The sequence below is a fragment of the Scyliorhinus torazame genome, chromosome 4 (assembly GCF_047496885.1).
Source record: "Scyliorhinus torazame isolate Kashiwa2021f chromosome 4, sScyTor2.1, whole genome shotgun sequence".
NCBI classification, from domain to species: Eukaryota; Metazoa; Chordata; class Chondrichthyes; order Carcharhiniformes; family Scyliorhinidae; genus Scyliorhinus; species Scyliorhinus torazame.
This window is the reverse complement of record NC_092710.1, coordinates 176,842,161-176,914,249: the sequence shown is the minus strand read 5'-3', so window position 1 is coordinate 176,914,249 and position 72,089 is coordinate 176,842,161. Positions and strand designations below refer to the sequence as shown.

Here is a 72,089-nt window from a genome sequence, read left to right as displayed (position 1 = left end):
TCTCCCATAATAACTACCCTGTTACTTTCGCTCTTATCCAGGATCATCCTCGCCATCCTTTCCTCTACATCCCTAGAACTATTTGGAGGCCTATAGAAAACTCCCAACAGGGTGACCTCTCCTTTCCTGTTTCTAACCTCAGCCCATACTACCTCGGAAGATGAGTCCCCATCTAGCATCCTCTCCGCCACCGTAATACTGCTCTTGACTAGCAGCGCCACACCTCCCCCTCTTTTGCCTCCTTCTCTGAGCTTACTAAAACACCTAAACCCCGGAACCTGCAAAATCCATTCCTGTCCCTGCTCTATCCATGTCTCCGAAATGGCCACAACATCGAAGTCCCAGGTACCAACCCATGCTGCCAGTTCCCCTACCTTATTTCGTATACTCCTGGCATTGAAGTAGACACACTTCAAACCACCTACCTGAACACTGGCCCCCTCCCGCGACGTCAAATCTGTGCTCCTGACCTTTATACTCTCATTCTCCCGTACCCTAAAACTACAATCCAGGCTCCCATGCCCCTGCTTCATTAGTTTAAACCCCCCCAAAGAGCACTAACAAATCTCCCCCCCCAGGATATTTGTGCCCCTCAGGTTCAGATGTAGACCATCCTGTCGGTAGAGGTCCCACCTTCCCCAGAAAGAGCCCCAGTTATCCAGAAATCTGAATCCCTCCCGCCTGCACCATCCCTGTACTTCTCCAACTAACAGGCCTATACTTAACTTCGGACTGGCCCACCAGGTCAGGGGAACAAATGGCCTTTTGTTCGGGTTCTGAGTCTGCGGGATTCGAAGTTGGTACGGACTGGTAGCTCGGAGTGCCTATCTCATAGCGAGCGTTGAATTAAGACTTACGTCAGTCGATGATCACTGCACCGGTCACGGTCAATGTTGGTTCGTGTTGCTGGGTGACCCGGGCAGGAAGAAGAGGTGAAGAGAGCGATTTGAACTTGGGGCTCAACTCTTATAGTCCCCAGGGGCTTCCCACCTTTCGTGGCGGACCCTGTACCTTATCCCAAGTGATTGGACTTTGCCCCAATCGCTCGGTTCGATTTCTCCAATACTGGAGCGGTTCCCTGATCGATGGGCGGTCTTGAGGTGCTCGTTCACCTCCTTTGTGTTGGCTCCTGCTGGCGCCGAGGAGTCTGGCTTTGCTTTGTGTGTCCAAAATGTTACTTATTGTTCCCAGGGATTGCTCATCAGTATGCAGATGGCTGCTACTTTGTTATGCTGACGGCCGCTGGTATCGATGTTGTCTGGCTTTCGCAGAGGTAAATACACAGCAAACCTGCAGCTACTGGTTTCTGTCTATGTTGGCTGACTTTCCCATCAGCCTTTGCCGTTCGCCATTTTAAATCGGGAGTTGGCCAATTTAGGTGGCTACATACCCTCCTTGTGATCCTAACGCGAAGCGTGAAGGATCACATAACTATGTTGCTTTCCATTCCCTGACCTGGGGGGGGCACTTCTTTCATGGCCTCTACACTGACCATAACTATGCAAAAAACATTTTAACTGACAATTCTAAGGGACGCTATGTCAAACAGGGACATGCATTACAAAACAATAAAAATGGGAACCTCTAACTATTCTTAATACACTACACTCACTTAAACATTTCATTATTCTACCTTCCTCAACAATGCAAACAAAATCAGAGCAGTTTATACACAGTTTTCCTGGCTTGGCAGTCAAGCTCAGGATCGTACAATTTGCTCATGAACATCTTGTTACATTTCTTTATTTACAATAAAACCGCAAATGAATGCTCTTTATTATAGATCGCGGGGGTCAGGGGTCTGGTCGTATCTGAAAATAGGGGATCTGATCCTATATACCGGGGTTCGAGTGCGGTAGGCTCTCCTTCTCCATTTTCTTAGACGCATAGTCTGCACGATGCAGCAAAGTATCGCCAATACTAGTAAGGTTTCTATTTCCCGTACCAGCCTCCCCGAACACGCGCTGGAATGTGGTGACTAGGGGCTTTTCACAGTAACTTCATTGATGCCTGCTTGTGACAATAAGCGATTTTCATTCATTTCATATGACAGAGAGTACCAGGTTATAAACCTGGCACACCAAGATGGTGTGGTGTCGCTGGTGACTGGGCTCTGGGTACTCTGGGGAAGTGAAACATTAACGGCTGGGGGGCTTGAGGTCATGGGGTTCGTGTTCACTCGCAACCAAATGTCCATTATCATGAAGGTGACCCATGTGAAGGAAGTCCTCATGGCTCTTCTCTTTTCTTTTCTTCTCTTCTCCGGTCCTGGAGCTTCTGGAGTTCTGTGGAAACAAGCATAGTGTCTGTAACTATCTTGGTTTAACATCTCGTACGATAGTCTGTCTGTCCTTTAGTGCCAATTACTCCCTTTATAATTGGTCACTATGTGTGACTCCCTCATTTTTTTTTTCAAAACCGAATTTTAGGATAAGACACACTTCCAAATAATGAACCAGTGCGAGCCGTCTCGCAGCCTGTGCAATTTACCATCCACATGTTTCAGGATGTAAATAGCAGACGGTCGGCAACCTAAGGGTTACCTGAAACAAACCAAAACTTTTTGAACTAAAATTTCCAAAATGAGGTGCGATGGGTCACAACGGGTAAGAGTTGGATGGAGTCCCCGGGTAGGACGGCGACCAATGCCGTGTCTCTCCTACCCGAGCGTAGTTGACCAGAGGGGGGGTTCTCAGGCAGGGCGGGTCCCAAGCCGTTTCTCCACTGCCTGAGCAACCGACAAGAACGGGCAAGAAATGTAATCATCGTGGTGGGGCTGCCGGCGTGGTTCTTTCCCTCGAACCAGAAGGGCAGTTACGAATGGGCGTGTGGCATCTGTCGACAGACGAGTTGCTCTGAACTGGCGCCTGGGGTGGCCAATAGCAAGTCTCTGTGGGCAAGTCCTCAGAGGTTTCAGCCGAAAGGGCGTGGGGCAGAGGACATTTTTTTTTCGGTCTGTCAAACAACATTTAACAAACTTACAAACAACGTAAAACATGCTGTAGGTTCCATCAGAAAGGACACCGTTTCTCCCAAGCGGTTCCTTTTAAAACATCATCTGGACACCTCCGTTATCGGTTGCGAACAGGGTCGCAAAGGGGTTCTCGGTTTGGGAGTCAGACCCAAAGTCGTCATCTTCTCCCGGTGCCAAACTCTTGAGTGTATCAGGACTGAAAGGGCTGCATGGTGTGAGGTGGGGTCGCTCTCGTCATTGCGGACGAGTCGGAATGAGTTATCTTGGTGCCAAGAGTTGGTGTCTCGTTGTGTGGGGACAGAATCGGGGTCGTCATGGTAGTTCAGTGCTCGGTGGTGGGGTTTGTTTAGGAAAGTGATCAGGAAGGGATCACTTGGATCATAGTCGGAATCGCTGGGTGTGGGTCCTGTTGCATGGGGATAGTAGGGAGGCGTGCTGTGGCTATCGTCCGAGTCACAGTCGCTGTCTCTGCTGTTGCAGTCTGTGGGCGTTCCGGGGCGGAGTGTATATTTCGGGGGTGGAGTCGAGGTCGAGTCCGTGGCTGGGCTGGACGTGTTGGGGGATGGTAGGGTTACGTTGGCTGTGGGCGGGGTGTGGTCTGCTGCGTCGAGCATGACGTGGTGTGAGTGGTTAGACTGTGATCCATATGCCTTCAGCTGGTTGATATGGAACCACGCAGTCTTACCGTTGGGATACTTTATTTTATATATGGAAGGGCTTACTTTGTCCGCAATGGAGTACGGACCCGAGTATTTTGGTGACAGGAATGTGCTGGGGTTATATACGGAGAGCATGACTTGCTGTCCTAAACTGTACTCAGTCGCATGCACTGTCTTGTCGAAACAAGCCTTGCTCTGTTTCTTCCGTGTGCCCAATTTTACTGCGGCTGCTCGCTGAGCCGTTTTAACATTTTCCACTAATTGCTCCACTGCTTTCTCGTGTGTGAGGGCCGTCACTTCGGGGCTGGTCAAGTCTAAAAAACAAAAATTCTGTGCCTTTCATGGGGCGTCCGGTCATGAGGGTGTGTGGGGTGTAACCTGTATAAGTTGAAATTGTATTATGCAAAAACATCAGCGCGAAAGGGAGGACTGAGTCCCAAGTGGTGTTGTTCTGCTGGACCATTTTTCTGAGGGTGGTTTTTAGGGTCCGATTCATGCGCTCCACAATACCACTCGACTGTGGGTGGTATGCTATGTGGAATTTTTGGGTGATGCCAAATATCGTGAGGACATTCTGCATGACACGTCCCGTGAAATGGGAACCTTGGTCTGATTCAATGCTGCGGGGGAGTCCCCATCTTGTAAAGATGTTGTGGGTCAAAATCTTGGCTGTGGTTTTTGCAGTGTTTGTGCGGGCTGGGAATGCTTCCACGCGTTTTGTAAATGTGTCAATCACCACGAGTACATATTTATAGCCATTCCTGCAAGGGGGCAACGGTCCTATAAAATCGATCTGGAGGTTAGTCCAGGGACCATTAACGGGTCGGGTGTGGCTGAGTTGAGCCTTTTTGGCATATCTGTCCGGATTATTCTGGGCACAGATAAGACAATTCTCAATGTAGTGATTTACATCATCCTTTAAATTCGGCCACCAACAAAGCTGCTTGAGATGGGCTGTAGTGGGATTGATTCCCTGATGTCCATGACCATCATGGAACAAGCAAATCAGTTGATTCCTGTCCTGTTCAGGAACCACAAAAAGGGTGTCTTTCAACACCACACCGTCATGTGTGGTCAGTGCATTTTTGAACCTCTCATAGGGTGCTGGATATTTTCGTTTTCTAATCTCCCTGAGATTGCTGTCCTGCTTCTGGGCCTCCACTAGATCCTTGATCTTTGTCTGTGAGACCTGAACTGCACTCACTGGTGCGCTTTCGGGGGGGTGTCCAAAAATATCCATGCCTGGAACCTGCCTTAGCCAGTGCGTCAGCTTTCACATTTCCAGGGGGGGAGGAACGATGGTGACTACGAACCTTGACTATCCCAAAAGTCCTGTTCTGTGCTCTCTCTAAAATGTGACGGAGCAATGGGGCTGAGGGGAGGGATCTTCCGTCTGCGGAAACAAATCCTCATGCTTTCCACAGGGGCAGGAATTCCATCAGGCTGTTGCAGACATAGAGGCTGTCCGAGTATATGTCTGCTGGGCTGGGGAAGGAACCTGGGTGTTCCACTATATATGCGATGGCCGCGAGCTCTGCTGCCTGCGCGCCTAAGTGGCCTGGACGTTTTAACGATATTTCCTCAAGGGCGCGTCCCTGAGCGTCCTCAACATATATACCGCAGCCTGTTATGCGCTTCCCATCCAAGACTGTGGAAGATCCATCCACATAGATCATTATGGGCTCACACGTGTCTGTGTGCTGGGGGCTCTGGGTTGAACTACCTATCTTACTGGGGGGTGTTTTAGCGATAAAGGGGCCTGTGTTGTGGTGTGGAGAGATAATTTCACATTCATGGGGGGTTCCGGGGTACTGTACGTTGTCGGCTAAAAAGGTGTGAGTCTTTGTCCGTTTAACAGTGATGTCCCATCCCTGCAAGAGAAGGGTCCATCTAGTTGCTCTAATCTCGCTTACTGTACCCTCCTTGAGTCGTCCGTCCAGTGAAAGTTGGGTGGGGGGGGGTGTTCGGTGAGAATTGTGATGGCGTTCAGTCCAGTAATATATGAAAAATACTGCACTGCCCAAAATACTGCGAGCAGGTGCCTCTCACAGGCTGAAAATCCCTGCTCCACAGCATCTAAAATTCTGGAGGCGTAAGCTACGGGCCTTAACTGGTCGTGCCGTTCCTCGAGGAGCACGGCCGAAAGGGTGCGGTCTGTGGTCGCTACCTCTATGGCATAAGGGAAAGTGGGTCTGGAACTTGTAGTGCGGGGGCTGCTATGAGTGCCTGTTTTAAAGAGTCCATAGCATCCGTATGCTGCGGAAGCCATTCCCAGGGGGCTCCTTTCTTTAGGAGGTCTGAGAGGGTTGCTGCCTTGCTGGCGAAACCGTCAATGTGGTTTCGGCAGTAGCCAACCAGTCCTAAAAACGACCGGAGGGCTGAAACATTCTGGGGAAGGGGCAATTTAGCAATCGAGTTAATCCTTTTATGCTCAATCTCACGTTTACCATGTGTGATAATTGTTCCCAAATGTATCACCTTATCTTCCAAAATCTGGGCCTTTTTGGGGTTGACTTTACAACCAATTGAGTGTAAGAGTTCCAGGAGTTCGGACATAAGCTCAATGTGCTCTTCCTTGGTGTCTGTCTGCAGTAGTAGGTCGTCTACACACTGAACCAGACATTCAGGGTGAGAGAATTCTGCTAAACCAGCTGTCGGTGGAAAATGGAGGGGGAGTTGTGGAAGCCTTGTGGCAGGCATGTCCACGTGTACTGCTGTGCTTTAAAGGTGAAGGCAAATTTGTACTGGCACGCCTCTGCCAATGGAATGGACCAGAATCCATTCCTGACATCCAAAACCGTAAAGAATCGGGAATTGAGTCCCTGCTTGAGCATGGTCTCGGGACTTGTTGCTACTGTGGGGGCTGCTGCGGGGGTGATTTTGTTGAGTTCCCGGTAATCGATGGTCAGTCGCCATGATCCATCGGGCTTTCTCACTGGCCAAATCGGGACATTATTAGTGGAGGCTACTGATCTAAGTAGGCCCTGCTCTAATAAGCTTTCTATTACCTTTGAGATTTCTCCCTCTGCCTCTTGGGGAAATCCATACTGTTTTTGGGGTCGAGGGTCAGGTCCTTTTATTTGCACGGAGCCAGTCATCCGTCCACAGTCGTGCTTGTGGGTCGCGAATGCTGCCCTGTTCTTTTGCAGAACTGCCTGAACCTGCTTGTCCGTACTAAGCGTGGTCGGGTTGAACCAAAATTCGCCTACTGCGCTAAGTTTGTTCGCGTACTCGCCTATGTTGAGCGTTGCGGGGGCTCTTGCAGATTTTGCCATCTTCCAGACACACTGGTTGACTGGATCAAATGAAAGATTGTGGGAATTCATGAAATCGATTCCCAGACTGTGTTCTGCTGTGTGGGGCAGGTCAACTAAAACCACGGGGTGCGTGGTGGTGATGGTGCCGATTTGAATTGGTACAGGGGCTGTGATGTGTCCCTGCTGTGAGTGGCCTGTAAAGCCGCTGAGGGTGATAGTGGCTGTAGTGGGCCACGTGTCTTTTTGGAACATGGTGGAGAAATTTATTGTGGTGCGGGACCCTCCTGTGTCCCAGAGAAATTCGATGGGCTGTCCCCGAATTTTCGCTGCAACTACCGGTCGTCCGGACCTATCCCAAAGGGTGTCGCAGACCCAACTGGGGGAGCCCGTACACCGTCAGTCTGTTCCGGTCAGGTCCGTCTGATCTGAACGGGCGCGAACACTATGAATGGGCTCTGTCGTCTTCTTCTTACTCAGAGTGCCCGTCTGCTGGGCTCTCTGTGGCTTTCGAGGGGCATTGCACTCTCTTGCGAAATGTCCCAACTCTCCGCAGTTGTAACACTCCTGTGACTTGGGTGGGGGGCTGTTCTTTCCTTCATTCACCCATGCGGAGCTCTGGTGTGTTTTTACTGCCTGTATGTTTGCGTCGGCCTGCTTTTCCTCGGGATGCTTGACTGCGGGTTTGCTTTGTATAGATTTCTCCCAAGCGCGGGACAATCTTTTCACTAACCACTTCTCATTATGGGCCTCCTCTGAGGGATCATAACTCGCGCAAGCTTTCTGTCCTGTTTCTGTGGCATGGGAGATAAGGGTGCCGGTCCATTTGGCCATGTTGTCTGGGGACAAATGGGCACGGTCTAAATCTCCAAAGGCTGCTGCAAAGTGGATCCACAGGTGTCCAGCAAACGCCGCGGGGTGCTCAGATTTCTTTTGCCTACATTTGTTGAGGCCATCTACGGGGTCACCCGGGTTATACACGATCGCATCCAGGATCGCGGTATGCATTTCTGCAAGGGTGCCTTCTCCTACATTCTGTGGGTCGGGAAGGGCTGCTGCTACTGAAGGGTCTAAACTTAAAACTGTGAGCTTTACATGCTCTCGCTCATCCAGGCCGTACATGGTTGCCTGATGTTTTACTGTGGCAAAGAAATCGCGAGGATCTGAGGTGGGGAGGAACGGTGTGATCTTATCGTACGCGTCCCGTAATTGCCTCACTGTTAGAGGGGTGGAGTATAGAAATTCCGCATCGTCCGATGTGGCTGTGCGGTGTGTGGTGACTTGGTTCATTGGAGCTTGAACTATCTGCTCTGTGGGGGGTTGGGGCACTTTCCTCTTTTGTGGATTTCCCTGCGTACATGTTCCCTGAACATATCTCTCACTGTTTCATTCAATTCTTCCCAATCAGGGCTGTCTTCCTGATCTAATTTCACTCCAAAGGTTTCCTGGAAGCCTTTCTGAACTGAAAGCAGTGATTGCAGCTCTGCAATCTGCTTCCGGCACTTTGCGTGATCTAGCGTGCTTTGTCTTTGTTCTGTGGTGGCAGCATGGAGTGCTCTTAACACTGCCTTTAGGTCACTACACTGTCTCTGTAATGCTTCTACTTGCTTTTCTGTTTCTTCACATACCAGGACTGCCCATTGCGTGTCCTGATAGGCCTTTTCATATTGAGACTGGAAGCTGCTTACGTGCGCCAGACAAGACTGGTGTGCCCTTTTGGCATCCTCCACCTCTCCATCTTTTGCTGCCAACTTCCTTCTCAATTCCAAATTCTCCTTTTCTACCTCGCTTACATCGACCTTACACATTCGATGTATGCCCTCTACTTCTTTCCGGAGCGTCCTAATGACCTCCTCGGTGCCTCGCAATTGCGCCAAGCAGGACACGATTGCCATCGGCTTGATTTTTGTGGATCTCGCTCAGGTTCTCCCACCAGGTATGTCCTATACTCCTGGGACCTGATTCCTCGTTGTCACAGAATTCATTCCAAAGGGGCCACCCTTTCCCTTTAAGATATTTCCTGATCTCTTCCTCCCAAATGGGACATTGTCCCACTCTACTACTGCTGGTCACTGCTACCACAAATTCCTCTGGGTTCATTAGGCGCTGCATTGCCTGCATTGCCATCTTTCCTATCCGAATGCTGCTCTTCAAATTTGGGACAGGGGTATTAAGGCGGTGCTGTAAATACGAGTACGGATTTCGCTACTTTCCGATGTGCAAACTTCCGACAGTTTTGTCGCAACAAAAAATCCATCAGTTTAACCTTATCGCCCTGTTAGTTACACATGCATACACACACTTCCGAATTTATGAGTATTGATCAGAACTGCTTGAACACTTGTGGTTTTCTGTTTCCAATTGGATCTCAAATTCAAATTCTGGGTTCTCCCGGAGTGGTTTTCCACTTCTAGATCGTGTCCCAGCGGAGTCGCCAAATAATGTTGTTGATTTTCTCCTTGGTTCAATTGCTCTGTTTTATTAACTTTGCTCTTGAGTCGCCAGGTATCTTTATGATACCGCCACAAGGTTCAAGTCCGAGTAATGATCAATAACCCAATACACCGATTAGTAAGATTTAAATCAAAGCACATTTATTATACACAGTAATCGCTACTCATGCACGAATTCTACATCTAAGCTACTTCGACAACTAACAGGCCTATACTTAACTTCGGAATGGCCCACCAGGTCAGGGGAACAAATGGCCTTTTGTTCGGATTCTGAGTCTGCGAGATTCGAAGTTGGTACGGATTGGTAGCTAGGAGCGCCTATCTCATAGCGAGCGTTGAATTAAGACTTACGTCAGTCGACGATCACTGCACCGGTCACGGTCAATGTTGTGTTGGTTCGTGTTGCTGGGTGACCTGGGCAGGAAGAAGAGGTGAAGAGAGCGATTCGAACTTGGGGCTCAACTCTTATAGTCCCCAGGGGCTTTCTGCCTTTCAGGGCGGACCCTGTACCTGGTCCCAAGTGATTGGACTTTGTCCCAATCGCTTGGTTCGATTTTCTCCAATACTGGAGCGGTTCCCTGATCGATGGGCGGTCTTGAGGTGCTCGTTCACCTCCTTTGTGTTGGCTCCTGCTGGCGCCGAGGAGTCTGGCTTTGCTTTGTGTGTCCAAAATGTTACTTATTGTTCCAGGGGATTGCTCATTAGTATGCAGATGGCTGCTACTTTGTTATGCTGATGGCCGCTGGTATCGATGTTGTCTGGCTTTTACAGAGGTAAATACACAGCAAACCTGCAGCTACTGGTTTCTGTCTATGTTGGCTGACTTTCCCATCAGCCTTTGCCGTTCGCCATTTTAAATCGGGAGTTGGCCAAATTAGGTGGCTACAATGTGAACATGCTTAAAAGGTACTTTGAAAGGGAAGGAGAGAAAAAGGAGGTTTTAATGATTCTAATGCAAAGTGATGAACCAAATCCAGATGACTGTGAATGTGACATACCTCAAATTAAAGTGGAAAATGAGGATGTTCTTAAAAATTGGGATGAATTATTAAGTTCCCTTCCAGAGGAAAACAAACTGACCTGAAAGAGTTGTTGATATCACATGGGCAAGTTTGTAGAGATAAATTGGGAAGTACTAAAATGGCTATACATGATGTAGATGGGGGAAATGCTGTTCCAATCAAACAACATCCATGTGGACTTAATCCTTTGAAATTGGCACAGGTTAACAGAGAGATTGAGAGTATGCTTAAAAATGGCACAATTGAAGGTTGCAGCCAATGGAGCTCACCCATAGTGATGGTACCTAAACCAGATGGTAGCCAACGGTTGTGTGTGGACTAGAGAAAGGTGAATACAGTTACAAGAACGGACTCTTACCCTATCCCATGTTTGAAGGATTGCATTGAGAAAGTGGGACAATCTGCTTTTATTTCCAATTTCCAGACATGGAAAGAACATTTTAAACATCGTATGGAGTTCTTCGATCGACTTCAGGAGGCGGGTCTGGTAATGAACCTAACCGAAAGTGAATTTGGAGAAGCCCGAATCACAGTCCTTGCGGAGTTTCCGATACCCTCAAGACGAAGGGAAATAATGCAATTTCTTAACATGAGTGAATTTGATCGAACATTTGTGCAAAAGTTTTGTGGTGTGATTACTCCACTGGACTTGCTGAAGAAATGTAAAAATTTTCAATGGACAGCAGACTTTCAACAGGCATTTGACTGCCTGAAAGCTGTGGTAACCAATGTTCCTGTATTGGAGAATTGCAAGGGGCTCTGTGGTCAGATTGAACTAAATTATCTGATTCTGAAGAGAAATGCCGAGGAGTAGAGGAATGGATGGATCGTGCAGAGACTTTGTTCAAAGAGACTGTCAATCGAGAATGATTTCGGTTGGAGGAAGAAGGACAAAGAAAAATGGACTATATTATTATACCTGTTTGCGTGTGTTGTTTTTTTAAAAAACGAAAATGTGTATTTACTGTTTACATTTCTTAGTGGATGGTGCAAAAGTGAAAAATGAAACCATCTTGAAGTTGATGGTTTATTTATTTTTTTCTTGGGGGACGGTGTCATGTGAGAGTACCTTTAAGAACTGGATGTTTAAGCAATGTACCTTTAAGAAAACAGTGATGTCATAGAGTGGGTGGATCTCAGCTCAGTTCAGCCATTTTGAAGTTTCAGTTTCAAAAAGAGCTTGTGTGTGTGTCTGTGTTTGCAGTGAGCTGGATCTGCTGTGATCTCTGCCATGAAAGACTATCTCGAGATCATTTGGATGATTTAAACACATAATAGTAAAGCCTTTAACCTGATGTGTTTCTGCCTAAAGGTGTTAAGTCTCATGGATGTTGAAAGGGAGAACTGAAGGATTATTTAGTGTTTTAATATTTTCGGGGTTATCTTTGAAGTAAGGGGTGTTAAGAGATCCAATGTTTATTTAAGAGGGTAAGTTGAGTTCATGGAATAAACATTATTTTGTGTTTAATAACCAACGTGTCCATAATTGTAATATCACACCTGGAGAACAAGCCGCTTGCTTCAAAAGCAACAATCCATTAAAGGGAGAGGTTGGTTGAACTCCATGATACATTTTGGGGTTCTGAAAATGCCTCGCCTATAACAGGAAGAACAGGCAGACATGCATCCAGTTAGGACGCACCAGAAACCCGCATGGGTAAATGAGGGCAGGAACAGCCCACAACAACCCAAATCCAAGGAGTGTTATAATTGTGGACAATTAACGCACCAATTTGACCCTTCAGGAAACCCAAAGGATCATGGCGACTGACCATTGATTACCGGGAACTGAACAAAGTAACCCCAGTCGCAGCCCCCACCATAGCCACGAGTCCCGAGACCATGCTCAAACAGGGACTACAGTCAAAAGATTTTTCGGTTTTGCCCATTAGCAACGGCTTTTGGTCCATTCCATTGGATAAAGCGTGCCAATATAAATTCGCATTCACATTCACATTCCAGGGACAGCAATATACGTGGTTGTGCCTTCCACAAGGCTTCCACAACTCCCCCTCCATTTTCCACCGACAGCTGGCAAATGGATTAGCAAAATTTTCCCGACCCGATTGTCTGGTCCAGTATGTAGATGATCTGCTACTACAGACAGACACAAAGGGAGAGCACATTTCGCTTCTCACCAAATTATTAGGACTCCTACAACAAATTGGCTGTAAAGTAAACTCCAAGAAGGCCCAGATTTTACAGGAAAAAGTGATTTACTTAGGTACAGTAATCACACATGGCAAACGGGAGATCGAGCAGAAAAGAATCGACTCGATCGTCAAATTACCCCTGCCCCATAATGTCTCAGCCCTCCGGTCATTTCTAGGACTGATTGGCTACTGTAGAAACCATATCGACAGCTTCACCACTAAAGCAGCGCCCCTATCCAAACTTCTCAAGAAACAAACACCTTGGGAATGGCTTCCACAGCACACGGATGCCATGGATGTCTTAAAAAGAGCCCTCAGCACAGCCCCGATATTACAGGTCCCAGATCCACTTTCCCCGTACGCAATTGAGGTTGCAACTACCGACCGAACCCTTTCGGCCGTGCTCCTCCAAGAACGACATGATCGATTAGGCCCTGTGGCATACGCCTCACGCGTGTTAGATCCTGTCGAGCAAGGATTTTCTGCCTGTGAAAGGCACCTGCTCGCAGTTTTTTGGGCAGTATAATACTTCGCCTACATTACAGGACTCAACCCCATCACCATTCTAACTGAACACACCCCAACACAACTCGTACTTGATGGTAGACTTAAGGATGGCACAGTCAGCCAGATCCGCGGAGCCCGTTGGACCCTTCTTTTACAGGGAAAGGACATAACAGTTAAGAGAACCAAGACCCACACTTTCCTAGCTGATAATTTACATTATGCAGGTACTTCACATGTGTGTGAAATCAGCACCACTAAACATAATACAGGACCCTTTATACCTAAGTCAGCCTCCAGGAAAGCAGGTACTACACCCCAGAGACCCCAGCCCACAGACACATGCGCACCCCTTAGAATCTATGTGCATGGCTCCTCCACAGTTTTAAATGGAAAAATAATTACCGGTTGTGGTATTTATGTAGAGGACGCACAGAAAAGATTTCGTTAAAATTGCCAGGACATCTAGGCTCGCAAGCAGCAGAACTGGCAGCCATAGCTTACATTGTAGATCACCCCGACTCGTTTCCGACCCCAGCCGACATATATTCGGACAGTTTATATTTCTGCAACAGTTTAACTGAATTCCTACCCCTGTGGGAAACTAGAGGATTTGTTTTCGCAGACGGAACGCCCCTACCCTCAGCCCCATTATTCCAACACATTCTGAAAATGGCCAAAGATAGGACATATGGAATCATCAAAGTTCAAAGTCATCATCATTCTTCCACCCCTGGTAACATTAAAGCAGATGCTCCAGCAAAGGCAGGTTCCAGACATGGTCACTTTTGGAACCCCCCTGAAAGCGCCTCAGTACATGCGGTTCAGGCCTCTCAGGAGGTGGAGGTTCAAGATTTGGCAAAGGCTCAAAAGAAAGGTGAGAAGCTCAGGGAAGTTTTAAAAGGCAACTTCCCAGCCCCTTATGATAAGTTTAAAAATGCGATAACCACACATGACGGTATGATTCTAAAAGACAACATTTATGTAGTCCCCAGCCAGGATAGGAATCAAATTATTTGTCAGTTCCATGACAATCATGGACACCAGGGCATTGAGCCCACCCTAGCCCACCTCAGACCCCTCTGCTGGTGGCCTGATTTAAAAGCCAATGTTGCACACTACATTGAGAATTGCTTAAACTGTGCCCAGAACAATCCGGACAGATATGCAATAAAAGCTCAGCTTAGTCGCACCCGCCCCGTTAATGGCCCCTGGACGAATTTGCCAATCGACTATATAGGACCCCTACCCCCTGCAGGAATGGTTTCAAGTATGTGTTGGTGGTCATCGACACCTTCACAAAATGGGTGGAAGCTTTTCCATCCAGAACAAACATGGCCAAAACGACAGCTAAAATCCTAAACCAGCACATCTTTACAAGATGGGGCCTCCACGAAGTCCGATCAAGGCTCCCATTTTACAGGACGAGTGATGAAAAACGTCCTCACAATTTTCAGAATAAAGCAAAAGTTTCATATTGCATACCACCCCCAGTCAAGCGGCATTGTAGAGAGGGTGAACAGAACACTAAAAGCCACCCTCAGGAAAATGGTGCAACAGCACAATAGCACCTGGGACACAGTTCTCCCATTTGCATTAATGTTCATTCGAAACACAGTATCCAATTCCACAGGATACACCCCCCACACCCTCATGACGGGACGCCCATGAAAGGAACAGAATATTTATTAGGACTGGATTTGGCCAGCCCACAGTCACCGCCCTCACGCATGAGAAAGCAGTACAACAGGTTATTGAGAATGTGAAGGCCGCCCAGCTTGCAGCAGCCGTCAGGCTTGGAACCCACAAGAAACAAAGCAAAGCCTGCTTTGAAAGAACAGTACACGCCACCGAGTTTCCAGTCGGGCAGCAAGTGATGCTATCCCTATACAACACCAGTTCATTCCTTTCCCCCAAGTTTTCCGGACCCTACTCCATCTCAGATAAAGTCAGCCCCTCTCTGTATAAGATCACCTATCCAAATGGCAAGTCTGCGTGGTTCCACATAAACCAACTTAAGGCTTATGGCTCGCAGAACAACCATGCACACCACATCTCGCTTGCAGCAGTAGATGAGCACGCCCCGCCCACGAACGACATATTCCTACCCTTCCCCAACCTGTCCAGCCCATCCTCAGACACGACTTTGACACCATCCCCAGAGGCACGACTCCGCCTCTCCCTTCCTTCAACCAGCAGTGACAGCGGTAGCGACAGCCCCAGCACACCACGCTACGATTACACCGCTGCACCAGGCCCCACTCCCAGCAATTCCGAACATGATTCCAGCGACTCCTTCGAGATAACGTACATGAAAGCCCCTGACCCAGACCCACTGCCCGACGATTGTGGATTGAACCCTGCAGCTCCAATCTCGACACAAGATTCTGGCACTGAGACAATTCGTTCAGGCTCATCCGGAATGATGAGATGGACCCCAATTCGCCCCAAGCAGCTTTAGCGCACGTACTCCAGTCAAGAGTATGGCAGCCGGGAGAAAGTGATGACATAGAGTCTGACTCCCACCAAACGAATCCCTTTGCGACTCTGTTCGTCATTGAGCAATGAGGTGTCCAGATGATGGTAAAAAGGAACCGATAGAGATTTACGGTGTCCTTTCTGATGGAACCTGCACCATGTTTGTAATGTATGTTTGTTTGTTATTGTGAATGTTAAATGTTGTTGTTAATTTAAAGTTTTCATGGCCCCACGCCCCCACTCTTTTGATGCCCATTGGCAGTTAATGGAACTAGTTTGTCGGCAGACAACCAATCAGAGCTACTCTTCTGATTCAAAGGTAATCATAAGAGGCAGCCCTCACGACGACCACAAATTCTTACCGTTCTTGCCGGTCGCTCAGGCAGTGTAGAAACTGCACTAATCCCCGCCCTGCCTGAGGACCCCCATCTGGTCAGCTACGCTCGGGTAGAGCACATATGACACTGATCACCGTCCTACCCGGGGATTCCACCCATTCTTACCCGCCGCGGCCCATACGCACCCCATTTTGGCTCTTTAAGTTCACAACTCTTTTGTTTCTTTATAGCAACCCTTAGGTTGCTTCCAGATGCTATTTACATCCTCGAACACTGGGATGGTAGATCACACAGGCTGCGAGACGGCTCACACTGTGTCAGTATTTTTCTTGGCTGTCTTGTCCCCAAATATTTGGTTTTTTTAAAAAAGTGAGGGAGTCACAGATGGTGACCAATTATAATGGGTAATTGGCAATAAAAGACAGACAGACACACGAGATCTTAAACAAGATAATAACAGAAATTATGCTTGTGTCCATAGAACTCCAGAACCACAGAAGCCTCAAGAAGAAGAAAAGAAGAAGAACGAAAGAAGGAAAGATGAAGACAACCATCATGCTCTACAGTTGGATCTTAGCGGGATCCCTCCAGTTGCGCGCGGACGCTACCCCCCTGACCCCTACCACACAGGCCGTGAATGTTTCTCACCCCTGCCATACATTAAACCCTGAGATAGTTACCGATACACGACCTGGTGTGACAAGTTCATCACCTGGTAATCCCTGTCCTACGTTGTGGAAGCACTGTTAGTACTGGCGATACTCTGCAGTGTCGTTTAGACCCTTGGACTCAGGAAATGGCAGAGGAAAGCTTCCCGCACCCCGGTATACACCCTCAGGTCCCCTATGTTCGGACTTCAACAAACCCCACAACCCGTTTAAGTGAATTAAAGGACATCCGTTTTTTGTGTGTGTTCGTTTCGTTTTAATAAAGAAATGTAAAACTCTGTGCTTGACTGCCAAGCCAGAGAGACCTGTGTTGCTACTATTGTACAGTTTAAAATGTTGTAGGTTATTTTTGGATTGATTGAGGATAGTTTAGTTAAGGACAGTTAGAGGTTCTAGTTTTTTTATTTTGTAATGCATGCTTGAATGTCATAGTGCCCCGTAGAATTTTATAATGATGTATGTACATAAAATAATTGAGGTAAAAGTTGCAATTCATAGGACAGAGCAGTGTAGAGCCTGTCAGTGCTTATGGGTGCCCGACTCGGGAGGAGAACGAAGACGACGTGGTAATGTGATCCTTCACGCGTTGCGTTGAGGATCACAAGGAGGGTGTGTAGCCATCTGGGATGGCCACTTCCAGAATACAAAATGTACATTTGCAAAGATTGCAGGGAAATATGGACAACGCTAAGAAAGCAGGTAGGCACAGAGCCTGTCTGCATATTGGAGAAACAACTCCCAGACAAGACCAAAACTGTAGGCCCATTAGCATATGGATGGCCCATCTCCGGGAACAAAGGAAGATACTTAAGTAACCGATCTGGCTCCAGACCTCGTGGCGCCAGTTCCCCAAACCGAAAGCGTAAACAAAGCAAGGCCAACGGCCACATAGGACCCACCCAGCCATCAGGGCACCCACCCCTTTATTGGTCAAGATCAATACGAGTGATCAAGGTACAGCCCAATTGATTGGGACCAAGTTCAAGGCCCGCCCAAAAGCGCGCGAAGCCCCCTTCGGGTACAAGAAGAAGGCCCCAAGAGAGAATCGCTCTCTTGGACTTGGCTCTCACAGTGGAGAGACCCTTCCACCAGCTACACCAGAAGCAAGTACGTCCAAGGTCAACGCTCGCTACCAAACGGACGACTTTAGCTGTTCCCCTCTACCACTTCGACCCCAGCAGCCTCAGAACCGAACAACGGCCATTGTTCCTCTGACTGAGTGGGCGCCCGAAGCTAAGTATAGGCTTTAGCAGTAGTGATAGTTTAGTCTGTAGTATTTCGTACATGAGTAGATATTGCTGTGTGTGCAAATAAATAGTATTGACTTTGAACTAACTAACTGGTGTACCGACTCTTTGATCAGTATTCGGGTTTGAACCTTGTGGCGGTATCGAAAGATACCTGGCGACTCTAGAGCAAACATAATTAGAATTAAGGAAGGCGACCTTATTGACCGCCATATATAGAAACAACCAAAGAGAGCAACATGTGCATACCCTGAATGGCAGCAGGTTTATTTGAGCCTACATCAACCATATTTCCGCTGCCAGGCTGTGCCTTCTGATCCAGACAGGAAAGAGAGAGAGAGGCAAAAGTGAACTATTTTGTTCTCTCATCCTCTCTCTGTAAAAAGAGCTGGGTTTTTTGCCTTAAAAATAGGCTGGAGTACTTATTCCAAAATCTCTGGGTGGGTTTCTCCATCCCGCCAGCCCTGTTTTCCACATGGCGCGACCCTGCCGGCAGCGGGATTCTCCGTTCCCACAGCCAGCCAATGTGGTTTCCCATTGTAGCCACTCCACGTCATCGAGAAACCCACGGGCACTGGTGCGCTGCCGGTGAAGCAGAGGCTCCCAACGACGGAGAATCCGCAGTCTTTGTTTGTGTGGTAAATATTTAAGTGAATCTCAGTTAGCTTTCTTAGGATCGAATTGGAAATGTTGTTTATCCACACATTGAAGCTATTAAAATCCCGAGGGGGAGGGGGGGAGTGAATGCAGGCTTGGCTGGTGGGAGGTGAAAATCAGCCCATATTTCCTACCCCTACTGATGATAAATTCTATAGGTATGTCCAAACTGGCCTGCAGGCCCACTTGAGAAAATCCATAATATTGGTTTGGTCATAACCTGCAGCCGCATGGAACGTATGGGACAGGGAAACGATTGTTTCCCCAGAATCCTGTGCAGAGTACAAGCTTCCCAGTCAAAGGGACAGGGGAAGCTTAATTAATATTGTAGATAAAGCCGGCCGAGCGCTCGCCCGGCTGGGTATCACTGTGCTGTGTACTTTGAGCCTTGCAAATAGACCTTAGTATATTTTGTTCAACTCAGTGTGGATTCCCCATGTCTTCATAAAAGGTTCAGTATAATTTCCACAATGATTACACTCACTGCTTAAAGGTTCAGCCGCCTTCACACTGTGACCATAATTTGCCTGGTAAAGAGCATATTCATTTTAAACTGCATTAGCTTTCGGATGTGTTAGAGGAGAGATTCAATTGGACTGGATGGGGCACTTTTTGCTCAGAAATATAGCATTTACAGTGCTTTCATACAATACCCAAAATAGTACGTGATCGGCCTGAAGGTGCTTCATTGTACGAAACCGGTTTGACTGCATTGCTTCAATGTGATGCAGAAATAAATCAGTTGACTTACAAACATTTACAAGCAAGAAATAACCATATCAGCAAGAAAATAGCATGTCAGAATATTGTGTGCATGTTCTGGGTATCCCACTGTAGAAGAGCCACAAACAATTAGGATGATTCATTAGTTCTAGCTATAGGGAGAGATTCAATGTATTGTGACTACTTCTCATGGAATAGAGTAAACTAAAAGGGAATTAAATCGATGTTTTAAACTTATGGCAGATTTTAATAGACTGAATGGAAAAAGGCACCTGGGTGGCAGTTGAGCAGGTAGAGACAAACTACCTGAATCTTGGCAATGAGAGGCTCACGAGATTTTACGTTTTTGGCTATAGAACATAAACAGGCTGATTGCCACACTCTATTCTCACAGACCCGCTGCAAGGCCAATTTAGTTAGTCTCACTAAGGGTGGGACAGTTACCCAGTGCAAGAGAAGACTAAACTTCCCATGTAAATGGAAGATAGACCTTTTTTTGTCCCCTTTTCTGGTTTGGCTCCTCTTCACACTAGGTTGGCTTGGCAGAAAAGCCAAAAAGGCTTCATCTGGCAGGCCCATGATAATGTAATTGGAGACTGATATGTATATTTACAGAAGGATGCAACTATTTCCTGAAGGTAACACTCCCACCTACTTATTTAAACAGATTAAAATCAGAATCCAGGGAATACTCAGCTACTGGTGTAAAACATCAGCAGCTGAGTACCGTGCATGATGCCTGTGACCCAGGGGACAGAATTAAATCTGTTTCTGGCTGGAGAAGTTAGGAGGTTTAAAACTAACACTTTAGTAAAAGTGTAAGACAAATCACCCTCTGACTACAGAGTAAAGGCATGATGATCACAGAGCTCCTGCTCCGAGGATCTGTTGATAGCAGAGCACCACACATGTGTGATGGTTCATGGTGTCCTGTCCCGAGATGTGAAACAACCAGCTGGGGGAATAGTGGAGTCCACTGCCCTGTTGTCACCAACATCCAAGATGGGTCCAACCCACTGCAGGGCAGTCTGGTAAAAGTAGCCACTGCAGAGATTCTGAAAACCTTTCCCCATTACGTGAGAAATTAGCCAACTCAATGTGGAGGCAATGGTATGCCAATGTATCATTTAAATTATATTGCACTAATTGTTTATAATTATGTAACCACACTTCTATTTCTTTCACATTAATTAATCCAAGCTGGCTGTGGTGAAGTGTGTGGGGCGAATTTATCTCATGGTGGTGAGAAGGCAGAGTTATGGAGAAAGATTTTGACCAAATATATCACTGAGGCTCATATTGAGTTTTTAAAAATAAATACCCTTTCAGCGAAACAGACACTCACACCCAGACATGCCCAGACAGGGGGTGGTGACCTTGCTTTATGGGCATCTTGGCGATCGTAGGTAGACACGCCAGGGCAGGTCCCATCGGTAGTGTTTTGCTACAGACACTTTGGGCTGGATTTACCGGCCCTTCCCACATGCGGCATCTTCAGGTCCCACTGCAGGCGACGCCCAGTGAGTTCCCCAGTAGAGTCTCACCAAACCCCTGGGTAGTGTGGAGCAAAGGTGTGACATCCTCTACCTACGATCGCCAAGACGTCCATAAAGCAAGGTCACCACCCCCTGTCTGGGAGGCAGTGGCCCCGATAGTGAATGCCAGCTCGCTCCACAAGAGGACACGGCAACAATGTCGGAATAAGGTGAATGGCTTTCTTCACACAGCCAAGATTAGTCTGCCTCTTCATGTCTCTCGCTGCACACTTCACACACCCATCACTCGCCATGGTGATCTCTCACCCAGCCACCTCACAGGGTCTCAACACTTGTCATGGCACCTTCCCCCACATTCTCCCAACTCCCCAAGGCTCCCCCAGCAGATAATCTACTCCTCATATCCCAGCTCCCACTCACCTCCCACGCATGCCTGACTTCAAAGAACAAAGATAGGTACAGCACAGGAACAGGCCCTTTGGCCCTCCAAGCATGTGACAACCATGCTGCCCGAATTATCTAAAACCTTCTACACCTCTGGGGTCCATATCCCTCTATTCCCATCCTATTCATGTATTTGTCAAGACGCCCCTTAAACACCACCTCCTCCGGCAGCGAGATCCAGGCACTCACTACCCTCGGTGTAAAAAACTTGCCTCGTACATCCCTCTAAACCTTGCCCCTCGCACCTTAAACCTATGTCTACTAGTAATTGACTTTGCCACCCTGGGAAAAAGCTTCTGACTATCCACTCTGTCCATGCCCCTCAGAAATTTATAGACTTTTATCAGGACGTCCTTCAACCGCCGTCGTTCCAGTGAGAACAAACCAAGTTTATCCAACCCCTTATAGCTAACACCCTCCATGCTAGGCAATATCCTGGTAACCTCTTCTACACCCTCTCCAAAGCCTCCACATCCTTCTGGTAGTGTGGCGGCCAGAATTGAACACTATATTCCAAGACCTAACTAAGGTTCTATACAGCATGACATGCCAATTTTTATACTCAATGCCCGGCCATATATATATAATATATAATTACACATATAAGTGAAGTATATTTATACTTCATCACCATCTGACCAGCAGCACTCCCGCCTACACTCTCCCCATCTATCTCATTGCAGGACAAACTTGAGCACAACTGAAGTGAGGAGGTGTAGCCGGCCTGAGCTGAGAACCCTAACTCCCTTTGAGGAGAGAGACCTTGAGCTGGCGAGGAGCAGGATCATGGGCAGGATTCTCCGACCCCCCGCCGGGTCGGAGAATCGCCGGGGGCTGGCGTGAATCCCGCCCCCGCCGGTTGCCGAATTCTCCGGCATCGGATATTCAGCAGGGGTGGGAAACGCGCCGCGCCGGTTGGTGGGTACACCCAGCGATTCTCCGGCCCGCGATGGGCCGATGTCCCGCTGCTAGAATGCCTGTCCCGCCAGCGTGGATTAAACCACCTTTATTATCAGCGGGACAAGGCAGCGGGAGCGGGCTCCAGGATCCTGGGGGGGGCGTGGGGTGATCTGGAGCCGGGGGGTGCCCCCACGGTGGCCTTATCCGCGATCGGGGCCCACCGATTGGCGGGCGGGCCTGTGCCGTGGGGGCACTCTTTTCCCTCCACCTCGGCCACAGTTTTCACCATGGCCGATGCGGAAGGGACCCCCCCCCCACCCCCCACCCCCGCCCTGCGCATGCACGGGGATGACGTCAGAAGCCGCTGACGCTCCCGCGCATGCGTGGACTTCCGCCGGCCGGCGAAGACCTGGCTGGCTTGGCGCCAAAGGTCTTTCCCACCGGCCGGCAGAGCGCCAACCACTCCGGCGTGGGCCTAGCCCCTCAAGGTGAGGGCGTGGCCCATAAAGGTGCTGAGCACCTTTGGGGCGGCCCGACGCCGGAGTGGTTCCCGCCACTCCATCACGCCGGGATCACCTGCCCCGCTGGGTAGGGGAGAATCCCGCCCCTTATCTGTATGGAGGGAGAGGTGGGGGCAGCAGACAAAATGAGAACCGTCAAGACATGCAGCCATGGTGCAAGCCTCGCTTGAGTTAAATTCGTCCTATTGTTCATCCCCTGTGATGCACTAATGCCTTCTCACTTTCATTGTAGGTCAATCAGTCGACCAGCCTGAACCATCCCCGTGCCTGGATAATCCCAATGCCCGGACCATGTCCGTGCCCTCGGGAGACCACAAACCCAAGCAGTCCTGAGGGAGCTATCTCAGAGACAAGCATCAAGAGGCGTCACATCTGTCACCCGCAGCCTCCAGCAGGAGATACTCTCACCACGGTGGGATTAACTGGTATGCAGGCTTTTGGATCACTCACTGTGGGCATCTGGATCCACAGCTGGAGGACAAAGGTACGTTCCAGGGATCCGGCATTCAGTGGAATTAGGAGCCCAGAACTTTGCTGAGCTCTTGGCTGATGGTGTGCCCTTGGGTTTGGTTATCCTAGAGCTGCTGGAGCTACAAAGGCAAAGTCCGGACTGCAAGGCCGATTGGAGGAGACCCAGCGCCTTCTGTCCAAGGACATGTTGCCATCACTCCAATGTAATGAGGCCAACATTTCAAGGATGGCACCCACAGCACATGGCATACACTTCTTGGCAAGGAATGTGCACTCCATGATTCAGCTCATTACCTCTATAACGGAGGGCATGGGTTCCATGCTGTAGGATGTTAACTGCATGTTGAGGCACTGGTGGGAATCTATGGAGTGTCAGCACCAGAGGACAGCGGGGCTTCTGGGTCTCACTCCAGCTGCCCCTCTCTCCCATGGAGGAGCTCAGGTACCCTGGGCACCCAAAGGGAAGATGATAAGCAGAAGCGAAGCCAGGGCCTTCCACCCAGGGGACCCTGGGGGTGTAACCTGATATCCCCCTCCATGTGAGCGACACACCTCCAGCCCCCCAAAACAGGGAAGGCAGCACTACAACACCCGTGCAGCCCAAAGTAGGCCCAGGCCCTCAAGATCCAGGCTCTCCCACGGGATGCTCGCCAAGGTCATCACAGGCAATAGGACATGGAAATCAGCAGGGCGCCTCAAACTTAGGTACGGATCCTGGCGGAAAACCTTGACGTTGTGGGAGGGTGAGGAAGAGTCAGAAACTATAGGCATCCAGTGGGCACTGGTGAACCTCGGCACTAGTAGAGATAAGTCGCCATTGTAATACTGCACTCGTATTAAAAATCACTTTGTTCACCCGTACAAATCCTCCGCAATGTCATGTCGGCACTTCATCCCTGTGGAGTGAGAGTTCTGTCTCTCCCAATTCCCACGTTGACAATGCAGTAAAGACACTGCACTGCTGGCACAAGCCCCCAGCCCCACACCCCAACCCCCCACCCCCATCTATGCAACATTAAATCACACCCACAACATCTTTCATGTCAGACAGTATTCTCTACTGATGAGGATGCCAAAGGGCTGAAAATGTGTTGGGAGTCTGTCTACCTCGTACATGGTTGGAGAAGAACACCAGGACCCCTAACCTCAGAGGACGCAGCAGCAGCTAACATTCGTCATCCAACATCCCTGTGCCCCAGATCACCCCATTCATTGGCAGGTCTCGTTCAGCTCTCTGCCAGGAAGGAGTCAGACATATCACTGAGGATGAAAGGAACATCGCTCTTTCCTCACTGCCAGTCATCATCATTCTCCTGCAGTGTCCAGTCAATCATTTTATCACCCTGCCCATAATGTAGCCGCCATCACAATGACCACTGCAGGCACCACAGTCGTGAATGGATGTCAGACTCCATGGTTGGAGAGGTCTTCACAACCTAGTCTTGGATGTCACCAAATCGAGAATCAATGAGGAGGGTCCCTAGCCCGAAATCCCATGTGGACCCTAGCCATCGCCCTAAGTCCTTCCTTTTCCTCCTCGTCTCAGGTTACCCCTCATCGCGTTCCTCAACACCTTCATCATCTGAGGCTCTTCCATCTCCTTCTGGTCCAGTTGTTCTCCCTGCTGAAGGGGCTCTGATATAGGACACCCTCTGGGGTTTGTATTGAAGACCTCCCCTGACCGGCACAGACACTGGAGCTGCATATTGAGCAGTCAAATCGCCTGCTTGACCAGTTTGACACATGACCCTCATTATTGCGAGCCTCAGTGGGTGTTTGTGGAATCCGAACTGGCGTCATCAACCATCTCCTGAGTGGATACCCTTTGCCCCCGAGAAGCCACGTCTCTCCCTCAGAAACAGCTGGGATTTGCTTATTAGAACATAGAACATAGAACATTACAGCGCAGTACAGGCACTTCGGCACCGACCTGTGAAACCACTCTAAAGCCCATCTACACTATTCCCTTATCGTCCATATGCCTATCCAATGACAATTTGAATGCCTTTAGTGTTGGCGAGTCCACTACTATTGCAGGCAGGGCATTCCACGCCCTTTACTTCTCTCTGAGAACCTACCTCTGACATCTGTCCTATATCTATCTCCCCTCAATTTAAAGCTATGTCCCCTCGTGCTAGTCATCACCATCCGAGGAAAAAGGCTCTCACTGTCCACACTATCCAATCCTCTGATCATCTTGTATGCCTCAATTAAGTCACCTCTTAACCTTCTTCTCTCTAACGAAAACAGCCTCAAGTCCCTCAGCCTTTCCTCATAAGATCTTCCCTCCATACCAGGCAGCATTCTGGTAAATCTCCTCTGCACCCTTTCCAATGCTTCCACATCCTCCCTATAATGCGGCGACCAGAATTGCACGCAATACTCTAAATGCGGCCGCACCAGAGTTTTGTACAGCTGCAACATGACCTCATGGCTCCGAAACTCAATCCCTCTACCAATAAAAGCTAACACACCGTACACCTTCTTAACAACCCTCTCAACCTGGTTGGCAACTTTCAGGGATCTATGTACATGGACACCGCGATCTCTCTGCTCATCCACACTGCCAAGAATCTTACCATTAGCCCAGTACTTTGTCTTCCTGTTATTCCTTCCAAAATGAATCATCTCACACTTTTCTGCATTAAACTCCATTTGCCACCTCTCAGCCCAGCACTGCAGCTTATCTATGTCCCTCTGCAACTTGTAACATCCTTCCGCACTGTCCAGAACTCCACCAATTATTTTCCCAGTTCACTTTATTAACTCTGCCCTCATATATCTGTAGTTGCTAATATTTAAGTTTACAACTCTAATATTACAACCACACTTCTCACCCTCAAACTAAATATGAAATTCTATCTTGTCATGATTCCTGTTGTCTGGAGGTTCCTATTATCTCAGAGGACAGGAAGGAAAATATATACCTATGCCAAACTTTCTGCAGTATAAAATTATTATGTTTTTTTTCAATGGACAAAGCCTTGGACTAGGCATGACTCATCCTAAAACATTTCTAACCTTCAGAAAAACACCAGGCATTTGTTATCTCAACACACTAATGCCCCTACTGTACAAAGCCCCTTTACATTTGTCCAAAAAAGTGGCCACCAGACACATTCATGAAGATTCTACATTTCAGAAACTAAGGCTGGTATTCTCCTCTGCGCCGAAATCGCGCTTGGCGCGGGGGCGGAGAATGGGGCGTCAGCCACCGGGACATGAACCTCCGGCAACTGGCGAGTTGGCGGCAGTTGCTCACGCGCGGACGACGCGGCACCGGTCGGGGGCCATTGAAAGAGGCCCCTGCGGCGATTCTCCGCAGTCGACTGGCCGAGTTCCCGCCGGCGTCGTTCACGTATGGTTCCACCCGGCGGGAGCTCGGCGTCACGGCTGCGGTGGCCGCCCTGGTGGGGGGCGGGGGGATCAATCTCCGGGGGTGCCTCCTCGACGGCCAGGCCCACGATCGGGGGCCACCGATCGGTGGGCCCGCGCGATCTGGGGGGGCCTACCTTCTTCCGCGCCGGCCCGCTGTCTGGGTTCACCATGTCGCGCGGGGCCGGAGGGGAAGCGATCTCCACGCGCCTGCGCAGACCCGCGGCCGGAAGTGCAGGGCCGCATATCGGCAGCCAGAGCTGCATGGAGCACTCTGGCGTCATGTTGGCCCCCTGTGGGCCACGGAATCGCTGGGCCAAGAGGCCCGTTGACGCCGTCATGAAACACTTTGGTGTTTATGCCGGCCTCAACACTTACCCGCCGTTTTGAAGAATCCCGGTCTAAGTGTTGATGCCGGGACTGAATCGGTGGTGTTCTGTGACAGGAAAATTGGCGCCGTTCCCAGAGCAATGGGTTAGCACCGGTGCCATGTAGAACACAACGGATTACAATGAAAAATGGTGTTTGATTCGCCGGAGTCGGGATTGACACTCGAGAGGCTGACAAGCTGTAGCTGCATATAAGCACTCCACTCGCCACACACACTCAACCCAGCCAACGAGATAGCAGCACGGAGAACAGCACTCCGTTTCACCGACATGGAACTGGAGACACTGGATGCCGTGGAGGAGAGGCAGGTTACTCTGTACCCCGGGGTGGGGAAGGGGCTTCCACTCGCCACCATGCACTGGGCATGGTGCAGGAGGGAGATGGGCAACACTGCCAGGACTGGCCAGCAGTGCCGTAAGAAACTTCACAACCTCCTTTGGGTGAGTGGCCGGACTGTGTCCCTGGCACCATCACCGCCCCACACACTTGAAAACTCACCCCTCCATCCCACCACCCGGAGGGCTACTAACCCTCAACCCTGCACCACCTGCCAGCACCCATACCAGCTACCCACCCCATGTGCAGCACGCAGCCGACTGTCTAACACAGCGATTTCAGTCACCCGACCCAGGAGAAGTCGACCCACAACAGCCGGGAGAGGGAAAAGATTGGAGGGGGACTGCCATACCTGCGGCCCCTCGCCACAGCAGAGCAGAGGGCACGGGCCCTGATCAGAGGGCCCAAGGAGAGAGCAATCAGCGAGGCCGAGGTCGGCATCGGGCAAACAAATTAGACCATCTGCGATGGGATGTCCCATGGCACGTTTGTCAACCCTCCCTCCACAACCCACCCCCACCTCACCTCACCCCAATACCCCCCATCATGACCACAGCCCCTCCCACTCCATCCCCTCCATCACAACCACTCCCCTCCATCACCCCAAGAGCCCCCCCCTCCACCTCCACCCATCACCCCAACCTGCGGTCCAATCAGGCGTCTTGATTTGTGTCTCACAGGATCCGCTGGCTATGAGGGGGGCCCTTCTGGTGCCCCTGCCCCCGACCCTGCCACAAAGCCAGGTGGAGGATACGGGCACAGACGGGAGCCCTCGACCCCGCAGCCCGAGACAGCACCAGAGCACCAGTCCGGGGACGACACTGACTTCCCGTCACCTGTCTCCAATACCCTCCACTCACCTCAGATAGGCATGTTAGTGAAAAAGCTGCTGGTGAGCATGACACATGCGCAGTGGTACAGCAGGTGGAGGTAGGAACGCCCGAGGGGGTGGATGGTTGGAGGGATGATCCATTGATAGTGGAAATGCAGTCTCAGAGCCAGGGACTACATGAAGGGTTGTCTGCAACCATCCAGCGCCTGCAGTTGGAGGAGTCCAAACACCTGCAGGAGCGGGAGGTGGTGCCGACCATGCAGGCCACTGTGGTAAATCACTGTTGCACCTCTATTAGGTGATGTATGGTAGGAACTGTACTACAGGTGCGTTGGTAGTCCCTGCCTGCTGGCTCCGCCCAATAGGCGGAGTTTGAATGTGTGTGTCCTCCATGCTGCAGCCATTTTGCCAGCTGCTGTGGGAGGCCACATATCTTAGAGCAATAAAGCCGCAGTTGTATCCAACTCAAGTCTTTGTGCAATGATCGTGCATCAGCCACCCAGCCCAACATAGCACAGGTGGTGTTCGCGCTGGAGGCCATGAGGGCGAAGGTTTTGGTCAAGGGTCAGGATGTCCAAGGCCTGGGGCATTCTGTGTGGGTGGCGGTCGAGGTCCAGGACAGGGCTGCCTTCTCACAGGCAGCCATCGACCAGGGCCACTTAGACATTGCAGCGGTGCTCCAGAGCATGGCCCAGGCACAGAGGGCCATGACTGTGACCATCGACGATATTGCCTGGGCACTGGCCGACTTGGAGCAGACACAGAGGAAGATGGCGTAGCCACTGGCTGATATGGCACAGACCCAGAAAATGGTTGCACAATCACTGCGTGATGTTGTGCAGTCCCAAAGAGAGGTGATCCACTCCCTGTGCTCCAGGACCACAAGCGTAGAGATCTTGATTGGGGTGGGTGAAGGCCTCCAGGACTGGCAACGGCTGGTGGCCGAGGAGCGTCAGGTGTTAGCACCGCTCGCACCCCGTCCCACGGAATAGCCCAGGGGCCATCGTGCACCCCAAGGGAGGAGGGGGTGATGGAGCCTGTGGCAGTGACACCAGCAGGGAGGTGCCAGAACACCGCAGCGCCCCCGACTCCCCCTCAAAGAACGAAGAAAAGTACAGCACAGGAACAGGTCCTGCGGCCCTCCAAGCCCGCGCCAACCATGCTGCCCGTCTGAACTAAAATCTTCTACACTTCCTGGGTCCGTATCCCTCTATTTCCATCCTATTCATGTATTTGTCAAGATGCCCCTTAAATGTCATTATTGTCCCTGCTTCCAACACCTCCTCCGGCAACGAGTTCCAGGCACCCACTACCCTCTGTGTATAAAACCTGCCTCGTACATCCCCTCTAAACCTTGCCCCTCGCACCTTAAACCTATGCCCCCTAGTAATTGACCCCACTACCCTGAGAAAAAGCCTCTGACTATCCACTCTGTCTATGCCGCTCATAATTTTGTAGACCTCTATCAGGTCGCCCCTCAACCTACGTCGTTCCAGTGAGAACAAACCGAGTTTATTCAACCGCTCCTCATAGCTAATGCCCTCCATACTAGGCAACATCCTAGTAAATCTCTTCTGCACTCTCTCTAAAGCCTCCACATCCTTCTGGTAGTGTGGTGACCAGAATTGAACACTATACTCCAAGTGTGGCCTAACTAAGGTTCTATACAGCTGCAACATGACTTGCCAATTCTTATACTCAATGCCCCGGCCAATGAAGGCAAGCATGCTGTATGCCTTCTTGACTACCTTCTCTACCTGTGTTGCCCCTTTCAGTGACCTGTGGACCTGTACACCTAGATCTTTCTGACTTTCAATGCTCTTGAGGGTTCTACCATTCACTGTATATTTCCTACCTGCATTAGACCTTCCAAAATGCATCACCTCACATTTGTCCGAATTAAACTCCATCTGCCATCTCTCCGCCCAAGTCTCCAAACGATCTAAATCCTGCTTTATCCTCTGACAGTCCTCATCGCTATCCGCAATTCCACCAACCTTTGTGTCACCTGCAAACTTACCCCTCCTGTACCTGGCGCAGCTGATGGGCAATGGGCAGAACAGGGCGGCACCCCGTCACCTGAGACACCCAAGCAGCAGCCGGGCCTATCCAGGCCATGATCATCCCAGAAGACAGCCACCAAAGGGGGCCCAGGTCACAGGTCGGGAACCGTAGCAGCCATGTACACTCCTGATGTACTATCTGGGGATCCACCCAGGTGTAGCGTTAGGGCCCGTAACGCCAAAAAGGTAGACACCAGTTAAGTTGACACGAGTGCAGCACAGGATCGCAAAGGGGACGCGGGCAGAAAGCTGTATATATATGTTTGCTTGTTCACAATAAACACATGTTCCCAACATAACAACCTGCATCGGTGCTTTGTCAGATGTGAGGGCTGTGCTGATCTGGGCTGGGCACATAGCTGGTCACTGGGGGCGTTGAGGCAGGCGGGGGAGGGGTTTGGGAGGATGTTGGGGGTGGACTTGGCCCAGGGACCCTATTTCAGCCAACGCATACCACTCCAGTGTCCCATCCCCATTTCTCTCTCCCGACCCCCCACAACAAGGGTTCGATGGGATGTGAAATGGCCAGCTCATATGCAGGGATCATGCAGTGGAAAGCCCTATCGTGGACGGAGTCAGACGTTGTCAAATCGTGCAGAGCACCAGAGCTCATCCCTGAGTGGGTTGTCGTCATCCTCCCATGGACCAGCCCTGATGTTACTGCCAACCCTGAGCCTGCACTCTGCAGTGTGACAGGTAGGAAACACAGAGTGGGTTACAAGGATGGGGTGATGCAGGGAGGGTGTTCATGGGAGGGGGTGGTCCGTCAGGGGTGGGAGTGTCTGTTGGTGGAATGGGATATCCGTGCCGCTTGCCAGGCCCCCTAGTCTGTCAATCTGGAGGTGATCATAGGGTTCTGAGTGCATCGGCCCAGGCCTCACGTGCTTGACCAGGCCACTTGTCCTGCCCATCCTTACCATCCCCCGCATCCTGCTTGTTGGACGAGGCCTGGTGTTCATCCTCCTCTTCCTGCAAATCGTCCCTCTGCTGAGCGATGTTGTGGACGACGCAGCAGGCAACTACGATCTGGGAGACTCTCTTAGTGCTATACTGGTGGGTCCCTCCGGAGCAATCCTAACACCTGAACCACATCTTCAGGTTGCCGAAGCACTGCTCGATCACGCCACTGGTCGCTGCAGGGTCATAGTTGTAGCGGGACTCCGTGTCGGTCTGTGGCATTACCAGCCACGGCCGCAGAGGATAACACCTGTCGCTATCCCCATCCCCGGTCGATCCCCCAGCATTCTGCCCTCCGCCCCCCTGGCCCCATCGGTGCCTGACACCAAGGAGGCTTCTGGCCCTGGTGCAGTCTCTGCTCACAAGGGTACAGTTGGCTGGTGCTACCCATGCCAGCGGTACACTCCACGGTCCCCGTCCGGTGCCATCCTGCAGGGGCTACTGTGGATATTGCACAGGGGTGGGCCACGTGCTGTCCCGCTGGCGGCTCCTCATCTCTCTCTCTCTCCTGATGACCTCTCCGAGATCCTGAAGAAAAGGCTTTTCTCTCCATCTCTCCACAGCCAGTTAACCCTGCAGGAAGTTTCAGAACAAACCAGCTGTTGGCAGGCAGGGTTATTTGAAAACCTGATAATTGGAGAATCTTATCTCTCACTGAGGTTGAAAATTGCGAGTTCTGACTGATTGCACATACCAGAAGATCCAATCCAACTGGTGGTTTTCAACACTCCACATCCTGAGAGGATAGTCAATTACAAATACTTCAACATCAGCAATAAGAACATATCTCTCTTACTCCCATATTTTAATCCCCTATCATTTTACCCCTTTCCCTTCCTATTTGTGCATCTGTCTTGTGTGTGTTTCGGTACAGGGTGGGACGGTCAAATAGATTAGCAAGCCACGATTGTAGTTCAATTATTTCATGTTTTAACTTGTTTCTTGTTTTCAATAAACAATTATTATGTTTTTACTTACAAATCTGATGCCTGTAAGTCATTGGAGCAGTCTAGGGTCAGTAACTTCATTTGAAGCCTACTTGTGACAATAAGCGATTTTCATTTTTCATTTTTTTGTGACACCAAAGCCTTGATACTAACCTTGATACCAAAATAGGGTGGTTAGGAGGTCTGGTGCCCATTTTGTACCCTCCACTTCCAGGAATCATTGCACCTGCAATATTTGACCAATCACTTGCATTATTTGCATCATTTTCTGTTTTTATTTAGCATGTGTATGTCTATCCTTTGAATTGTGAAGGAAGCTGCACTCCATCCCACTGTGCTGTCCAAGAACATGGACATTTAAAAAATACATGCCCAGCCCAAATCCGCCAGATGACTGCAACATTTTTTTTTAAGTACTTTTCTGGAGGGTGGGTTCTTTGAGCAGAACGATCCAGGGTAAAATTAAGTTAATTGAAAATTAATTGAAGGAGGGGATCAAGTTATTTTTTAAACGCATTGGACCCCCCCCCCCATCAGAGGGGTCTGATCGCATGCAGCTCAGTCTGTGCTGAAGTGACGCGCCTCGCACACAGGAACGCCCAGCAGCAAGCTTGACATTTCCTCATTCCGGTTACAGGAGCTTCTCTTCAGCAGCTAACGCAGCTCTTTAACCTTCTTAAAAATGAGCGAAGAGAAAGTCACAACGCAGGCGAAAGCTCCCGTCGCCGTTGCTCAAGACAAAGACAAAGGATGCTCTGCCGATAGAGCAACCAATTGGAAAGATGCAGAGAAAGAATTTGAAAAGCTGTCTTCCACAAAAAAACTGCGGACTGTGAGTGCAAAACGGAAATGAAGAGGTGCTTTAGTATCCTATCAAAAAAAAATACAACTGCCCGTATCTTTTAGCAAGGAGATAATTCGTGTATCTATTTGTTTTTCTCTCCGCTAGCCCAAGTCTCAGTATGCCATCACGATAGCCGTGTCTTCACGCTGCCTCTTTAATATGGTGGAGGAAAGAAAAATCTACGAGCAAGAAGGAGTGGAAAGTTACGTGAAGTATCAACAGGAACACGAAGAGGAACCGCTGAAGGAGGGGCCGGCTTTCCCATTAGTGAAGGTACAGCAGATTTCTGAGCATTCGTGGTTTACTCCCTCTTTCACTCTTACATTCAGATCATTAAACAAAACCATACATGTTGTGGTGGATTTGATTTGGCGAGGCCCTGAAAGGTATGTGAAACAATTTGGATTCCATGGAAGGGGTGGCATGGGTTTGGAAAAAAAAGTAGGCTAACTGACATACGGTGGGGAACTTGTGGAAACAAATGACAGTGCTCCTTTTGAACGCTCAGATCTTTTTATAGAACTCAAACCACAAAATGGAAAAAGTGCTGTCTCTCAGCACAAGCTTCAATGTTCCCAAAATTTTAACCAGAAAATTATTTTAAAACTTATTCCAGGAATATTATGAATATTTCATTTCCCAACTTCTAGTTTATAATATATGGAAATTTGCAGAAAAGGCAAGCAAATCCCTCTTTTAAAATATGATTAAAACTGTACACCGTGCTCTACGTGGCCCCCACCAACACCCTGTGGAGTTGTTGCAAGACTTTGCTTTTATACTCCGCCTGCTTTTATACTCCGCCTCCCTAACACCTAACATCTATTTGCCTTCCTTATTACTTGTGCCTGCAGGCTAATGTTTTGTGTTTAATGTACAAGAACGCCCAAATCTCTCTGTATTGTGACATTCTGTCGCCTCGCTCTATTTAGATAATTAAATATTTTGCTTCTCTCTTCCTTCCAATGTAGATAACCTCACATTTCCCCACATTATAATCCATCTGCCAAATTTTTGTCTACTCACTTGCTGATTCTTTTTGTCCTCCTCACAACTTGCTTTCCAATCTATCTTTTATATCATCAGCAAATTTGGCTATATGCACTTGGTCCCTTCATCCAAGTCATTAATATAGATTGTAAATAGTTAAGGCCCCAGTTCTGGGGCTGAATTCTCCACCATCGGGATTCTCCATTTTGCCAGCAGCTCGGTGGCAACGGCGGCGTGGGGCTGCCCCACAATGGGAAACCCCACTGACCAGCTGGCGAACCAAGAATCCCGACGGCATTTTTGGTGCAGCGTGATGGAGACCGTGGTTTCTATAGTACTCCACTGTTTGTCAACCTGAAAAATAATAATCTTTATCATCTTTATTATTGTCACAAGGAGGCTTGCATTAACAGTGCAATGAAGTTATTGTGAATGACTTTTCTTTCTTGACCCACTATTTCCTGTTGGTTAGCCAATCCTCTATGCACGTTAATATGTTACCCTTAACACCACAAGCAGTAACCGTTTATATGACATTATAGTGAATGCCTTTTGGAAATCCAAATACACGACAATTATTGGTTGCTTGTTAGCCATCCTGCTTGTTACATCCTCGAGTTACTCTAATAAATTTGTCAAACGCAATTTCCCCTTTAAGAAAGCCATGTTGACTGCTTCATTTTATTATCATCTTTTTAAAAAATGTCCTGCAATTTCTTTAATAAATTCCAGCACTATCCCAAAGACAAATGTTAGGCCAGCTGGCCTGCAATTTCTTGCTTTTTGATTCCTCCTTTCTGGAATAGTGGTGTTACATATTCAGTAACCCACTGGGACTTTTAAACAGAATCGAGGGAATCTTTAGAAGATGACAACCAATACATCCACTATCTCTGCAGCCACTTCCTTTTAAGACCCAGGATGCAGGCCAGAGTGTCAAGGGGACTTGTCAGTCTTTAGTCCCATTAATTTGTCTGTTACTTTTTCTTCTAGTGATAGTGATCATTTTACAATCCTCCCTTTTGCACCCTGCCCTCACTGATTTTCTGCCTTTATTGGGATGCATTTGGTATGTTCTACCCTGAAGGCACTATATAACGTATTGCATTATTTAAAATGGCTCACCTGGTGAAGGAGCTGCTTTCTGAAAGCTAGTGATTCAAAACAACCCTGTTGGACTTTAACCTTGTGTTGTAAGACTTCTTACTGCGCCCACCCCAGTCCAACGCTGGCGTCTCCACATTATTATTTAAGATATTGATCTGAGCAACAGCCTCAGTTCTTAACACCAACAATTGCCAATCTCCAGACGCAATTCTGCAACTCATCCGCTTCATTCTGGATCACAACGTCTTCACCTTCGACTACAAGTTCTTCATCCAGACACACGGAACAGCCATGGGGACCAAATTCGCACCTCAATATGCCAACATCTTCATGCACAAGTTTGAACAAGACCTCCTCACCGCACAGGACCTTCAACCGACATTATACATCAGATAAATCAATGACATTTTTTTCCTTTGGACCGACGGCAAAGAAATACTGAAACGACTACACAATGACATCAATAAGTTCCATCCCACCATCAGACTCACCATGGATTACTCTCCAGAATCGGTTGCATTCTTAGACACACTCATCTGCACCAAGGACGGTCACCTCAGCACATTGCTTTATCGCAAGCCCACGGAGAACCTCACGATGCTCCACTTCTCTAGCTTCTACTCTAAACACATTAAAGAAGCCATCCGCTATGGACAAGCCCTCCGTATACACAGGATCTCCTCAGACAAAGAGAAGTGTAACAAACATCTACAGACGCTGAAAGATGCCCTCGTACGAACGGGATATGGCACTTGAATCATCGATCGACCGTTCTAACGCGCCACAACAAATAACCGCACCGACCTCTTCAGAAGACAAACACGGGACACAACTGACAGAATACCCTTCGTTGTCCAGTACTTCCCTGGACCGGAGAAACTACGACATCTTCTTCGCACCCTTCAACATGTCATCGATGAAGATGAACATCTTGCCAAGGTCATCCCCACCCCCACACTACTTGCCTTCAAACAACCGCACAATCTCAAACAGTGACCACGACACCACAAAACCATGCCATGGCAATCTCTGCAAGACGTGCCAGATCATCGACGTGGGTACCACCATTACACGTGAGAACACCACCCACCAGGTACGTGGTACATACTCGTGCGACTCGGCCAATGTTGTCTACCTCATACGCTGCAGGAAAGGATGTCGCGAGGCGTGGTACATTGGCGAGACGATGCAGATGCTGCGACAACGGACAAGGCTGCGACAATAGCCAGGCAGGAATGTTCCCTCCCATACGGGGAACACTTCAGCAGTCAAGGGCATTCAGGCTCAGAACTTCGGGTAAGCGTTTTCCAAGGCCGCCTTCAGGATGTGCGACAACGCAGAATCACCGAGCAGAAACTTGTTACCAAGTTCCGCACACATGAATACGGCCATCTTGGATTCGTGTTGCATTACATTCACCCCCCACCATCTGGGGCTTGCGAAATCCTACCAACTGCCCTGGCTTGAGACAATTGACACCTCTTTAACCTGTGATTATCCCTCTCTCCAGTTGCTCCGTCTGGACCTGTATATGCTTAGTTACCTGCAAAGACTCGCATTCAAAGTACTGTCTTGCATCGTTGACTTTGTCTATAATATATATATAATTATTTAAAAGAGAATTGGCTAGATTTAAAAATGATCAATATAAAAAGATACTTGTGGAAAGTACACTTGGTGAGCCAGTAGCAGCAGAGGCATAATGATGCAAATGGCCTCTTTCTAAGCTAATGTATCTGTGATTAGATTATGTATTTTCATGAAGAGCTTGAACCTTTCAATAAATTGAGGGTTTGAACATTGCATGTGCATGTAAAACAGTGAATTGTTTTCTCTTGGACTTAAAAGATTTTATTTATTTCAGGCACTGGAAACTGTTAATTTACGTCTACGTGAACTTTACCCAGACAGTGATGAAATATTTGATGTCGTTCTGATGACAAATAACCATGCCCAGGTCGGAGTGAGGCTGATAAACAGCATCAATCACTATGGTATGTTCATTGGGATCCCTGTATGTTTACCAACATTGATGCGCATTGGATTTTATTTTAAGTTTACAGTATAATTTATCTGCTGCCTTCCCCAAACATGCTGCGGGTTCTTTCCACTCCTGGGGTGGCACAGTGGTTAGCACTGCTGCCTCACAGCTCCAGGGTCCCAGGTTCATTTCCGGCCTCGGGTGACTGTCTATGTGGAGTTTGCACTTTCTCCGCGATGTCTTTGTGTGTTTCCTCTGGGTGCTCCGGTTTCCTCCCACAGTCCAAAGATGTGCATGTTAGGTGGATTGGCCATGATAAATTGTCTCTTAGTCTACAAAAAGTTATCAAAAATGATTCGGCTAAGGAAGGAGCAGTGCTCCGAAAGCTAGTGATTTGAAACAAACCTGTTGGACTTTAACCTGGTGTTGTAAGACTTCTTGCTCACCCCAGTCCAACGCCGGCATCTCCAGATCCAAAAAGTTAGATCGGGTTACGGGGATAGGATGGAAGCCTGGGTTTAAGTAGGGTGCTCTTTCCAAGAGCCGGTGCAGACTCGATGGGCCAAATGGTCTCCTGCACTGTAAATTCTATGATTCTGGTGCACCTCATTCAGTGAGAGGAGGTGGCTTTGGTAGTAACGTTTTTCTTCTGTGGACAGCTCACTGGAACTTTATTTTTATGGACGGCATGGAGGCACAGTGGTGCCTCACAATGCCAGGGACCAGAGTTCAATTTTGGCATTGGATGACTGTGTGGAGATTGTATCTTCTCCCCGTGTCTGCTTGGGTTTCCTCCGGTTTCCTGCCACACTCTAAAGCAGTGGGTGGATTGGCCATGCAGTCACTCAAGGCTGGAATTGAACTCTGGTCCCTGGCATTGTGAGGCATCACTGTGCTAAAAATGCTCCTCAGAGTCCAACGATGTGGGGTTAAGGGGATAGGGCAGGGAGTAGGGTGCTCTTTCAGAAGATTGATGCAGACTCGATAGACTGAATGGCCGCCTTCTGCACTGGAGGGATTCTATGGATTCTGCATCATTTACCTGAACTTGCCAGCAGACGCTTCTGGTGAAATGAACACGCCCAATTGAAATAGGTTGCTTGGAAATAAATCAAAGTCAGATGATTTTAAGTTAAAAGTTACCATTTCTGGGTTCGGCTGCCACAGTACATTTATTTAGTCTATAATTATGCATTTATTTTTAAAAGCTGAGTTTACAACCACTCAAAAGGCCAAATGTTCAAAGAGAATTTAAAACACACTCTTGGCTGGATATTTTCAATTTCAAAAGAAAGTTTCAGTAATTTGAAAATGTGGCGCATGGTTGTATTTTCAAATTCTTGACCATGTTCATTTTTGTCAGTAAGACCATTGACATGCCTGATATGTCAACTTAAATGTAATGCATTCAGCTACTAAACATCTGTAGCTTTATTCACATATCATTGACATAGCCCATAAGCACTTTTTAAAATATACATTTCGAGTACCCAATTATTTTTTTTTCCAAAAAGGAGCAATTTAGCATGGCCAATCCACCTACCCTGCATATCTTTGGGTTGTGGGGATGAGATCCACGCAAACACTGGGAGAGTGTGCAAACTCCAGATGGACAATGACCCGCGGCCAGGATTGGACCTGGTCCCTGGTGCTGTGAGGCAGCAGTGCTGACCACTGCGCCACTGTGCTGCCTTTCCCATAAGCATGTAAAATCCATGAATAATATAGAATGTAGTTCAGAGGGTTGGTGCAGACACGATGGGCTGGATGACCTCCTTCTGCACTGTAGGGATTCCATAATTCTATGACCCTGACTTAATGATAATGCAAGCATGAAGGATATGCCAGGCTCTGAGGCTATAAATTGTGGTCAAATACAATTTTGTTGCTACTGATGGCCCACAGTGCCTCATGGATGGCTAGTTTTGAGCTGCTAGATTTGTCCTGGGGTCGGGGATGGGTGGATGTTAGGAGGTAGATGGCAGTCAGCATGAGGTTTTCCTCTCCATATTTTCCTGATGCCCTGAGACTTTATAGGATCACAATCAATGTTCAGGACTTCCAGAGCCACTTTGCCGTTATCTCTGATTTGTAGACTGGCAAGTATTTATTCATCATGATTAACAAATATTCATATTCGGTGTATTTTGTGCACTAGAATGAATAGATCATCCATATTTGCTATTTTGTAAATTCAAAACAAAGTTTGAAAAAAAAACTAGCAATGGGAAGATTTGCATTCAATTATTTTTGTGACAATGAAAAAACTTGATCCTTCCACTTTCAAACTAAGCAATCATATAGGGCATAGTTACTAAATGCCTGGAGGTTATCAGTTTCCTCCTCTCCTAGTTTCTTCCCTTTTGCTCAGAATGGAGAATTTAAGTTTTTGTTTTGCACATGGTGTATGGGAGCCCACTGATAGGTGAGGAACCTGCAAGGCCAGGGATGTGAAAGCTGAACAAGTTTAACAGCAGGAGGCTGCACCAAGGGGCTGTTGCTGATAGAGCAGCAGAAGGAAGGCTGATGGGCTAGGTTTCAGGGAGTTTTGGTAGTGTGGAAAGAACACTATTGACAAGAGATTGGATGGAGAGGAGGGTTTAGCCAATGTAAGAGAGGTTCGCTCCTACCCAATAGAATAACACCTTTAAACTTACTTTCTAGAACTCTTCTGAGCAAGATCCACCTCCCGACAGGTTAGTCTAGCTGAGCAGCCATTACTGGTATCCTGATTAGGCCTTCAGCCAAAATTACAGATTTTGTCCTGATGATGTGTGTGTGGTATTATCAGGTATTGCAATACCTGAGAGGCTGAAGACCATTGGTTAAACCTAGGAGTTTATCATTGGCTGTTTTGTATGTAGCTCCGCCCTGACAGGCGGGGTATAAGAACCGGTGCCGTCCCAGCAGCCCTCATTCAGTACCAAAGCTGATGGGGAACAGTTCTCGTCTATTAAAGCCTTCAGTTGTGTTACTACCTAATTTTAATAGTAATTGATCGTGCATCAATGTGTAAATCTGTTGTACTCATAAGTGTTCTGTCTTATGTTAACTGTTCCCCACCCAGTTCCCCCCAGGTAAAATTTGGGCGAGAGTCTCTCACAATGATAAGTGTAACTAATGCTTTGATGAGTCATCAGATCACATTGTTCTCGCTTAGAAACACCAACTTGTTTCATAGCCCTCAAGCTTCTGAAAGTGTAATGATGAGAGTTATTGATAGGGTGTAGTTCATGTATTTCTTCCCTATATCCTGCATGGAGTCCTGACTCTCAGCATGCAGCAATGCACACATTCCCTCAATCACAGGCTAGACTAGAGCACTAAGTGGAACCAGACAAATCTTTACTTGTATTCCAGAACTTGGGTGCAGCATGCCTTCATGATGCCGTGCACCATTGCATCTATTAGCACAATTCAACCTGGATTGACTTATCACCCGAAGGTGTGTGTGTGGAAGGATGGAGTAGAATTTATACATTTATGTACAATGCACATGTCTTTGACTTTTACTGAAGATTGATCTTTGTGCAACATAGATGTGTCCAGATTTAAACAAAACAAATATGACCGTTTCTGTCTGCTGTTATTTATATAGATGTTAAATTCACCTGGGTGTGTTGGCTTTGGAGTAGAATGTGTTGCTCTTTCTAGCTTTAGTCTATTTGCTCTGTTTAGGTCACCTTTACTCATGAGTCGCCAGGTATCTTTATGATACCGCCACGTGGTTCAAGTTCAGGTTATGATTAATAACACAGCACACCGCTTAGTAAGGATTAAAACAACGGTCATTTATTATATACAACAAGCAATATTAATACCCGAATACTACTTTCTATATAACAAACCTACCACTACTGGCCAATACTTAACTTAGGAAGAGCCCACCAGGTCAGGGAAACGAATGGCTTGTCCAATCAAATCTGGCCCGCGGGATTCAAAAGGCTGCTACAGGTCGGTGGCTAGGTGTCTCTACCGGATAGTGATCGTTGGATTCAAACTTACGATACACGGTGGCTGGTCTTGTGAAGGTCTCGAGCAGGCGAAGATGAGAGAGAGAGAGATCTGAACTTGGACCTTTACTTTTATAGGGCCCAGGGACTTCCCGCCTCCCGGGGTGGCCCTTGACCCTGAGTCCCAAGTGATTGGATTCTGTCCCCAGTCTCTGGGGTCGATGTGTCCAATGGTGAGACGATTCCTCGATCGGGGGGTGGTCGCTCACCTGTCTTTGTTTCGGCCACTGCAGGCGCCGACTGGTCTGGCCTGGTATTCAATTGCTAATATGTTGCAATTGTTCCCGGGGATAGCCGATTTAGCTGTGGATGTCTGAGTAGATTAGGTGTAAACAGTCCTGAATGCAACTGCGGATACCTGGGTTGATGGGCTGTTGATAGCCCTGAGTATCGATCTGGGCTACGTTCCCAGAGCTGAATATGCAAACCTGTCTGCAGCTGCCTGCTTATGTCTTCTTGACTACTTTTCCCAGCAGTCTTTCGGGTTAGCCATTTTAAACTGGGTTTTGGCCAGATTAATCGGAACGCAGCCATTTTACATGGCTACAAATGCAATTAAGCACACCTTTTATAATTTAAATATATATATATTGTAGAAAAGAAGTTTTCATGGATAAATGCTTGTGAATTGTAAAATAATTGCGAAAGAGGGCCACATCTTAAAAATAACATTGATTTTGTTCTTTTTTTAAACAGATCTGTCAATTGAAAGATTTTGTATGACGGGTGGAAAAAGCCCAATTGGTTATCTGAAAGCGTACCTCACCAATTTATACCTTTCATCAGATTCTGAGAAAGTGGGGGAAGCAATTGAAGCAGGTAGGGAGTCAACAAACTAACATAGAACTGAACAAATTGCTGTAATATGTGTATGCAAAAGAAACGATAACCATGTCCTTAATCAGCCCAGCCACAGCAGTTAAGCTGCTTGGTTCAAGTGTGCGCGGGTACCGTCTTGGCAAAAGGCATTCTGTAAGGAATTAATTTATCTTCAACCATAAGACATAAAAGCAACCTTTATTATTGTCACAAGTAGGCTTACATTAACACTGCAATGAAGTTACTGTGCAAAGCCCCTAGTCGCCACACTCCGACGCCTGTTCAGGTACACAGAGGGAGAATTCAGAATGTCCAATTCACCTAACAGCATGTCTTTCGGGACTTGTGGGAGGAAACCGGAGCACCCGGAGGAAACCCATGCAGGCACGGGGAGAACATGCAGACTCCGCACAGACAGTGACCCAAGCCGGAAACAAACCTGGGACCCTGGCGTGTAAACCAACAGTGCTAACCACTGTGCTACCGTGCTACCCAGGAGCGACACAGAGTCTACTCTGCCATTCAATGCGATCATGACTGATCTGATATGATAATCTTCAGCTCCACTTTCCTGCCTTATCCCCAGAACCCTTGATTCCCTGACTGATTAAAAATCTGTCCAAGTCAGCCTTGTACATTCTGAACGACCCAGCCTCTACAGCTCTCTGTAGTAAATAATTCACTATCCTCCAAGAGAAGAAATTCCTCCTCATCTCTGTCTTAAATGGGCGACCCCATACTCTGAGATTATACCCTCTGATCCTAGACCTCCCAACATCTACCCTACCAAGCCACCCAAGAGTTCCATATGTCTCAATAAGGTCCGTTGTCATTCTTCTAAACTCCAATGAGTATAGGCCCAACCTACTCAACCCTTCTCTGAAGAAAATCCCTACATACCGGGGACCAATCTATGGATTGTCACCAATGCCCGTATATATTTCCTTAGATGAATGGCACCAAAACTGTTCACCGTATTCCAGGTGTGGTCTGACTTGTGCCTTGTATAGTTTAAGCAAGATTTCCCTATTTTTATATTCATTCCCTTTTTAAATAAAGGTCAACATTTCAGTTTCTCAATAGTTTTGTAGAAAAATTGCCGGTCGTTGCTGCACTGTACATATTATTTGCTGAAAGTGTTTAACCTACTATTGAAATGTCTTCTGATCTATTCACACTACGATACTGAGCAAATTGTTTCAAAATAAAATGGAATTCCCTTTTGTCTATTTATATTCATAGAGTCTTACAGCACAGAAATAGGCCTTTCGATCCATTGTGTTTGCACTGGCCATGAAGCTCCTATCTATTTCAACCACATTTTCCAGCACTTGACTCATATCTTTGTATGCTATGATGTTTCAAGTGCTCATCGAAAAGCTTCTTGAATGTTTTGAGGGTTCCCGCCTTTACCATTCTTTTCAGGCAGTAGGTTCCAGATGTCCACCACATTCTGGGTGAAAAGGCTTTTCCTCAAATCCCCTCTAAATCTCCTGCCCTTTGGGTAATGACCCCTCTGCTAAGGGGACAAAATTCTACCTATCTACCCTATCTATGTCACACATTTAATACATCTCAAACAGGTCCCCCCTCTGCCTTCTCTGCCCCAAAGAAACCAACCCTGGCCTAACCAGTCTCTCTTCATAACTGTCTAGAAGTTTTATCTATGTAGCAAATTGGGCATTCTGCCGTCTTTTTGAAAAGAGCACTGATTTGATGAAAATTTTATTATTTCAGTCTCTAAACTTAAAAAAACCATTATAATGCAAGTATTGGTCAGGATCTTCCACTGGAATTTACATCCCTTCCTTGGTGTAACTTTGGTGAGTTCGTGGAAGCTGTTCTGCCCTCTCTCTGCTTGTCCCTGCTCTTCCTGAGTTTTCTGGCGGAAGCGATCAGGGTGTTCATCGCATCTATTCAATCATGGATGGCTCAAATGAGAGTGCATGAAAATTGTGGGATTACATCAGCTAACGTGTTTCCTATCACCAGAGCACCTCTGCATTCTTGGGTGTCCATATTTGTTAGAGCTGTGGAATATTTTAAAGTTTAGCGGGTGAATGATTGATTATAGAGACGGCGTAGGTTAGGATCATACATTAATAGAAGAAGTTTGCAGCCTAAGACTATCTACTCTGGTGGGAGACACTCTTTGATCATGTGATAGTCCAAAAACGTAATATTTGGTTTTGTGATGTCTGTTCACATGGAATGTAAACACATGTCTTCTACATAATTTATCTTGGAGAGATGTGGGTCTCCTGATGTGAAGTATTTTTGGTCATGGTTTTACACTAGCAGCAGTTGTGCAACAAGTTCCAAAACCGAGAGGCCATCTGTGAGCAGGGTCAGAGTGGAAAATAAGAGCAGAGAATGGAACAGAAATCGGGTTTCTTGAAGGGAGGGGGAGGGGAATCTGATCGTGAAGGAACGGTTGTGGAGGGAAAGCCAGAGTTGGAAGGATATTTAAAAAGCGCCGGAGCTGTGAGTCGGAGCGGAGATTTAAAAAGCGCTGGAGCTGCGAGTCGGAGCGGAGATTTAAAAAGAGCGGGAGCTGCGAGTCGGAGCGGAGATTTTAAAAGATCGCGGCCTAGTTTCGGGAGCCGGTCGGAGGAGGAGGAGCAGTCTCTGTCAGGGAGAGAACCTGAGAACATCTGAGACCCTCAAGGTAAGAAGGTAAGTAAGTGATTTTTACTCATTTTTACTTTTATTACCCTTTCAAATTGTGTGTGTGGGGGTGGGAAACTGAAGTGACATCACAGAAAAGCTGTGACCTGAGTGACTGGTTCGGAATCTACACTCGATTAAAAAAATTAAGCATTGGTAACTAATTAAACATAATTACTTAATTATAATTTAGAACTAACATTTATAGTAGAAATCTAGTGCTAGGAAACAGATAGTTAACAGTAACTTAAAAATTTAAACTTTTAATTTTAATTTTCTAATTAATTGACGCAATGTCAGTTAGAGGGGTGCAGTGCTCTTACTCTGAGATGTGGCAGGTCCGGGAGGCTTCCAGCGTCCCGGATGGCTTCATCTGCAGAAAGTGCACCCAACTGGAGCTCCTCACAGACCGCATGGTTCGGTTGGAGCAGCAATTGGATGCACTTAGGAGCATGCAGGTGGTGGAAAGCGTCATAGATCGCAGTTATATAAATGTGGTCACACCCAAGGTGCAGACAGAGAAATGGATGACCACCAGAAAGGGCAGGCAATCGGTGCAGGAATCCCCTGTGGTTGTCCCCCTCTCAAACAGGTATACCCCCTTTCGATACTGTCGGGGGGATAACCTATCAGGGGAAAACAGCAGCAGCCAGAGCAGTGACACCACGGCTGGCTCTGATGTTCAGAAGGGAGGGTCAAAGCGCAGAAGAGCAATAGTAATAGGGGACTCTATAGTCAGGGGCACAGATAGGCGCTTCTGTGGACGTGAAAGAGACTCCAGGATGGTATGTTTCCTCCCTGGTGCCAGGGTCAAGAATGTCTCCGAACGGGTAGAGGGCATCCTGAAGGGGGAGGGCAAATGGGCAGAAGTCGGTGTACATATTGGTACTAACGACAGCAGGAATGGGCATGAGGTCCTGCAGTTCAGGGAGCTGGTAGAAAGTTAAAAGACACGACCTCTAGGGTTGTAATCTCGGGATTACTCCCTGTGCCACATGCCAGTGAGGCTAGAAATAGGAAGATAGAGCAGCTAAACACGTGGCTAAACAGCTGGTGTAGGAGGGAGGGTTTCCGTTATCTGGACCACTGGGAGCTCTCCCGGGGCAGGTGTGACCTATATAAGGACGGGTTGCATCTAAACTGGAGAGGCATAAATATCCTGGCCGCGAGGTTTGCTAGTGTCACACGGGAGCATTTAAACTAGTATGGCAGGGGGGTGGGCACGGGAGCAATAGGTCAGAAGGTGAGAGCATTGAGGGAGAACTAGGGAATAGGGACAGTGTGGCTCTGAGGCAGAGCAGACAGGGAGAAGTTGCTGAACACAGCGGGTCTGGTGGCCTGATGTGCATATGTTTTAATGCAAGAAGTATTACGGGTAAGGCAGATGAACTTGGAGCTTGGATTAGTACTTGGAACTATGATGTTGTTGCCATTACAGAGACCTGGTTGAGGGAAGGGCAGGATTGGCAGCTAAACATTCCAGGATTTAGATGTTTCAGGCGGGATAGAGGGGGTTGTAAAAGGGGTGGCGGAGTTGCGCCACTGGTTAGGGAGAATATCACAGCTGTACGATGGGAGGACACCTCAGAGGGCAGTGAGGCTATATGGGTAGAGATCAGGAATAAGAAGGGTGTAGTCACAATGTTGGGGGTTTACTACAGGCCTCCCAACAGCCAGCGGGAGATAGAGGAGCAGATAGGTAGACAGATTTTGGAAAAGAGTAAAAACAACAGGGTTGTGGTGATGGGAGACTTCAACTTCCCCAATATTGACTGAGACTCACTTAGTGCCAGGGGCTTAGACGGGGCAGAGTTTGTAAGGAGCATCCAGGAGGGCTTCTTAAAACAATATGTAGACAGTCCAACTAGGGAAGGGGCGGTACTGGACCTGGTATTGGGGAATGAGCCCGGCCAGGTGGTAGAAGTTTCAGTAGGGGAGCATTTCGGGAACAGTGACCGCAATTCAGTAAGTTTTAAAGTGCTGGTGGACAAGGATAAGAGTGGTCCTAGGATGAATGTGCTAAATCGGGGGAAGGCTAATTATAACAATATTAGAACCTAGATTGGGGGCGGATGTTTGAGGGCAAATCAACATAGATCATAGATCATAGAATTTACAGTGCAGAAGGAGGCTATTCGGCCCATCGAGTCTGCACCGCCTCTTGGAAAGAGCACCCTACCCAAGGTTAACACCTCCACCCAACACTAAGGGCAATTTTGGACACTAAGGGGAATTTATCATGGCCAATCCACCTAACCTGCACATCTTTGGACTGTGGGAGGAAACCGGAGTACCCGGAGGAAACCCACGCACACACGGGGAGGATGTGCAGACTCCGCACAGACAGTGACCCAAGCCGGAATCGAACCTGGGACCCTGGAGCTGTGAAGCAATTGTGCTATTCACAATGCTACCGTGCTGCCCACATCTGACATGTGGGAGGCTTTCAAGTGTCAGTTGAAAGGAATTCAGGACCGGCATGTTCCTGTGAGGAAGAAGGATAAATACGGCAATTTTCGGGAACCTTGGACAACGAGAGATATTGTAGGCCTCGTCAAAAAGAAAAAGGAGGCATTTGTCAGGGCTAAAAGGCTGGGAACAGACGAAGCCTGTGTGGAATATAAGGAAAGTAGGAAGGAACTTAAGCAAGGAGTCAGGTGGGCTAGAAGGGGTCACGAAAAGTAATTGGCAAATAGGGTTAAGGAAAATCCCAAGGCTTTTTACACGTACATAAAAAGCAAGAGGGTAGCCAGGGAAAGGGTTGGCCCACTGAAGGATAGGCAAGGGAATCTATGTGTGGGGCCAGAGGAAATGGGCGAGGTACTAAATGAATACTCACCAAAGAGAAGGAATTGGTAGATGTTGAGTCTGGCGAAGGGTGTGTAGATAGCCTGGGTCACATTGAGATCCAAAAAGACGAGGTGTTGGTCGTCTTAAAAAATATTAAGATAGATAAGTCCCCAGGGCCTGATGGGATCTACCCCAGAATACTGAAGGAGGCTGGAGAGGAAATTGCTGAGGCCTTGACAGAAATCTTTGGATCCTCACTGTCTTCAGGTGATGTCCCGGAGGACTGGAGAATAGCCAATATTGTTCCTCTGTTTAAGAAGGGTAGCAAGGATAATCCAGGGAACTACAGGCCGGTGAGCCTTACTTCAGTGGTAGGGAAATTATTGGAGAGAATTCTTCGAGACAGAATCTACTCCCATTTGGAAGCAAATGGACGTATTAGTGAGAGGCAGCATGGTTTTGTGAAGGGGAGGTCGTGACTCACTAACTTGATAGAGTTTTTCGAGGAGGTCTCTAAGATGATTGATGCAGGTAGTGCAGTGGATGTTGTCTATATGGACTTCAGTAAGGCCTTTGACAAGGACCCTCATGGTAGACTAGTACAAAAGGTGAAGTCACACGGGATCAGGGGTGAGCTGGCAAGGTGGATACAGAACTGGCTAGGTCATAGAAGGCAGAGAGTAGCAATGGAAGGATGCTTTTCTAATTGGAGGGCTGTGGCCAGTGATGTTCCGCAGGGATCAGTGCTGGGACCTTTGCTGTTTGTAGTATATACAAATGATTTGGAAGAAAATGTAACTGGTCTGATTAGTAAGTTTGCAGACGACACAAAGGTTGGTGGAATTGTGGATAGCGATGAGGACTGTCAGAGGATACAGCAGGATTTAGATTGTTTGGAGACTTGGGCGGAGAGATGGCAGATGGAGTTTAATCCGGACAAATGTGAGGTAATGCATTTTGGAAGGTCTAATGCAGGTAGGAAATATACAGTGAATGGTAGAACCCTCAAGAGTATTGAAAGTCAGAGAGATCTAGGAGTACAGGAGTGAAAGGGGCAACACAGGTGGAGAAGGTAGTCAAGAAGGCATACGACATGCTTGCCTTCATTGGCCGGGGCATTGAGTATATGAATTGGCAAGTCATGTTGCAGCTGTATAGAACCTTAGTTAGGCCACACATGGAGTATAGTGTTCAATTCTGGTCGCCACACTACCAGAAGGCTGTGGAGGCTTTAGAGAGGGTGCAGAAGAGATTTACCAGAATGTTGCCTGGTATGGAGGGCATTAGCTATGAGGAGCGGTTGAATAAACTCGGTTTGTTCTCACTGGAACGAAGGAGGTTGAGGGGCGACCTGATAGAGGTCTACAAAATTATGAGGGGCATAGACAGAGTGGATAGTCAGAGGCTTTTCTCCAGGGTAGAGGGGTCAATTACTAGGGGGCATAGGTTTAAGGTGAGAGGGACAAGGTTTAGAGTATATGTACAAGGCAAGTTTTTTACACAGAGGGTAGTGGGTGCCTGGAACTCGCTACCGGAGGAGGTGGTGGAAGCAGGGACGATAGTGACATTTAAGGGGCATCTTGACAAATACATTAATATGATGGGAATAGAGGGATACGGACCCAGGAAGTGTAGAAGATTGTAGTTTAGTCGGGCAGCATGGTCGGCACGGGCTTGGAGGGCCGAAGGGCCTGTTCCTGTGCTGTACATTTCTGTGTTCTTTGTTCTTTGATATTTGATTCCATTACTAACTAATGGTAAATCATCAAAATTGCACAGATCACTAATTGCAACAGTGGTAACATTCAAATTCCCCACGTAGACAACAGTAATACAATTATGGCACGGTGGTACAGTGATTTAGCATATTAGTGGCACAGTGGTTAGCACTTCTGCCTCACAGCACCAGGGACCTGGGTTCCATTCCGACCTTGGGTGACTGACATTCTCCCTGTGTCTGCATGGTTTTCCTCCTGATGTTCTAGTTTTCTCCCAAAATTGTGTAGTTTAGGTGAATTGGCCATGCTAAGAAATTGTCTCTTGGTGTCCAAAGATGTGTAGGTTAGGTGGGGTTACGGGAATAAGGCAGGGGAGTGGGATTAGGTAGGGTGCTCTTTCAGAGGATCTGTGCAGACTCAATGGGCCGAGTGGCTTCCTTCTGGAGTAGTGATTCTATGAAATAATTCACTGATAATCTAAATGTGTGGAATTTGACCATCCCTCCCGCCGGCATGAATTTCCAGTCCTGCAAATTCAATTGACTTTTGAACAGCTCATTACATCTTCTGGCCCCACCCCTGCCACAGGGCTGTAAACCTCCACCCCATGTAACTAATAGCAACTGGTGTATGGCCCTGTAGCCTTCCTGGAACTAATGATCCCATAACCCACTGACATTCACCATGAAACCATTGCCAGAAAACCCATGGCACCCCCAGTTGTTGTCACTTTGAACAGGAATGATTTCCTTCCCCGTCTCTTTTAACTTTTGGCTGGACTCTGGTTTCTTGTGGAGGTGACAATTTTAATCAGCATTTGGACATCACTCATTCTAGCTGGCCAGAGCAGACTGAACCAAAATGAGAGACTACACAGGGTTTGTGGCACTTCTCACAGGGCATGGAATCCTAAACTCGACTCGACACCAACTCTAAACCATTCCCTCACTTTTTACTCAGTGATAAAATTACACTAAAGCGACGTGTCTATTCAGCTTTCCCATGTTTACATTTTCTCCAAAAACTCCCATCTCCATCCAGATCTTTCTTATTTCTTCTTTTTGCAGGTTTTCACTATCTCTTTGCAGTTGTCACATGTGAAATAGCCCTCAGTTCAAGAAATATACGCTTCCTCCTTGTTAGTTCCAGTGAAAATCATTCATCTCCACTCTGTAGTTCCCCATTCATCCACCAATCATGGAAAAGACCTGGCTCTGTTTATTCACTGTAAGGTCCTTGTTGTTTCACTGACTGCCCATTTCTTAGTGCTGCTCCCACTCGCCACATTGCTGCTGTTATTCCTGGCTCCCCTGCCTGATCATGCATGAGCAAAAATGCCAGCTTGGCACTTTGACAGTGCCCATTCCAGCTGGCAGTGGCAGGCTGGCACCTAGGTGACAGTGCCAGGGTATCCAGGTGACACCAGCAGTGTTGGGGCACCACCTTGCCCAAACGGCATCCAGCTGGGGGCCTTCGATCCTCTGGGCGACCCCAAGTATTGTTCCGTCTGATCCCCATTTGTGGAGACCAGTGTTTAAAGGCGCTCACCTGAGGTCTCTGAGGCAAAGGGTATGAAGCCCAAAGCCCCAGGTACCTCGGGAATCTGCACATTAGAGTGACAATTTAGCGTGGCCAATCCACCTACCCTGCACATCTTTTGGGTTGTGGAGGCGAAACCCACGGAAACACAAGGAGAACGTGCAAAATCCAGGCGGACAGTGACCCAAGACTGGGATCAAACCTGGGACCTCGGCGCCGTGAAGCAGCAGTGCTACCACTGCACCACCGTACTGCCCTATGAGCCACCTGTTCAAGGGATACCCTTTGTCACCACTAATGATCCAGCTGGGCCAGAGCCACAAACTGATTTGGCACCTGGGGATATCGCAGGACGTAAGCATCATGGGAGCTGCCAGGGTACCTTGCACACACTTACAGAATTGGTCACGTGACCACATACTATTTGCACAATCATAGAAGCCCCTTAATGTTCACAAAGGCATCCGGATGACCCACTGGCACCTTGGCCATGATGGCAGTCTATGGTACGCTGGATGCAGGAGAACCCAAAAATTGCTTCAAAGCCTTTGGCTCACTCAGCCTGGCTGGCTTCGTCCATCTGGTACAGCGACGGTAGCACAGTGGTTAGCACTGTTGCTTCACATGGTCCCAGGTTCGATTTACGGCTTGGTCACTGTCTGTGCAGAGTCTGCATGTTCTCCCCTTGTCTGCGTGGGTTTGCTCCGGTTTCCTCCCACGAGTCCTGAAAGACGTGCTGTTAGATGAATTGGACATTCTGAATTCTCCTCCGTGTAGTCGAACAGGTGCCAGACTGTGGTGAGTAGAGGATTTTCATGGTAACTTCATTGTAGTGTTAATCGAGCCTACTTGTGAAAATAATAAAGATTATTATTATTATTATGAATGAATGTCCTGACCTGTCTGGAGGGTGCATCAGTGACCAGCTTGATTCAACTGTTCAACTCTGTAACTGATTGGGGCATACCACATAGACCCCCACTGACTGCTAGAAAGGTCCAGATGTGGGAAAAAAATAGTGCCACTGTGACCTTTAGAGACACTGTCACTGGTTGCCCACCGACACATCTATTCACAATCTCTGGCACAATCATCTGGCATATGGATGTCATGGTGTTCCTCGAGAGACGGAGCCTCCTGCAGCACTGGACCTCAGACTTGTTGAGGTCACTGGATGACTGCTTCTGCACTCTGGCTGGAGGATAGTGGTGTCTTCTGCAATGATTGTCAGCTTGCAACTTGTGTGCCTGCACGTCTCCTCCCACAGATCCCTCCCTAGGACACTGCCTGGCCTCCTCTCCCTCTTCAGTGGAGGTCCTACCAGCGGAGTAAGCAATCCCCATGGCATTGTCTCGTGCACTCGGTAGAAATCCTGCAAGAGAGTGACAAAGCAAAATTGTCCTCAAAACAAAGCAAATACTTCAAAAGAAACCTAAGGAAAATTTATGAAATCTCAGCACTGAAGCAGCAGTGAAATCTCAACTGAACTCCCAACAACCCACACAGCCAATGCTCCTGTCCCCTTTTATCCCACCCTTGGATGTGAAATAGGAAGTGCCACGAGCATTAAATTGAATGGGCAACCTGAAAGTAGGATCAATTGGGTTGCTAATGGTCTAAATTGTCGCCGTGCACACTTCCAATTCCTGCACGCGCCCACCAGCCGTAACGTTGCAGCTTGCCACAAAGATGTCAGAGCGCAGGACTGATGTTTCTTCTCGCAATTTCAGGCCAGGCACGTGCCTGCCCATTCAGCGTAAAATTCTGGCCTTTGAGTTTTAGAACATTAATTCAAGTGGAAGTTCTTTCAAGCATGTTAAATATGCCCCTTGAATATTTCCCAGCCCAAAGATCTTCACAATCAGTTGATTCTTGTTTTTTTAAAGTAGTACCCACATCAATGTTCAGCACACTAAACTTTCATTGTATATTTTGGATAACCTCGGTATAAGTGGCCAATTTGTGTCAGATAAATTGACCATGTAATGTGGGCAAAACACCTTGAGGCAGATATTAGTCACAGTGGTTAGCACTGTTGCTAACTTTTGGTTGGTTCAATTGGCTCTGTTTTATAACCTTTGCTCTCGAGTCGCCAGGTATCTTTATGATACCGCCACGAGGTTCAAGTAATGATCAATAACTCTATACACCAATTAGTACGATTCAAATTTATTATACACAGTAATCGCTACTCATGCATAAATTCTACTTCGAAGCTACTTCTACAACTAACAGGCCTATACTAGCTTCGGACTGGCCCACCAGGTCAGGGGAACAAATGGCCTTTCGTTCGGGTTCTGAGTCTGCGGGATTCGAAGTTGGTACGGACTGGTAGCTCGGAGCGCCTATCTTGTAGCGAGCGTTGACTTACTGGATCTCGGCGGCAGCTGAATTGGTCACTGGCAGGGGCTGGTTCGCGTTGCTGAGTGACCCGGTCAAGCAGAACGATTCGAACTTCGGGGCTTAACTTTATAGTCCACAGGGGCTTCCCGCCTTTCGGTGCGGACCCTGTACCTGGTTCCAAGTGATTGGACTTCGTTCCAATCGCTTGGTTCGATTTCTCCAATACTGGAGCGGTTCCCTGATCAATGGCCGGTCTTGAGGTGTCCGTTAACCTCTTTTATGTTGGCTCCTGCTGGCGCCGAGGAGTTTGGCTTGGCTTTGTTTATCCCAAATGTTTTGATTGTACCCGGGATTCGCTCATTAGTATGTAGATGGCTGCTACATTATTATGCAGATGGCTGCTTGTATCGATGCTGTCTGGGCTTTTGCAGAGTTTAATACACAGTAAACTTGCACCTGCTAGTTTCTGCCTCTGTTGGCTGAATTTCCCTGCAGCCTTTGCTGTTCTCCATTTTACATCGGGAGTTGGCCAACCCAGGTGGCTACAGCACTAATGCCTCACAGTGCCAGGGACCTGATAATAAAACAGGTTAGTGGCTTTTGTTTCTATTGCTCAATGCAGGTAGACTGAAGCAGCTTAAAGATAATTATGAAAGACAACAACGAAGACTTGAGAGTTGGAGTGAAAACAGCTACAATAAAATAAAGTATTGAGAAAGACAATCCATTTTAATTTATCCTGGAATGTGTTAAGGGGATGAAGTTGCTTTAATAGGGGCAGTACGTCAGCTGGGAAAATAAATAGCAAAGTATCAGGGTGTTTTTGTATTATAGAGCTAGCTTCAGGAGAGTGGTGCAGTCCCAGTAACATACACACTTGTCACTGCTTTCTAGCAGACATTCGGCAGATTGATAACTGACAGCATTCTGACAGCATCTCTCAAGTCATGAGAAAGTACTGCCCTTGGAACAGATGAAGTTACATGGTGAGTGGCAAGCAGTAGGAAAAGCATATGCAGAGTTAATAAAATGGCAAAAGCTTAGTGCGGATTTGTACGGTGAGAAGCTTAAATTTCCTTCCTCCCCCTTGCTCAGTTGGTAGCATTCTTGCGTCTGCATCAGAAGGTTGTGGGTTAAAGTCCCACTTCAGGACCTGAGCGCAAAAACTGTCAGAGGTTGACAACCCAGTGCAATATTGTAAGAGTCTTTTCTGTTTAATTTCTTTGTTCCCATTTTAAAAATTATTTTGGTCCATGGATCCATAATTGGAACGTGCCTTTAAGCAGAAGACTCAAATTGAAGCAGCTACTTGTCAGGAGAAGAGAAGTCAGATTCCTCAGCACTGAGTGGATCTTAGGAACCTGGTTTGGAGGGGGTCTGATTGATTGATTGGCTGGCAACCAGTAGGTTGGCCAGTGACCGTGTTCTGCCTGACAACAGTCAGTGATTGATTCCTGCGTGATGTTTTTGGAGAGAACTGGGCAGAAGCGTTTAGACCTTGGAAGTGAAAGGGACGCTCTCTCTTGCTAGCTGAAGTGAAAGAACTGCTTTATTGTTCTGAAAGTGGAGAAGGTAGGCAACTTTGCCAGAGAAAACCATCTCAAGCCGAGAAAAAAAAGGTAGCAAAATGAAAACTAAATTTTAGAAAGACTTGAACTGGAAATCATCCCTACAGTGCAGATGGAGGCCATTCAGCCCATTGAGTCTGCACTGACCCTTCAAAAGAGCACCACACCTAGGCCCAATCCCCCACCATATCTTTGTATCCTCACCAACCATTGGACACAGGGCAATATAACATAGCCAATCCACCTAACCTGCACATCTTTGGACTGTGGGAGAAAACCAGACCATCGGACGAAATCCACGCAGACATGGGGAGAATGTGCAAATTCTACACTGAGAGTCACCTAAGGCCGGAATGGAACCCAGGTCCCTGACGCTGTGAGGCATTAGTGCTATCCACTGTGCCACCCGAAAGATTTTTATCCTTTTATTAATATTTTCTTGAACTTTCCACCACTCTTTCCCCTCTGTATTGTTTGTCTGTGCGTATATATAAAAGAGTGGGGGTGGGGGTGGGAAAGGGGTAATAGTTGCATTTTCTGTTCATTTAGTTCTAATACTGTATATAAGGTTTTGTATTCAAGTTACAAACCTGGTGGCTGACATTTATTTGCATGAACCAAGGACTTTGGGTATTTTAAATACCATCTTATTTCACCTGGGCTCAGCCCTTGGGTCAAGTGGGGCTGGAATTCACCATGCACTAGCCCAGTGTGACCATAAGACCATAAGACATAGGAGCCGAAGTAAGGCCATTCGGCCCATCGAGTCCACTCCACCATTCAATCATGGCTGATTTCAACTCCATTTACCCGCTCTCTCTCCATAGCCCTTAATTCCCCGAGAAATCAAGAATTTATCAACTTCTGTCTTAAAGACACTCAACGTCCCGGCCTCCACCGCCCTCTGTGGCAATGAATTCCAGAGACCCACCACTCTCTGGCTGAAGAAAGTTCTCCTCATCTCTGTTCTAAAGTGACTCCCTTTTATTCTAAGGCTGTGCCCCTGGGTCCTAGTCTCCCCTGCTAATGGAAACAACGTCCCTACATCCACCCTATCTAAGCCATTCATTATCTTGTAAGTTTCTATTAGATCTCCCCTCAACCTCCGAAACTCCAATGAATATAATCCCAGGATCCTCAGACGTTCATCGTATGTTAAGCCTACCATTCCTGGGATCATCCGTGTGAATCTCCGCTGGACCCGCTCCAGTGCCAGTATGTCCTTCCTGAGGTGTGGGGCCCAAAATTTCTCACAGTATTCTAAATGGGGCCTAACTAATGCTTTATAAAGCTTCAGAAGTACATCCCTGCTTTTATATTCCAAGCCTCTTGAGATGAATGACAACATTGCATTTGCTTTCTTAATTACGGACTCAACCTGCAAGTTTACCTTTAGAGAATCCTGGACTAGGACTCCCAAGTCCCTTTGCACTTCAGCATTATGAATTTTGTCACCATTTAGAAAATAGTCCATGCCTCTATTTTTTCCAAAGTGCAAGACCTCACACTTACCCACGTTGAATTTCATCAGCAATTTCTTGGACCACTCTCCTAAACTGTCTAAATCTTTCTGGAGCCTCCCCACCTCCTCCATACTACCTGCCCCTCCACCTATCTTTGTATCATCGGCAAACTTAGCCAGAATGCCCCCAGTCCCATCATCTAGATCGTTAATATATAAAGAGAACAGCTGTGGCCCCAACACTGAACCCTGCGGGACACCACTCGTCACCGGTTGCCATTCCGAAAAAGAACCTTTTATCCCAACTCTCTGCCTTCTGCCTGACAGTCAATCGTCAATCCATGTTAGTACCTTGCCTCGAATACCATGGGCCCTTATTTTACTCAGCAGTCTCCCGTGAGGCACCTTATCAAAGGCCTTTTGGAAGTCAAGATAGATAACATCCATTGGCTCTCCTTGGTCTAACCTATTTGTTATCTCTACAAAGAACTCTTAACAGGTTTGTCAGGCACGACCTCCCCTTACTAAATCCATGCTGACTTGTCCTAATCCGACCCTGCACTTCCAAGAATTTAGAAATCTCATCCTTAACAATGGATTCTAGAATCTTGCCAACAACCGAGGTTAGGCTAATTGGCCTATAATTTTCCATCTTTTTCTTTGTTCCCTTCTTGAACAGGGGGGTTACAACAGCGATTTTCCAATCCTCTGGGACTTTCCCTGACACCAGTGACTTTTGAAAGATCATAACTAACGCCTCCACTATTTCTTCACCTATCTCCTTTAGAACTCTAGGATGTAGCCCATCTGGGCCCGGAGATTTATCAATTTTTAGACCTCTTAGTTTCTCTAGCACTTTCTCCTTTGTGATGGCTACCATATTCAACTCTGCCCCCTGACTCTCCGGAATTGTTGGGATATTACTCATGTCTTCTACTGTGAAGACTGACGCAAAGTACTTATTTAGTTCCTCAGCTATTTCCTTGTCTCCCATCACTAGATTACCAGCGTCATTTTGGAGCGGCCCAATGTCAACTTTTGCCTCCCGTTTGTTTTTAATGTATTTAAAGAAACTTTTACTATCATTCCTAATGTTACTGGCTAGCCTACCTTCATATTTGATCCTCTCTTTCCTTATTTCTCTCTTTGTTATCCTCTGTTTGTTTTTGTAGCCTTCCCAATCTTCTGACTTCCCGCTACTCTTTGCCACATCATAGACTTTCTCTTTTGCTTTGATGCATTCCCTAACTTCCTTTGTCAGCCATGGCTGCCTAATTCCCCCTCTGATAACCTTTCTTTTCTTTGGGATGAATATCTGTACTGTGTCCTCAATTACTCCCAGAAACACCTGCCATTGCTGTTCTACTGTCTTTCCCATTAGGATCTGCTCCCACGTCGATTTTCCTCAGTTCCTCCCTCATGCCCCTGTAGTTACCTTTATTTAACTGTAACACCTTTACATCTGATTCTACCTTCTTTCTTTCAAATTGGAGATTGAATTCTACCATATTATGATCACTGCCTCCTAAGTGCTCCCTTACTTTAAGATCTTTAATCAAGTCTGGCTCATTACATAACACTAAGTCCAGTATGGCCTGTTCCCTCGTGGGCTCCATCACAAGCTGTTCCAAAAAGCCCTCCTATAAACATTCAATGAATTCCCTTTCCTTGGGTCCACTGGCAGCATTATTTACCCAGTCCAGCTGCATATTGAAGTCCCCCATGATCAATGTGACCTTGCCTTTCTGACATGCACTTTCTATTTCGTGGTGCATTTTGTGCCCCCGGTCCTGACCACTGTTCGGAGGCCTGTACATAACTCCCATTATGGTTTTTTTGCCTTTGTGGTTCCTCAACTCTACCCACACAGACTCCACATCATCTGACCCTATGTCGTTTAGTGCTATTGATTTAATTTCATTCCTAATTAACAAGGCAACCCCGCCCCCTCTGCCCACCTCTCTGTCTTTTCGATAGGTTGTGAATCCCTGGATGTTTAAATGCCAGTCCTGAACCCACTGCAACCATGTCTCTGTGATGCCTACCACATCATACCTGCTAGTCACAACCTGGGCCACAAGCTCATCTACCTTGTTCCGTACACTGCGCGCATTTAAATATAGCACCTTTAATTCTCTATTGACCGTCCCTTTTTGTTTTCTTAGTGTGGTGGACCTTGGTTTACTGAGCCTTTCCTATGACACATACACTGTGTCATATTTTGTGGGATGGGGACTATCATAACCTCTCCTGAGTTTTGTCTATTCGTGCTTTTTTGTATTCCTGAGCAGCTACGCTTCCCACTGATTACTTCACCTCTTGGTTCCCTGACTTTCCCTTCCCCCCCCCCAATCTTTAGTTTAAAGTCCGATTGACCACCCTATTTACTCTTTTTGCCAGAACACTGGTCCCAGCACAGTTCAGGTGGAGACCATCCCAATGGTATAGGTCCCCCCTGTCCCAAAACTGATGCCAGTGTCCCATGAAAAGGAACCCCTCTTTCCCACACCTCTCTTTCAGCCACGTGTTAACTTCCCTTATTCTTGCCTCCTTATGCCAATTTGCACGTGGCTCGGGCAGTAATCCGGAGATTATGACCCTTGAGGACCTGTTTTTTAATTTGAATCCTAGCTCTTTATAATCTCTAAACAGGTCCTCTTTTCTAGACTTGCCTATGTTGTTGGTACCGACATGGACCACAACAACTGTATCCTCCCCCTCCCTCTCCAGTATCCTTTCAAGCCGGTCAGAGATGTCCAGCACCCTAGCACCGGGCAGGCAACATATCATGCGGGACTCTTTATCCTGCTCACAAAGGATACTATCTATCCCCCTGATAATAGAATCCCCTACAACTACAACTTGCCTATTTACTCCCTCCCCTTGAATGGCCTGCTGAACCATGGTGCCTTGGTCAGCTGACTCATCCTTCCTGCAGCCCTGTTCGCCATCCACACAGGGAGCAAGTGCCTCGTACCTGTTGGACAGGGTCAAGGGCTGAGGCTCCTGAGTTCCTGACTTCTGGTTCCCTTTACCTGCCTGACTTGCAGTCACACCCTGCTGTCCCTGGCCACTGGCAGGATTTAAACTACTTACTCGGACAGGTGTGACTGCCTCCTGAAACACAGTGTCCAGGTAAGTCTCCCCCTCCCGGATGTGCCTCAGTGTTTGAAGCTCAGACTCCAGCTCATCAACTCTGAGCCAGAGCTCTTCGAGCAGCCAACACTTACTGCAGATGTGGTCACTGCAGCTCGCAATGGGATCTGCCAGCTCCCACATCAAGCAGCTCAAGCACATCACCTGACCAGCCATCAATAATTAATTAATTAGTTTAATTTAGGTTTACGAGTTTTGCTGTGTTTTCTTTTAATTTGGGGCAGATTTGCTATCAACCAATCAGATCACAGCTTCCCTCTGACGTCACTTTTGGGGGGGAAAAACGGGAAAACAGGAAGTTACCGTTAGGTTTTTATACTCACAGAGACTGCTCCTCCTCCTCCGAATGGCTCCCGAAATTAGGCCCGAAGAAAGAGAGAGAACAAAACAGTCGGGAAAAAGCACCTTCTCCCACTCTTCACCCAATTACCTCACTGCACCAAATTACCAAATTCTTACTCTGTCTGTGTCTCACTCAGGCTGTGTCTCCTTGACCAGCGCAATGCTTACTAAGTGCGCTTTCTGTCTGTCTTTTATACAGACTTTAGGATGACTCACACTAAAACTTCAAAGAGAAGAATACAATGTGTACCTTTGTGCCCCTTAACAGGCCTCAGGTGACTGCCAGGTAACTGCCTCTCAGCAATTAGGGTAGGGACAGCTTCAGCCAATCAGACACTAATCTACACTGCACTTTTAACTGAAAAACAGCAAAATTAGATTCACCACTTACCTTTCCTGGTTACCTCACTGCACCAAATTACCAAATTCTCACTCTGTCTGTGTCTCACTCACTCAGGCTGAGTCTCCTTGAAATGCTAGTGACGTAACACTATAAGGTGTGCTGCTGAGTCAGAGGTGTCATATTTCAAATGAGGTGTTAATACAAGGCCGTAAGGGTCCTCAACCCCCTGTAAAAAATAAAATCCCATGACGCTATTTCAAAGAAAAGCAGAGGAGTTATCCAAGTGTCCAGACCAATATTTGCAATCACTGAAAAGACCAGCTTTGCCATGACTAGCAGTAATTTTGAGATCATTAGTGTGAAGTTAAAGAATTGGAACTGAAACAATCTCATATAGCATTTGATCATTCAATGCTTAAGCCAGAGAATGATGTGGAGATGCCTGCGTTGGACTGGCAGTAAGAAGTCTTGCAGATTAAAGTCCAACAGGTTTATTTGGAATCACTAGCTTTCGGAGCTAGTAGCTCTTTCATCAGGTGATAAACACGTTGGACTTTAAACTGGTGTTGTAAGACTTCTTGCTAAGCCACAGAAGCCCACAGTGCTCCAGATACTTTTATTGTGTCAGCTGTACCACAGTGAGGAGCATTCTTGCATTCTGAGTCATGGGACAGACACTCGAGTACAAAATCCAGGTTGACATTCCAGTGCAGTACTGAAGGAACACTGTCCTATTAGAGTTGTTGTCTTTTAGATGAAACATTAGAGTATCAGACCTTTTCATGTGGAACTAGAAAAGGTACCATGGTATGGTTTCAAATGAAGAGCTTGGTTGCTCTTCCAATTATCCTGGCCGATATATATCCCGGAATCAACGTAAATAAAACATTCTCTCGTCGTTATCATGTTGCCATTTGTGGAGTCTTGTCATGTGTAAATTCGCTGTTGCATTTCCTACAACAATGACTGTACTTCAAAAGTACTTAATTGGCTGTGAAGCACTTTCAGTTGTCCTGTGGTCATGAAAGGCACTATATAAATGCAAGTCTTTTTCACAGATCATTTAGAAGTATTCATACATAAAACAGCATGTACAGTAGAAGAAAAGCATACAACAAATGGGCAAAATGAGAAAGAAACACAAAAATGTGATGTGTAGTCAGCCAAACATTTAGTTTTATATTTGAAAATATATAATTAGGTATTGGTGATCCTCAATTGTCGGAGAGAAGTGATAGAGTCTTCCCATATAATTCCTGCATGCAAGGCCTAAATTAATAATAATTTTCTCTTTTGTAGGAAAGGTGCAGTCACTTTTGTAATGAAAGACGTATATTTTTATTTTATTTTGTGATTGTTTCCTGTGTAGATAAAAGTGTGTGGGTGTGACCAAGGTTAATTGAACATGGGTGAATTACTGGAGGCAAGTTGTTTCTGAGGTCTAACAATTGAAAGTTTAAGTTAGGTTTGTACTTTTGTTATGAGAGGTTATGGTAGGTTTGAGTTACAAGTAAATAAGTTGGATCTGAAATTTGCATTGTGAGGTAAATGGGGAAATTGAATTTTCAGCTGTTGAATTTCAAAAGGGAGAGCTGAGGTGATTCGAAATATTTGCATCTTACTGGGTTTCCATGAATAAACAGGGGAAGGTATATTCAATTTTATTGACCCAAAATTAGAGTCAAAATTTAAAGCATGAAAAGTTTTTGTGTTTGGAGAAGTTGAGCTCAAAGAGATATTTTAAGGACAAGGGAACTGAAAGGGGAAAAAGATAATTCAGGAAAGGAATTTTTAACTGAGTGCGAGTGGCTGTGGGGGAAAACACTGAAGGCCAACTTCCTTGTGTGGAATGCTGAGAATCTGTGAAAGTTTTGACCTGGAGGCAGCCAAGAGAGTCTTTGTGTTAGGAAGCAAGTAGGGTTTCTAAGCCTCCTTTTGGTATTCCACACCAGAGTCAGAGTCAAAGTGTCTGAGAAATCGTGAGGTGTACCTTTATTCAAGTGACAACAATTCCTTGACTTGGGTAATATTTACTAGATTTTTATGGTTAAGAATCTAAAATGGGTTGTTGCCAAAAGAAGTTTAATTGTGTACTTTTGACCAAGCAGGTGTTTTTTGGGGGTTGTTCGGCAAAACGCTTTAACTGTGTAACTTTTATCTTGTGTGCTTAAGTAGATTTTTTTAATATATATTTTTTTAACATTCCAAAGGTGTTACTGGAGTTTTGCACTTTTGAGGTCAGTAGCTCTTCCTCCTCGTTTTAGCAATTAAAAAAAAAAAAAAAAAGTTTCTGAGACAGACTTTGCTCAGGGGTCTGGCTTGTTCAGCAATAGCATCAGCTGTGGCCGGAACAAAGTTTGAAATCTCAGAAATTCAATTTCCTATTCAATTCTGCATAGTATATATTAAATAATCAAATACTATGAGATGCCTCCTTTCTACCTGATTAACAAATTTAAGGCCACAACCCCGCTTGAAAATAGCATGACCAGAAGACCAAACACACACAATGCCGCAAGATTGGTTTAGCCCTGTAGTTGTGTGCCTGAAAAGTGCAACTTCAAATAAAACAGGATTAAGTGAATCAGATTTTTCCTTGATAATCAATGGAATAGGCTAGGGGCCTGAATTATCTGGACCCCCACCCCCTCCAACAGCTGGTATTGTGATGGGTGGGGCACTTAATTTGGTGAGAGACAAAAATTCTGTTAAATTGTTGAAAATCGGGAGAACAAAATTCCAAGGCTTCCTGACGAACAATATCAAGAAACCTATTTACATGCATTAGCATCTCATGCATGCTCATTGAAAGGCCTACTTGCCAGAATTAAATTCACTTACTTAGTTTTCTGTGAGCAAGAATGTTGAATATTCAGTTTCATGACTGTACACAAGTGGCATGCACCTGGCGACCTTCATTTCTTCCACAAGTTTGAGATCTGTAGATGTTGCTTTCTCCTTCTGAGGGACCTCATGTAACTTACTTGAGTGCTGGAGCCAGCGGGTGTGAAAGGGTGAAGCAAACGTTGAACAGAAGAGTCAGACGTATGGGGAAAGGATGGCGAGAATGTCCAGTGAATTCAGTGGATGGGGAAAGGTGCCCGGTGAAGGGTAGGGAAAGAGTATTGTTGGAAGGGAATGTTCGGGTAAGTGAGGAGAGATGCCCTCATATGTGTTGGAATGTGGTTGCTCAGATCTACCAGCTTCTCTGGTACGAGCTATGGCCATAAGGACTCCTGTCCTGGAGTGAATAAATGGTTGTCCAGGTGCCCTTTAAAAATGGTTCCAGGACCTTAGGTGCCACGAGGTAGGTGCAGGGGAGGCAACCTCCTGCTCCCCCCCCCCCCCCCTCCTCCTCAACCACAAGATTCACCAAGCTTCTCATTGATACATAATTATTGAGCTGAAATATAGAAGATTGCGCACGTTCACCCACCTTGCCACCCAGTGGGAATCACGGCAACCTTCCTCCCAATCACGAAGACGTCATTTCCAGAATGGAAAAGTCCGCCCATAGTAAGGTACCTTTCTCATCAGAAAAAAAACTAAAGCATTATACTCTGTAATTTCAAATGCTATTCATTCATAAATTCTTACATTCACCAACTAAATATTCCAACTCTTTCTACATCATTGGGCAAGAGTGAGGAAAGGAACGAAGGATTGAGAGGAGCTGTGAATGGAGAGGCCACTGACAAACATCTCCGTTCGGGTCATGAGCAGTGCATCGGCCGGACAGGAAACAATGCTGTCATGGAAATCCCGATGCTCAATGTTACATCCATAGCAACTTGAAATTGGGATTTCCTGTATCGAAAGGAAAATATTACAACAAGAAACAGAAAAATTAATCAACAGTGTAATGTTGGGATAAATATCTACAGGATTGTTTTCACCGAAATAAAACTTACCAGTTGCCTTGAATATCAGTCTTGTTAATGGTTTAGTATTTCAAATGCAACAAGTTTGAGATTACAGTGAAAAGTTGTGAAAGTCACAGTATCAGTTGACAGTGTAAATCTTGACATAGTTTCCTGGCCAAAGTTGGCAAATTCTGGGAGCATTTATGTACAATCATCTATCCCCAATCTTCCACCACCGCCACGAAAGAACACAGCAGTTTCAAGTGAATGTATTGTCCACTGTCGTGCAGATTGTACACAGCAGAAAGATGTCAGTTTCAATTGTTGGCTACTGCTTGGTCAGTTGGAGCAAAGATACGAGGTAATGCAATGATCTCTGTGCCAGCGGCTGTGATTTGGAAGGGAGGGATATTCCTGTTGTAAAGTTGCGTGGTTTTGGATGAGGAGAGGAGGTGGCTCATCTGCTATCTCGTTCATGGTGGGGTGCATGGGGTGGGGTAGGGATTTGGCACTTTGCCATCTTTGAGGGCTATTAGGGATGGGCAAGCAATGCCAGTGATGCCACATCCCATGATCGAATAACCAAAAAATGCTTTCGCATTCATTCTTTGACTGTGCTGCACATTCACATGGAGCAAATCTTGGCCAGTCAACAGAATGCCAAAAGAAACATTACCAATTTGTTGATACCAGTCACTAGAAAAACCATATTAACAAAAAAAAAAGATAGTTGGCTTGGCTGACTCTGGAAAAGTTGGCCAATTTGCTTAAGATTAGCCATGAGGGTAAATGTTCCGGTCCCACTTGCCACAGGAATTGGTGCGGTTAATACACAGTTGATAATTAACATACAATCTACACTCATCTACAACTAATCTCCACACTATTAGAAACTATGATCTGCTCTCACTCACACTATCTTTCCTTCAGCCTGTACTCTAGCTAATTCCTTCACTTCTCTCCCCCCCCAAGGCTTAGCATCAATATCTTATATATTTGTAACTCTAGCTCCATCTAGTGGCTGATCCAGACATTTAATTAACCCTTGCAGTTCTTAAATTTATGATAATGCCACAGGGGCGACCTGAAGATCCCACACATTGTGTTATCCTGAGACTCAGACATTGGGAGTCGGTTGTAACCCAATGTAAAAGCTGTTTAAGGGAATTTAATAGCAACCCAGAAATATGGTACACTGGAAATGGTTGGGGGGGGGGGGGGAAAGAAAGAGATGCAAAGGATGATGCTGGCAACAAATAAATGTGTTGTATGGTGAGCTTCTTGCTTGCAGAAAGCTTTCCCCAACCCATTTGGTTAAAATCGCTATTTCCTTAGAGGCAGCAGGTCAATTTCAAATTTTATTTTAACAGCCTGCATTGTGGCATTGCTGGAACATGTGGTAATAAATTAATGTATTTGTAACACGACTCTATTTAGCAATCATGCACTGTAATTATATTTTTCTTTCCAATTTCAGGAATTGCAGCAGCCACTATGTTTCAGGGTGAGAAGGGCCTGCACCTTTCAGATAGTCAGCTGAGGGTGGCATTTGATGGAGATGCTGTTCTTTTCTCTGATGAGTCAGAGAAGATTGTAAAGGCTCATGGATTAGATATGTTTTTTGAACACGAGCAGAAGTTTGAAGACAAGCCACTTGCACAGGTCAAATTGATCCTTATATAATACTTTGTTCTGTTTAGTTTTAAAGAGGCACTGATTGATTTTCAACTGCAGCTCCTACACTAAGTTTGCATGGTGCTTGGCAGTAAACGCAAATAGCTTTAAATTCTTTGATCTAAGCTTATTTGCATAAAGTATCACAGCAAGGACAAGCTAGTAGTTCAAGTCCATTTTAATGGGATGAGGTTACTCAAGGGAAATGTGGGCTTGGGGAGAAAAACACAAACGCAAACCTTTGGACAGTATCAGAAAAGCTAAGCCGGAAGAAACCAGAATCCAGAAAGAGCTGAGCATAAGTAAAGAGATGGATTCATATTGCATCTGGAGTCATCTATACGCTATTGATGGATCAGCCTGAAAAGTTCACCCTGAATCCCCCTCTCACCTCTGTTTTTAAAACTTGCTGAAGACTTAGGTGCCCAGTACACATGTTGGCTGCAAAATGTAATCCACAATGTATCCATATACAACTAAGTCTTCTGCCTGATTCAAATGGGAGCTTCTAACTGGCTGTTCCAGTTGCCAATAAAAAGATAGTTTATTGTTGAGGTTCTCTGTTAGCTTGACAGAACTTCTTGCCATCTCATTTCATGGTTACTTATGGCTCATCAAGTGTTTAGCAAACCTTTATTCAGTTGGGAGAAAAACAAGGTGGTAGATGTTTTTAGTTACAGAATCAGGAGAAAGTAATCTATTTTGGTGCAATTTACCAATGCATTCTGCTTTTATGGATAAGTGGAAAGTTTGCCACTTTTTTTTTCTTCAAAGTAGTGTTATTTCTGAAGATGCTATCTAGTCAATATTTTAGATTGTTTGAATCCAATTCCTGTAGTTCGAGGAATTGGATTGGAATAAATCACACACAATTTTCCCTATCCTCCTTGGAGAATGTTTTGCTTCTATTCAGTCTCTCGCATTTCAGACTTGGGCTGAAATCTCAACATGGAAAACACTGGACAATGTAACCAAAAATTACTCTTTAAAAGAAAACAAACCTTTGGTGTGAACCATGACTTCGGCAGGGAAACTGCAACAATTGTAAACAGTTATAGAACAGCCTCTCAAAGGAACTGAAATCTGATGTACTAGGAGTGGAGCAGGAACAGAACCCATTTCCACTGGTTTTCTGCCCCTCACTGGCTCCTACATGAATGTCTGACTGAGGCATCTTCCAGGGATGCTTGCCAGAGAGGGTAGTACATAAATGTCATAATATGCTGTTAAAACAGCACCCCACCCCCTATTTACCAAATGCTAACACCTACAGCATCACCTCCCTTGATTTGGGGAGCACAAAATTCATGATTTTGAAAACAATGTTCCTGAGTAAGGGAAGAGAAAACTCAAATAAGTTAAGAGGAAGGAAAATTCCGTTGAGATTATATGTTAGCTGGCAAAAACAGAGACAGGTTTCCACAGTGAAATGAGAGGAACATTTGAAAAGAATAATTTAGCAATGTTTTGATTATTTTGAGTAAGATAAAAGTATTCTTTCCCAACCCCATCAGATTTTTAATCGAGTTTGTCACTCAAGACAAAATGAAACATTAATGTACATAGTAATATCGGACTGCTATTCTGGGTAAGGTGAAAAGGAACATCTTTCTTCCATTATGCTTTGGGAGTATTTCAGGAAAGTATAGGGAGAGCTGCCAATTTCAATTGATCCAAATTGGTGTTGACTTAAAAGTACACTGGGTGGGGGAAGGGACAGCAGTAAAGGTAAGTACTTTTGAGGTAATAACTTATAATAGTGCCACCAATTATCTCAAATGACAAGTGTAAAATGAGAAATTAGCTTTAAGTAGAAGTTGAAGATTTCTGATCTAGCAGCCATTACACAGCAACTGTTTCTGAAAGGTGTAATTTACTCATTTATTTTTCACTTAGGGACCTCTCAAAGGATTTTTGGAAGTATTAGGAAAGCTCCAGAAGAAGTTCCATGCCAAGGATTTACGTTTGAATTGCCCCATCAGAACCTATCTTGTCACAGCGAGAAGCGCCGCCAGTTCTGGAGCAAGGGCTTTGAAGACACTGCGCAGCTGGGGGTTGGAGGTTGATGAAGCGCTCTTCCTTGCAGGGGCACCAAAAGGGCCACTTTTAGAAAAAATACGCCCTCATATTTTCTTTGATGACCAGATGTTCCATGTTAAAGGAGCGCAAGCATTGGGGACTATTGCAGCACATGTTCCTTATGGCATTGGGCAAAAGTACAATAAGAGCACTCCCATAACTGAACAAGCAAAGAAAAGTTAATCTTGACCAGGACAAACTAACACCAGAGATATTTTTTTTAAAATAAGTTCAGCTCACTTGCTGTTATGTGGTGTCAATCTTTGATTCTATACTACCTGTAGGTGCAACGTAAAAAAACGAAATCTGGGTGGACGGTGATGCAGTGGTTAGCACTGCTGCCTACGCCACTGAGGACCCAGGCCCTGGGTCACTATCCATGTGGAGTTTGCACATTCTTCCCATGTCTGCTTGGGTTTCACCCCCATAACCCAAAGATGTGCAGGTTAGGTAGATTGGCCATGCTAAATTGCCCCTCAATTGGAAAAAATTAATTGGGTACTCTAAACTTTTTTTTTTTTTAAATCCAACTCTGTTAAGGCAATGAGAAAAGTATACTTAAGTCAGTAGGGTCCATTCTACAAAGCTATCCATGAATTTTTCTCTCTATCACATTTTCTGATATTACAGCTTATTTATCTTTTTATACTATCAACCTTGGGGTGTAGGAGAGCTGCACAAATTAATTCACTTGCATTTTCATGTTACTGGCTACCATAGTAGCCATGAAATTTTGTTGAGGTAAAAAAAATTAACTGTCAATGTTTAAAATTGTTTCACCATATCTTTTCGTTGTAACTTAGTTTTGTAAATTTTGCGTGGGTTTAAAAAATACAGATCAACATCAAAGGTATTCCTATCTTTTAAATAGTGGTGGTGTTAAATGTCTACCAGTAATAGATGTTTTCATTTTTCCATTGTACTTTCAGCCTCTCTGTTCCATATGGCATCTTACATTGAAATTATGTTTGCTCCGGTTAGAAATTGAATGAAGCCAGATGAGTTCAAGTCTAGGAGCCCCTTAGAAACAGAATTTTACATACATTGAGCCATTTCTGTGCCAAATCTCTGAAAGACCTGTCCACTTAATTCCATCCCCCTGCTCTTTCCCCATACTTAGTATGATGTAGTTCTTATTCATCTATTTTCCTTTCAAAAGTTAATCAACTTTGCTTTTGCAACTCTTTATGATAGGATGTTCACAATTTACATAGACGATTTGGAGTTGGGGACCAAGTGCAATGTGTCAAAGTTTGCAGACGACACTAAGATGAGTGGTAAAGCAAAAAGTGCAGAGGATACCGGAAGTCTGCAGAAGGATTTGGATAGGTTAGGTGAATGGGCTAGGGTCTGGCAGATGGAATTCAATGTTGCCAAGTGTGAGGCTATCCATTTTGAGAGGAATAACAGCAGAATGGATTATTATTTAAACGGTAAGATGTTAAAACATGCTGCTGTGCAGAGGGACCTGGGTGTGCTGGTGCACGAGTCGCAAAAAGTTGGTGTGCAGGTGCAACGGGTGATTAAGAAGGCTAATCGAGTTTTGTCTTTCGTTGCTAGAGGGATGGAGTTCAAGACTAGGGAGGTTATGCTGCAATTGTATAGGGTGTTGGTGAGGCCGCATCTGGAGTATTGTGTTCAGTTTTGGTCACCTTACCTGAGAAAGTTTGGTCACCTTACCTGAGAAAGGACATATTGGCACTGGCGGGAGTGCAGAGGAGATTCACTAGGTTGATCCCAGAGTTGAGGGGATTAGATTATGACGAGAGGTTGAGTAGACTGGGACTGTACTCATTGGAGTTTAGAAGGATGCGGGGGGATCTTATTGAGACATAAAATTATGAAGGGAATAGATAGGATAGATGCGGGCAGGTTGTTTCCACTGGTCGGGGAAAGCAGAACTAGGGGGCATAGCCTCAAAATAAGGGGAGGTAGATTTAGGACGGAGTGTAGGAGGAACTTCTTCACCCAAAGGGTTGTGAATCTCTGTAATTCCTTGCCCAGTGAAGCAGTTGAGGCTCCTTCTTTAAACGTTTTTAAGAAAAAGATAGATGCCTTTCTAAAGAATAAAGGGATTCGGGGATATGGTGTATGGGCCGGAGAGTGGAGCTGAGTCCACAAAGATCAGCCATGATCTCATTAAATGGCGGAGCAGGTGGCCTACTCCTGTTCCTAGTTCTTATGTTCTTATGATATCCTCTAGGTTAAATTTGGGAATGCCTAATTTTGAGACCCCAAGGACAGCATTATTCACTGGCATACTATTGATGAGGGGTGAGGAATCCTTTAGAATCAGACCTCAATTTGAAATTGGGTTTAAGCTCGGGAAGGAATGTGTAGGGATATAGGCCAGCAGATCTGAATTCTGGGCCTGATCAAGATCAGGGTGAGTGGGGTAAAGAGTCAAAATTGGGCCTGAGATTTTGGGTTGTGGAACTGGGACAGTGGCAATTATGGTGAATACTTTTTTTAAAAAATCTGGTTGATACTAATAGAGTTTTGCTGAAATGCTGGCTGCAAACCAATTCTGCAGCAGGGATTAGATCTTGCATTTGCATTAGCACAGGACCAAATGCCTGCTTCTAACATGGGAACAATGTGCATATTTTGATCTTATAAGTATGGTGGATGGTGCACATCTAGCTGGCAATATGTACATGCTTCCTGTCCCTATTTTGCAGCCATGAGGTCGCACAGCACCCGAGAAACAGGTGCCATGCGGCTCAATTTATCCCATGTCCTAATAGCCTCTGCTTAAAAATGTTTTTTCTTCCTATCCTCTCCATTTGGTCTTTTTCCTCTATTCATCAACAAGGAAAAATTGTTTCTACCCAATAAAAATTATTTGTATTTATCAGATTTCATTTGCTGTTTATAGGAAGTTTCCCAAATGCTGCCTCATAACTAATACTGTGCTTCCTGATACAATTGCTGAGCATTGATTGTGTTTAAATTAGATTTGACACTACATTGCACTTATTTTGAGGATGGAATCCTAGGGGTGGGGGGAATGGGGAACAAACTTGGTAAAAGTATCCATGAATTTTGCAGTGAATCTTGGAAGATGTTCCAAGATTTTCTATTTTGAATTGCAAAATCAGAAAGTGCAATTAATTTTAAGAAGTAATGTCTTTCATGAATGTTATTTGATAGATTTGCTGATGTATAGTTTTTAATAATTTGCACTCTTAGGACCTGAGTTTGCTCAGTAAATGAAAATGCATTGGAAGGTTCCTGTTTTTAATCCTATGAGCATCTAATTCAATTTGTGAACTGCTACATTGTGAGAAATCCATTGGAATTATTTATAAACATTTTATGATGAATCTATTTATTTAACTCACTCTCAAAAAGCAATTCGAAATTTCCTGATTGAACAAAAACCTGGGAATAATACATGGTGCTGTAGGGGTTTTATGCTGTCTTTCGGCCTCGACAGGATTCTATTCCAGATCAGACTTTATGGGTTGGAAAACTTTGATTTCTTTTTTTCTCTGTGAAGCTGTGAATGAAGTGTCTGAAAAGGCTCAGCGCAGATTACAAAACCTTTTCCTAAATTAGCAATCTCATTGAAAGGGCCAAGAGGATGGTTGCTATGGTGAGTGTAAATATCACATTGGAGCAGTATGAATTCCTCTTCACTAACTATGGCTGGGGTTGGTTGGAACCAAGTAAAAGGACACTTATTTGTAGGTGTGCAAGTGGGAACATTCCACTCTGTGCTCCTAGCAATCAAGATTTAGAAAATTGTATCGGAATGACACTACATTATAAATCAAGTATGAAAGACACTTCAACTGTTATGCATCAATGCCAATTTTAGTTCATGCATGATTATTTCAGCATTTAGAACTTCTATTTGCAGTGCATTTTTTTTAAAAAGCGAGTTGCAGTTTAAAAATATTATTTAAATACATTATTTGAATACATACGGTTTTATTGGGATGCAAATCTGTAATTGGATCAGGTTATAAATGGAAACTATTTGTGGTTTACCTTTTTGTATTGTAGTTTATATTTGTTTTGTTACCAGCAATTGCTTTTATGGATGTTCTTTTAAACATAGTATTTTGTTCAATTTCAATAAATCTGGCTTATATAAAATCACAATCAACATGGTCCTTGCATTTTTCATTAAACATGTATTTAACCAATTAAAATAACATTTTTGAATGTTAGAAAGGAGAAACAGAAAATTCCTGAAATATATATGTCTTGAAAGCACTGGTAGACCAGATCACCAGTCAGGAGAGCAGGGACCGTCATCTGACAGTGTCTCAGATTGCAGGTCTGTTCATGTAAAGGAAGTGAACACCGAGAACACTTGGAGTGTGAGACGTGTGAGTGTTCAATTCTCCGACACGGCATTCGCGCTTCCAACAGTTTTAAAGGCCCCCTAAATCACAGCTGTCGACTCATTCACCCATCCACCTCCACTGCAACCCATGCCCCTAATTGCCCATTCCACTCTATGCCACTTCTATGCTCCATGTATCCTTAAGAATCACTCACTCAGTAGGCACACAGTCTTCAGATTTCATGCAAAGAAAATCACGGAAAAATATTCATCTCTTGGGGAATAAACAAGAACAATACAGCACAGGAACAGGCCCTTCGGCCCTCCAAGCCTGCACCAGTTATGGTACCAACCTTTGCTTAAACCCTCAGCACTTCATTGTGCCTTATCTCTCTATATCAATCCTATCCATGTGATTGTCAAGTTACCTTTTGAACGCCGTTAATGTGTCTGCTTCCACAACCCCTGGCATCGCGTTCCAGGCACTCACCACTGAAGGGGGGTGTCCTGAGATGAGACCCCTTAAAACTAAACAGCTAGGATAATACGAGAATAGTTTTACGTAAGTTAGTTTATTAAGGATTAAGGATAATCATAGAATGTATAGCCAGTAATCATTAATCATTAAACAT

The 72,089-nt window shown here is 46.3% G+C and overlaps 1 protein-coding gene across 1 annotated transcript; it reads left to right on the top strand.

The window, feature by feature from the left end:
• The first annotated feature begins 32,469 nt into the window (after positions 1-32,469).
• Positions 32,470-71,270, top strand: LOC140410612 (cytosolic 5'-nucleotidase 1A-like). Its single transcript, XM_072498915.1, has 6 exons — positions 32,470-32,694; positions 32,812-32,979; positions 36,668-36,797; positions 41,494-41,616; positions 64,885-65,069; positions 66,978-71,270. Exons 1-6 carry the CDS (start codon positions 32,545-32,547, stop codon positions 67,341-67,343), a joined length of 1,122 nt encoding a protein of 373 aa, XP_072355016.1. The 5' UTR covers positions 32,470-32,544; the 3' UTR covers positions 67,344-71,270.
• The last annotated feature ends 819 nt before the right edge of the window (positions 71,271-72,089 follow it).

What these genes read in the sequence shown, in the direction of transcription:
- LOC140410612 (XM_072498915.1), top strand. Translation starts at nt 32,545, where the DNA reads ATGAGCGAAGAGAAAGTCACAACGCAGGCGAAAGCTCCCGTCGCCGTT. An exon ending in CCACAAAAAAACTGCGGACT is followed by an intron (nt 32,695 to 32,811) that starts GTGAGTGCAAAA and finishes TCTCTCCGCTAG; the next exon opens with CCCAAGTCTCAGTATGCCAT. An exon ending in CGGCTTTCCCATTAGTGAAG is followed by an intron (nt 32,980 to 36,667) that starts GTACAGCAGATT and finishes TATTTATTTCAG; the next exon opens with GCACTGGAAACTGTTAATTT.